The sequence below is a fragment of the Malania oleifera genome, chromosome 10 (assembly GCF_029873635.1).
Source record: "Malania oleifera isolate guangnan ecotype guangnan chromosome 10, ASM2987363v1, whole genome shotgun sequence".
NCBI lineage: Eukaryota > Viridiplantae > Streptophyta > Magnoliopsida > Santalales > Ximeniaceae > Malania > Malania oleifera.
Window position 1 is genome coordinate 4,938,851 of NC_080426.1, and position 63,777 is coordinate 5,002,627.

Below are 63,777 nucleotides of genomic sequence, written 5' to 3' on the forward strand. Positions count from 1 at the left end.
GTGGTAACTTCGGATCGTCGATCCGGCGACTGGTGGGGCCAAAAAAGAAGAGAGAAGGGAGAGAGAGTCGTAGGAGAGAGAGAGAGAGAGAGAGAGAGAGAGAGAGAGAGAGAGAGCAATGAGAAAAATGATAAAAATCCTGGATTTCCACTATTTATAGGGTCAGGTTCGTCGATGAGACACGTCACCTCGTCGACAAGCCCTTCAAAAAATTCATCGACGAGACCCTGTGTTCGTCGACGAAATTCAGAGCAGCCTGAACTGTCTCTCGGTATTTTCTCTGGACGAAGCCCTGTGTTCGTCGACGAAATTATGAAGACCTTAGTTGACGAGACCCTGTGTTCGTTGATGAAGCTTGGCAATTTTATGAAATTATGATTATTTAATATTATCTCCAAAATGAAATGTCGTCGACGAAGTCTACGACTTCCTTCTGTTTCTGTATCTATTTTCTCTCCCTCTTATTATTAAAATCTTATTATTCTTCGGGTCACTACGGTACCGACGCTAACTGGTGGATCCACACCCTTCGCCCTGATCTGTCGGTATAGGCTCACGCCCTCGGATATAGAGCCGGATACCCTTGCCTACGTGGCAAGCGATAAACACGCTCTCGGATATAGAGCCGGACACTCTCAGTACCTGAAATCATTTCGGAACTCAGTTCCTACTAGCATTTCAACATATCACACACACATGCATGCTCATATAACCAAACAAACCACACCCATTTGGTAATCTAAATCATGGTTTTTCAAACAAATATAGTTTAAACAAGTCAAATCAGAATTGAAAACTAGGCCTTACCTCGATTTTACGCCGAAACCCAAAAATCTCCAAAATGAGATTCCGATCCGTAGAAGTTGTAGAGAATCCTTCCGCGATCCTCGTGGTAACTTCAGATTTCCGATTCCATTAACGATTGGCGGAGAAATCAAGAGAGAGAGAGTAGGGAGAGGTGTAGAGATAAATATATATATATATATATATATATATATTTGAAGTTTTTTAATGAAGAAGTAATGAAAATTTCATTTTATAGCCTTTTGACCCGGGGGAATTGGTCGACGAAATGGTGCCTTTGTCGACGAATCTTTCACTGACTTTGTCAACAAATCAGTGGCCTCATCGACGAATCTGGCTTCTTCGATTTTTCCGAGACTTCTCGGCTTCCCCTCGTTGACGAGCCCCTGAATTTCGTCGACAAGAAGAACAAAGGCTTCGTCGACGAAATCTGGCTTCATCAACGAATTTCGCTCTTTTACCAGAATGTCCCTCTCTTTAGAATTAAACCCATTGATCACAGTTCGAGTTCTTACAAATAATAATGTAAAGGATTTTCTAACGTACCCGACATTTGAAAATATTGTTTTTGGAATATCATATATTTATTTGGGCAATTATTAATTTATGAAATATTACTTAAAATTTTTTTGTGGCATGAGTATTGGTTTTGTTGCCGTATATATATCATGTGGGAATATTGTATGACATAATGTGATTTATACTTGCAGATATTGCGAAATGGTAGAATATGATTTTATATGTAATATGTGAAAATATTTTATGACAAAATGTGATTTATACTGACTTATGAGAAATATTGAAAGTACAGACATCATATTTTGATATCGAGAAATGTGATTTATATAGATATGATATTTTTGATATTGAGATTACTGTAGAAATTGTGGAAATGAGAATCCTGATGGACCAGTGATGTACTTGAGAGCACGGCACCGTTGCTAGGAAATAAGTCAGTGCAACCACACTTCTCGGGTAGGGTGTTAGTATTAGCAGTCGATTAGGCTTGCGGAGAGTTGTTGACCACCCCTAGGTCTGGACCAAGCTACTGTGGGCCAATCGTACTACAAAAGAGAATTCTTTTGACTTAGCCTGGTGGGCCAACAATGGCTAAGTCTCGCCTTTGGGCTGCACAACCCGGTCATATGGGGTGATTACATGACGGTGATATAAGGATGTCCACTTAGATTGGTTCCTCATTATAGACATGATGAAACTACGTTTACAGACATATTGGGTTTCGAATTCGGAAAAACGTATTGAACACATACATATTTTTAAGAAAATACATGGTTGCAAATGTGTGGAATAAATTATTGTCAGTGTGTGACAACATGAGTTTGAATGAATCAAAACACTTTCATTTAATAAATATGTATATGGATATGAGTACAAATTTCATGAGTACTCAATTAAAATATTTATTAAATGAACGTGTTTTGATTCATTCAAACTTATGTTGTCACACACTGACAATAATTTATTCCTTCTTATTGGAAGTTGTCTCACTTTTTAATATTTTAACATTTTAGGAAAACCAGAGAAACGAACTTAGAGAGCTCCGGACAAGATTAGTGATTTTGGGGATTGAAGTTAGTGCCGGTGAGACACTATTGTTTTATCTTTGTATAGATATGTTTATGTACCTTAAGTTATATGAGTGGTTTTGGGAAAGAGATATTTTTGTATTATGATGATATTAGTACTCTGGTATGTATTGTATATAGGATGTATGTATATTATGCTTCCGTTGTATTGTAATATAACTTGTGGAGAGTTGTACTTGGTAACCCACTTGGGGGTCGGGCGATTTATATATGGTATCAGAGTTTCATTCAAATATATATATATATATATAGTAAAATTTTTGGGTCGTTACACTCTTAACTATCCCTATCTTGGGTTGGGTAACATAGAGTCACTTCACACCTTTTGTCATTTCCATTTAGACAACCAAACTTTAGTATAAGTACGCCTTCCTTCCTTTTAACCATGTGTCAATTATGCGAAAATTACTTAATCTTCTCTTCTCTTACTTTTATATTTAGTTTAGTGATGAAAATTATACCAAACTTGATTGAGTTGTAAGAATGACTGATATTTTTTTACGTAGTTTCATAAGCAATTTAATTCATATTCAAAGAATCAACAAATATATGCACATGGTCTATCTATTCCTTCAAGATGAATGTACATTTAATATTTTTAATTTAATCTATTAAAAGATTCATAAGTTTGACCCATGTATCTCTATTATTCCAATACATTTCAAGTGGCTTTTCATTAATCATTAAATGTACATCCCTTCCGCCATTCTGTCTTATACATCAATAAACATGATACTTGATTTTGGTCAATAAATCTCTTATTTATTTATTCACAAATTAACTTTATTATTAATTTAATGTGATAGATTGTTTAATACTTTATTAACTAATTAATGATATCCATGACTTTTATCATTATTATTTTTATTTTTTTAAAAAAAATTAAAAATCAAATTAAAAGGTAAAAAATAATGAGTTTGCTTGGTCTTGCAAAATACACTTTTTCATTTTTGTTTATAGAGTTCATAATAATTACAAAACAAAAAAAGGTAATTTGATTTTTAATTTTTAAAAAATTGTACAAAACAATATTTGAGATGGTTTGTCACAATCTAGATAAATTAAAATTTAAGATTTCAATTCCATATTTCCAAGTACAAAAGAAGAAATAAAAAATTTAGAAGATGCTTTTCAACTTTTCTATACACATTTATAAAGTGAAAAAATAATATATATATATTTAATTATTTAAAAAATTAGAACTAAAAAATAAAACTATTGTCATTGGTAAATGGTGACAAAACTTTTTATTGTTTTGTAATTTTTACATACTAATATTGTAAAACTAAAAAAATAGTTTTTTTTTTTGTAATTATTTGAAAACCAAATATGGAAAAGAAAAATTAATTTCCAAAACTAAATGGGCACTTACTTTTTCTTGCCTAGAGGCATGAGGAGGTAAGATGAGTCAACCGATAAAGCGATTGCGAAATAAATGTTAAATTATTTTATATATTTTTCTATCAATAAATCTCCTTTGAAGTTTGACAAAAGATCTAACAAAATTTTCAAAAATTTCATAAACATTCTTTAGGACTTAAAATTTTCACAATCCACCTAAAAATTTGTTAAAAAAACATAAATCTTTCTATACATTTGACAAAAAACAGTGTTGTGAAGGATATAAGTGTCTCAAAAATCAAATATCAAAGGAAGTTTATGTACTTTAAAAGTCATAGGGGAAGCTTATGTGTTTTTACCAAGTTTCAAATGAAATCAAACATCTTTTAGCCTTATTGTTATTAAAAACCTTCAAATAACAGTATAATGATCTTTAAAATTATTGGTCTATATTTTGTGTATTGATAATAATGACTCGATGCCTATGTATTTTTAATTTGTAACTTATTATCATACTTAGTAGATACTTTTCTAACATGGAAGGTATCATTAATTTATAATATACAAATAAATTTACTCTAAACCTATTAATGTTACTTTCAAATTAATAATATATTTTTAATGTTAAATTTTTATTATTTAATTGCTAAAAAGATATAAAATATGCATATGCATTTTTAAAAATAACAATTTCTTGCCAAAAATTGATCACGTTTTATTTACATCCATTCACCTAACTCATATACTTTATATATTTATAATATGTCAATTGGGTTAATTAATTGTGGCTGGTCTAAAGTAAAGGCAAATAAAAAAAAGAAATATAATACTTAACTAATTTCTTGACTTTTCTAACCCGCAACCAGTTTCGCATATGCTGAAATCTAATTTGAAAATACACCATTTAATAATTTTGAAATCTAATTTGTAAGCACCAGTATTTTATTTAAAATTCTTTCTTTTTATCGTATTTTCAGTTTCCTTTTTTTTTTTCTTTGGATCGAAAGTCAAAAACATTTGTCGACCCAAACAATATTTTAAGCCAGCTAGGTGGACATGAAAAATAATTTTATTGATTTACCTAATTGGCAGATTGAGTCTTAACCATTTTATGGACCTTGACTTTTTTTGAATAAGGAGTCCTTCGTTCAATTCTCAATATAAATGTAGGAAGTAGTTCCATCATTTAAAATTGTACGGCGTAATTGAATGCAATATCTAGCTTTTTAGATATTGGGAGTACACAGAGTCATTGTTATTTATCACTGAGTTTTTTTTTTTTTCATTTATCAAAAATAATATATTAAATAATATCCTATTTAAAAAAATATTCTCTAAAATGACGCTCACGTAATTTCGTTACTTGGTCGAGATTTAGAGGGAAAAAACGCTAAACAAAGTAACGAGTTTTGCATGATTTTTTTCCTACACCCAATTTCTTGGCAGAAGGAAGGGAACGACCGTTGATGGAGATGGGACATGTCCCTACTCTAATCCATATTTGTCAGCGTCACTGCCGTTGTCCCCCACCCCTCTCGAGTTTTTTTTTCGGATTTATCCTTTTTAAAAAAATATATATTAAATAATACTTTTCTTGGAAAAATAATTCTCGAAATAATCCTGACGTAATCTCGCTACTTGAAATAGTGAGATTTACTTCAAGTAGCGAGATTTAACATGTGTCATTTCAGAAATTATTTTCCCAAAAAGATATTATTTAATATTTTTTTTAAAAAAAACTGATAAATCAAGAAATAAATTCTTTTGCGTAATAAATCAGGAAATAAATTCTTTTAATATAATTTAAAAAAAAATGATAAATCAGGAAATAAATCTTCTCGTAATAAATTTTTCTACGAAATAAATCGGGAAATAAAACAAAATTTAATTCTTTCTCTTATTACTTTTGGAACAATAAATTTTTGAAAAAAAGAAAATTCCTATTTAATTATATCTATTTTTTTCTATTTAATATATTTTTGAAACTTTTGTTTACTTAAAAGTATTGTTTTATTCACAAGATTTAAAGATTCTTTTTAAAACAATTTAGGAATGAGATAAGTGTGAAATATTTTTATTTAGTTTATCTTATATCAATATAGAAAATATATAGATGATACCCATTTCTCTATTAGGTTCATAAGAAAAATAAAATTTCTACATAAGATTCTCATGTGTTGCATAAAATTAAAATTTTCATATTTTGTGAGCATTGTCATATGTGAGCATAAAGATAACAGTGTCGCATTTTTTTAAATTTTATATTCCTTCAAATATAAAAATTGGCATCATATATGACTTTCTAATCACCAGTTAAATGTAAAACTAAATATCATGAAGACTTTAAAAAAAATTAAGGGTATATTTAGTTATGGAAAATATGTTTAATTTTTATTTTAGTTTTTAAAGATGTTTAAAAAATAGCTAATTTTTTATTTTTTAGAATTTTTTTCTAATATAAATTAACAGTATAAAAAAATTGACACAATTTTCTTATAGAAATAGTTCTTTTTTATTTTTTAAATAATTAAAAATGACGTTCTTTAATTTTTTAAATTCATATAAAAAAGGTAACAAATATTTTTTACTATTTTTTAGAATTCTAACTCTTGTTTTGTTAATTAAAACTTGAGAGCATGCACTCATATATTGAATTTTGATTTGTGAATTCAAATTCAAAATTAGTGATAAAAAATATTAACTTATATAATTTAAATTTTTTTTAAGTTACTTTAATAATTATTTAAAAATGTAAAAAATTACAAATAAAAAATTATTTTGACTTTTTAAACAAAATATTTATTTTCTAACTATTTAATATGAATCTTAAAAAATAGAAAATCAATTAAAATTTTTATAATTTTTAAAAAATAAAAAATAAAAATATTTTCCACAACTAAACTAGGGTGGTGCTTGATAATTGGGATTATAGGAATTGAAATTGAAATAATTGATTCTCGCCTCCAATGTTTGCTTATTGGAAATCTCATTCCAATTCCGCATGCAAACTGAGATTTCCCCTTTTGTCTATATTTTGATTCCTACCTCTTACTCTGGAATCAAATCCCGATTCTTGAAGACACAATATTTATTATAATATGACAATTTATATATAATACATATTACATAAATTTTAAAAATAATATTAATATTATGATATCATTATTAATATTTTTATTATATATAATAATATTATAGCATATAAAAATTTATAGAAAGAATTTATTTCTCAATTTATTACGCAAAAGATTTATTTCTTGATTTATCATTTTTTTTAAAAATTATTTAAAAAAATTTATTTCTCTATTTATTACGCAGAAAAATTTATTTTCTAATTTATTATTTTTTTAAAAAATATATATTAAATAATTTTTTTTTGGAAAAGTAATTCCGAAAATGACAAGTGGCAAATCTCGCTATTTGAAGTAGCGAGATTATGTTAGGGTTATTTCAGGAATTATCTTCCCAAGAAAGATATTATTTAATATATTGTTTAAAAAAAAAAAAAATTGGGAAAAAACTCCACCCCTCTCCCTTCCTCTTCTATTTTATAACTCTTTGGCATGCCATCATTCTCAATCATTTTCCACCGAGCAAAAAAAAAACTGAATTCTACTAAATTTCAAAAAAAATTTGCAACTTCTCAAAAAGTTTTAACAAACATGTTGGAGCTCATTCATTTTCCACCCAGCATAAAAAAAAACTGAATTCCACTAAATTTCAATAAAAAATATACCTTTTTTTTAGAATTTAAAATTTGTATGAATCATGAGAAAATTAATAAAACCTAAGATTTAAAAAATTATTATAATTTAAAATTTCATTAAAATTTTAATAAAAAGACATGAATTCAAGCATTTTTATATGATAATTGTAGTGCATAAATTATTAATACGTTAATTTATCAAAATTCCTTTAAAATTTGATGAAAAATGTGAATACAAGCATTTTCATTTGTTATTTTCATATTCTAAATAAATAATTTGTTAAATTGCTTAAATATATGTAGAATTTATAAAATTATAATTATAATTATAATTATATAATAAGATTTTTTTTTAAAAATGATTGAAACTAACGAGAATTAATTCTAATTATAAAATAATTATTAAATGAAATCGAATTAAAATTTGAAGAAGACGAGTATCTTTTCATTGTAAAATTTATTTATTTAAAACTCGATGTACTTGCTCGCAGTAAATGAAATCGAGCTGCTTTATATTTGACCATTTATTTTATTTTCTAATATTATCAAATGACTTTTTTAAGCACAAAACTCGAACAATAAATTCTAATCTTGTACAAATATTAAAAAAAAAAAGTAATGCACATTATAGGAAAATTTTTTAATGGTAGAGATATGGAAAATTAAAATTTTATTCAAGAATTTAGTTTTTTTTTTATTTGAACAAAAGTATTGACCTCCGCTGAGCGTCGCGCTCCACAGCAGATCACTGCTCGTTCCGGGCGCTGCTCTTCCTCGCGATGGAACAAAAAGATAGAAACTTTCCTTAAGATTTCAGAAATCTCATTAACTCATGTGACTTGCATGTTGTCGACTTTCTTAGAGTAGGTCCAAGTCAAAAAAAAATCTTTTTTTATAATTATAATTAATAATATTAGAGAATAAAATAAATGGTCAAATACTTAAAAAAAATACTAAATTTTTGAATAAAATTTTAATTTTACGTATCTCTAGCATTAATAATATTTAAAAAAAAATTTAAATAGGGTTTTAGTAAATGAAATCGAGCTGCTTTAAACTTATAGTCAAATTGAGTCTTTGATAGATACACATTTGACCATTTATTTTATTCTCTAATATTATTTTGTAATATTATTAATGATTTTTTCAAACACAAAACTCGAACAATAAATTTTTTAATCTTGTCCACTAAATCCCTATTTAATTTTAAAAAAAATATTATTAATGCTAGAGATACGTAAAATTAAAATTTTATTCAAGAATTTAGTATTTTTTTTAAGTATTTGACCATTTATTTTATTCTCTAATATTATTAATTATAATTATAATTATAATTATAACATAAGATATTTTTTTGACCATGTATAGACTAGACTTGCTCTAAGAAAGTCAACAACATGCAAGTCACATGTGTTAATGAGTTTCTATCTTTTTGTTGTCAATGCTTTTGTTCAAATAAAAAAAAAATACTAAATTCTTAAATAAAATTTTAATTTTACATATCTCTACCATTAAAAAATTTTCCTATACTATACATGACTTTTGAAAAAAAAATAGTTGTACAAGATTAAAATTTATTCTTTGTGTTTTGTGCTTAAAAAATTCATTAATAATATTAGAGAATAAAATAAATGGTCAAATATGTATCTATGAAAGACTCAATTTGACTTATAAGTTTAAAGCAGCTCGATTTCATTTACTACGAGCAAGTACATCGAGTTTTAAATAAATAAATTTTACAATGAAAAGATACTCATCTCCTTCAAATTTTAATTCATTTTCATTTAATAATTATTTTATAATTATAATTAATTCTCAGTAATTTCAATCATTTTTTTAAAAAAATATCTTATTTTATAATTATAATTGTATAAATTCTACATATATTTAAGCAATTTAACAAATTGTTTTTATTTAGAATATGAAAATAACAAATGAAAATGCTCGTATTTACATTTTTCATCAAATTTTAAGGGAATTGTTGGCTTAATAAGGCTTATAATTCTTATTTTGATGATAACAAATCAAATGATATATTTTATATGTTTCAAGTAAAAGTGTTCAGGAAAATAACAGTGCTCAAGTGTATAAGAAAGTTCATGGATTACAAAGAGTATGAAGAATGAAGTCATATTGTGAAAAACTCAAAGGAAAGAATGCAACTTCAAAGATGGGGGAAGAACAAGTTTTGAAGGCTAGATTATACTTTTAAGGATATTCTCAAATGTAAGTATTTCAAAGTAAATCTTAAATATAAAGAAATTTGAAGCTCATAAAAATTCAAAAATATGTTTATATATATATATATACTCTAAAGAATATTTCTTAAATCCATAAAAAGAAAGGGTTTAAGAAAATAAATTTTTTTTGAAATAATGAAGTTTTTAAACATATTTATTTCAAAATATTTGGAAAATCAAAAATATATTTTTTTAAACATATATACTCTAAAAATTTTTTTTTAAATAAATAAAAAGGGCTTAAAAAGAGAAGATTTTTTAAACCATGTTTTTAAACATATTTATTTCAAAATATTTGAAAATGAATTTTAGGAATCTTTGGGACTAATGGATGATTTCAAAAAAACTCTATAATAGTTCTAATCTCAAACATTTTAAATAAGAGAAAAGAAAGTACAAAGAAAGAGAGAAAGAACTTTGATGAAATATTCAAAAGAATTTTGAAATTGAGAAATCCTCTAAAGTTTCCAGATCAAGTGTTTTTCAACAACTTTTCTGATCTAGAGATATTCAAAGGCTTTCAGATCAAAGTAAGTTTTTTTTTTAAAAGGTTTTAGATCAACTAATCTTCAAGTATTCAAAATTTTGTTTTCAAAGGATCTGAAATTCTTTTAAGATAAACTCTCTGATTTTAAATCGATTTACATTCTGAAATTAAGTTTTCCAACGATCAAAATTTTTTATCTTCTTTGGAAAATTATTTGATAATCCATACCAAGTAATTGAGCTTGAAATTTCTTATATTTAAATTACTTTGAGGTATAAAGTGAGTTGATTGGTGTATTAATTCACTCTACTGTGAGAGTTCTCTTTTGTACACATATTCCTTCGTTATCTTTTTTAAACGATTCTGAGTTGTTGAATCGTTGAACCAAATAAGGGGTTGTTATTTGGAGAGGCGGGCTCTAGCCTAATTGAAGGAGTGCATTGTAAGTTGGTATTGTTCCACCAGGTAAAGGAACTGAGATAGTGAAATCCTTTGGTGTTTTTGCCAAAGGCGAGGACGTAGGCTGTGTTGAAGCCGAACCTTGTAAAAACTCTTGTCTCCTTCTCTCTACTTTAATTTACATACTTTATTCGCTTTTGTTATAAAATTTATGAGTGCAGGTTGCAGGATTTAAATTAAGTTCTTGATCAATAGAAAGTATGTTTTGATTTTTTGCGGAAACCCAAAAGGGAGTACGTTGATTAATTTGCGAAAATCTTAATCAAGTAAAGTGAATAATAAAAGGTTACAAGGAAAGCAACGAAAGCTTAAATGTTATTGATTGATTGATTATATTGATTGAATTATTATTTTAAATTCTATTTTCCTTAAGTGTTGTTATATATTGTATTTTGCTGGGTTATTAAAATTAGAAAACTTAAAAAATCAAATAAAATTAAAAGATTTCCAATTCACCCCCCTCTTGGAAAGCTATTATTCATTTCAGGAATTTTGATAAATTAACAAATTAATAATTTATGTACTACAATCATCATATAAAAATGCTTGAATTCATGTCTTTTTATTAAAATTTTAAGGAAATTTGAATTTATAAGAAATATTTAAATCTTAGGTTTTGTTAAATTTTCTCGTGATTCATAAAAATTTTAAATTTTGAAAAAAAATGTATATTTTTTATTGAAATTTAGTGGAATTCAAATTTTTTTTTTTTTTTTATGCTGGGTGGAAATTGAATGAGCTCCAACATGTTTGTTAAAACTTTTTTGAGAGGTTGCAATTTTTTTTTAGAAATTTAGTGGGAATTCAGTTGTTTTTTTTCTCCGACTGGGTGGAAAATGAATGAGAATGATGGCATGCAGAAGAGTTATAAAATAAAAGAGGGAGGGAATGTCTTATGATTTGAACATATAAAAATATATAAAAATCTATTTACTTTTTATATTTAATTTTGAAAAATAAAAAAAAAATATTAAATTAATAAATAATAATTTAACTTTGCACATCATTAGCATTCAATTTTTTACATTTAAATAAAATTCATTTAATAACATTTAAAAATACATTTATTTAATTCCTTTATATGATAAAAAAATAAATTTTCATCTTACTTTACCTTTTTTTTTTTTTTCCTTTTACTAAACAAAATCTCTTATTAAAACAAATATTGAAAAAAATTGTCCAAATCCAAGATTCGAAATCAGTGCTCCGCCAATATAATTTCAATTAATCCATGTTTGAATTTTTCGTTAATTGACCCAAAATATAAAAGCCAATATTCCTCCATAGAGGTGTAAGTGAGTCAAGCCTACTTGCAAACTATTTAAATTGGATTCACTCTATAACTCGATTCAACTTAGTTCTACTCGTGTTTGAATCAAGTTCGAGCTACTCGAGTAGCTCATAATTTTGTAATGCTACTCGTAAGCTTAATCAAATATAATCTAACTTTTATAATTTTATTATTTCTATACCATATATATATACATCAAGTTCAAATTCAATAATTTGTGATTTGTCGAGCTCGAGTAGAGTCGAGTCGAATTGAGTATTTCACTGCTTTAACTCGACTTAACTCGATTCGAATACACCTTACTCGTGCCTTCATGGGCATCCAAATATAATTTGACAAATCATTGGAGTCCCAGCTGGCTAAATTCTTGCAAATCGCAATCACCAACAAAGCCCCTTCTCTGCCCTAATCACATCAGCCTCAGAGCACTTGGATGGTGGATGGGGTATCCCATACTAATCAGCACAATGATTGATTGGATGGAATTTTGAGAACCCACCAAAGAATTGAAAGCAACAATTGCTTCAAAAACCCTACAATGGAAATGGTAATGGTAATGGAAATGGAAATGGGCCAATGGAATGAATCTCATTTGCCCTCTCCCCATCATCAAAAGACTCTCTTGGTGCCTTGCCTTTTTTCTAAAAGTAATATTGGGAGATTTACAAGCTTTCCATTTTCATATACATATAGCTTATCTTTTACCTGGTGCCACCTTTTTCCCCTTTGGAAAATTAGAATCTATTTTGACCAGGGGTGGAACAAGCATCCTAGGACACCCTGATTATAATAGCATATAAAACAAGCCCTTTGAATGCCTTCCACACCATCCATTTTTACCTCTCCAGCTCTACGCCTGGTTAACAACATTTTAATAGTCCTATTTTTTTTTTGTATGCATGACTGAGTCATAAGATTCTTTGCTTTGCGAGAATAGAAAGAATTGTATTGCCGCACATTAATCAATCTTTATATCACTATTTAGATTTTGTAATTTAATTCATTTTTTCTATTTTAAAAATTCTCTAGAGAGTAATTAAGGACGGGTCAGTTATGAAATATTATGTGTTAATTAAGAGTCGCCAAGTATTTTGCTATATTCACTTTTCCATTCAATAAATGTTATTTTATCCAATCAACTTTATAAAATTTACGTGTAAGTCTTTAATAAAAAAACATTTGATTAACTAAAATTAATTTCATTATTTTTCCATAGTCAAAGCTCTTCATGCACTTGTGCAGTTTGTAACGACATAAAATATAAAATGCACAGCCCATGTTTAACCTAAAGCGCAAGCTTAGAAAATTTTAAATGCATCAGACAGATAGACTTAAGAAGAATATGTAAAATATTTCGTTATTTCTTTTTATAATACCTAATACCAAAGCACAAATATTATAATGAAAATTCTTAAACTTAATACTTTTGCAAGACGAATATGCATTATAAGTAGGTGCATTATTAGGCAGGTAGAAACCATAATTAATGGTTAACTTTTTTCATCATAGAAGAATTTCACAGCCTATTTTGTAGGTAGGTACATTGTTCTCATCCCAAATTATGACAAACAAATTTGAATCCTCAACTTTTTTTTTTTGTTTCGTGAGATGCCTTGTTGACCAACTTTTTTTCTTCTGAAAATTCTTCTAAGATATACTTAATAAATTATACTTTAACATCCTTCTAATTTTTCGTTTGATATAAAGAATCTTTCAGAATTTTCGAGACCATGAACCAAGAATCCTTAATATTTTATTCAACTCCGCCTAAAGGGTATTGCAAATCCGTTGCAAATCTATTACGCACATAAAACATTATCAATTTCTTTGATAATATAAATCTCCATAAAATTATTACAGAATTTATAAACATAATTTTCTGAACCAAACACCTAGTTAAGATTTTTTTTTTCTTCTCAGCAATCCTCCTCTAAGGGGGTGTACAGCATTCACAACAAAATGCTAACAACTCTATTACTATTCTACCCCTCAATTTTTAAGTTTACTTTGATAATTATATTAGTATTATTTTAAAAAAAAAAAAATCAAACTCAAAAATTTAACAGAGTCAATCATTCCAGAACATGCCTCAGCCAGAACCCATGGCAATCATGCATCACAGGATTGTGGCCCTGAAATTGGGACTATCACCATTAAAAGCACTTGAAAGAGGAAAGGTACCCTAATGATTTTTCCCCCAAATATTTTGAGTTCAACCAAATAAGGGTTCTGGGGTCATTTTGTGCACTCTGAGAATGGATGTGCTAGGAAAAGTGACAAGCCTCTGTGGCTTGCAAGTAGTAACCCTTGCTCCAACAGATAATTGAAAGCACCCATCTGATCCGATTACTGATAAGCCCACTTAAAAACTATCATAATTCGTTCTCATTTTTTATTTTTTTTTCTTTCTAGCAGAAATGACATTGCGTATGAATCCCTCTCGTAAAATTTACATAAGCCCAACCCACCTCAGGGGAAAAGGAAGCAAACTAAAAGAACATGGATAGATACTAAAGATGTATAAATCTACATAATTACATCAAATCCTTGAAAATGATCCTCCTAAGAAACAGGCATCATCTCATAAGGTAGGAAAACACATGATGGGGAAAAAGTGTCTTAATTTCAGTTCGGCATCCAAACACAGCCTTAGTGTTGCATCAAAATGAAAGAGAGGTTACATCAAATGTGGATAATTGCATAGAGAACAAAGCAGGCAAAAACCATCAAATGACAGAAGACTGGTAAACAAATCCATCATCCTCCACTGACATCTATCTACCAGAATCAACTCCTCTTCCCAATTTCATGTAAGGATTTGTCTCTGATATGTCTGCTCATAGGGGATCTAATGCACCAAGTGTATTTTTATCTATCTGCTTTTCTTGGCAGAAATATATTTTCCCACAGTAATCTGATCATTACACTATAGTTACAAAAGATGAGATGATATTTAGCATGTTGAACTAATCAGAATACAAAAAAACCCAAGTGCAATCCCAAATTACCAAATTGCAATCCAGGCCAATGCACAGAACACCTCCATTGTCTCTTCAGAAGCATGCATCTCCATATGTGGGGTCACACCAAAGATATGGGGGTCACTGAGGATATGAATATACAGAGTCCTATGACATGAGCTGGATTGAGATAAGATTTTCAGTAGGCAGGAAGAGGTAAGCTTAATGGGACAGGAAAGACATTACTTTTTTGCCTTTCTGATTTGCAGGGAAGATTCATAGTATCATGCGTTGTCTGATTAGAAGAAATAAAACATCAGACAGGAAAAAAAAAAAAAAAAAGAAGAAATGTGACTCCACTTCTTTTCCATCCCGTACGTGCGAAATCTTCCTTTTCCTTCATATCCAACTTTCAGTTCATTTCTTTCTTTTAGCTCACAGACGAAGTTTATATGAGAACCTTATAATTGAGTGAGAAAAGGAAAGTGAGGATTATCTTGGGTCAGAGGAAACAAACAAAGAAGATGAGGCTGAGGAAAATTGGAAAAGAGAAGGAAATACATAGCAATACAAGTTTTCTGTTTTTTTTTTTCCAGGATATAAAGGTATTTCATTCTACATCATTTAGCTACAATAAATTTTTTTTTTTTTGGTATTTGATTTTTCGTCTTTTAGTTCTCGCTTTACACTTCATTTTTTCTTTCTAATTTGATGGGGTTAAAAGGATTATGATCAACAACGAAGACTAAGCATTCTACCAAATATGTAAGGTGTGGAAAATGATTCCTTGCGGGAGTATAAAGTAAATGAGTTGGTGGTATTCCCCACCGTGTCTTAGAACTTTGGGCAGTTAGCATCCAAACTCAGCCTCATTGCTTCAACACCAACATAAAGCAGACGAGAAATTCTCAATAGAAATCCATTTCTATAACCACTAAGGAAATAGTACAGAAACATGTAATTACAAGACCCAAAAAATCAAACTGACCCACTCAGATGGCAACAGATGCAATTGTTTCAACGGAAAATAAAATCACAGGAATATACATGTTGCAACATTGTCAAGTGAGGTATGTATTATTAGATAGCCAATAATTGTATCTTAATTTTCCAGTATACATAATAAGATTGATTGACAAAAAAGAAAGCTAGAAACATCCATTTCCTGAAAGCAACTTTCTACCAAGTACTTCCCATTAATGCATTTTGCCAAACCCCCAATATTTCTTCTAATCCAAGCACAAGTGCTTGAGAACAACTAAGGCTTTTGACTCTCAATCGGTAAAAGTACTTACAACCACGGGGTTGAAATTAATGCAGCGATTTTCATTCATCATGTTTCAGTATGATAAAATTCTAAATGGAAAACCTAAGATGCTTTTATGTTTTTAATGATGTATGAGAGAATATTGGGGTTCATCAAATTTGTATCTTGATTCTAATCTTTGTAGCATTATTTGTAGGGACTTCATGTACTTATTTTTAGGGGTTTTAATACTTCAAAATGGAGAAGTACAACTTTATAGAGGTTCAGAATACTCTACAAAAGGTTCATATTCAGTGAGCAAGTTTTATTGGGTCTATAAAAATGCATATATTGTAAAAATAAATACACCAAATTTGGTTTAATTAAATTTTATTCTGTTTATGTTGGATTCCAGACAATCCACCCAAAGGATTCTAGGGTTTTTTATCTAGCAATATTAAGTTCTAGCACTTCCTTTCCGCAATGGTTGGTAACAGAGCATACTTACCCTAATTGATGGCAACAATGGAAAAGGTGGCAACAATTATGTGGCTAGAAATGCTCTTACAAGGGCTGAATTTATGAAGTGTATGTGTATGTAGCAGAATTGGTAGATGATGCTGGATGTACAAGCTATGAGAGTCAAACTCACAAGCTATCCTAATGAGAACCTGAGAACCTTGTGCTTGCGTTGGGTGTTGAGGGATGAAATAATTTTGAATGTTATGGTAAATTACAACTCGATGCTCTGTTTCAGATTGTCTAAATCGGTCACTTGATCTTCTCGTGAATGATGCCTGAAGTACAAATGGTGAGATCTGCTTCAAATAAACTTAGTAGCTACGTTTAGTAGCTGATTGGAAGGATCTGCTACTTTTTCTTTGTGTTTGTCATTTTTTCAATGAAGAGCTAAAATTAAATGGTGACATCAGTGAAAATGGTGTTGGCCTAGGAATTTTTCCCTTATGATTGCTATGGAATCTGTTTCATACAAACCAATATTTGTGGCAATTAATTATGGTGCAAGGAATTATCTCCATTAGCCATATACTCAATAAACGCCATATGTTCAACCACAAATTCAGGAATCATTATTGATGTTGATGATCAAGGAAGAGGTGCAAATTACCCAGAAAAATTCCAATGTGCAAGAAGTTGAAGATATTCAAAATTATCATGTTTCTCCACAATCTACAAACTTAGATATGGGAAATCATTATCTTGATAAAACTCTTAAAGAAGTCACTGTGCGGCGTGTACGCTTGATATTGGCAAAATAATGGAGGATTCAATTGAGATCAAATGTCGAAATGAGCTGACAGCCCACAGGTTCTGAGATCTTTGAAATATTCAACAATTAAGTCCATTGATTTTATTGGGTTGATGTGGTTAATTTGAAGACCCTAGAGTACTTCAGTGATATAGTAATGGGTTGAGGATTAATGCGAAGAATTCTTGGGATGCACATATATCAGAGGACAAATTAGGAAGAGAATCAAAACTTGTCAAGTATTCTAAATATATTTTCTAGTGGAGTGGAAGATTGTGGGCTCAATGAGTAAACCCATGCTCGTGTTTTCACTGAGTGGAGTGTTTGGATGTAGGACACATTATGGCATCAATCAAATACATAACTTTATTCTTATTGATTTTATTATAAATTTCGTAGTCATTTTTTAAGTGATTCTATTTGTTTATTTTTTAAAGTGTTTTAGGGGGTTTAATAGTCAAACTAGAGTCCTAGTAGGATTCATGCTATTGTTTATCAAACTTTTCATCACCCAGCTCAAACTGAAAGCGATGTAGTCAAACTTATGGTTGACGCTGTAGAGAATATAAAGCCCATATGCGAAGTTGAAAAAGTAGGAGTAGCAGGTACAATTTATTATGTCCCTGGGATTGTAGCCGGGGATTGTCAACAAACCTTAGCTATTCGTTGGATCCTTGAAGCAGCTTTCGAACAACGTATAATGGGTTCAACATGTTCGTGGGATTGTAGAGAAATGTTCATTTGCTGAGATATTGGATGCTTACCCTATTTTGCTCAGAATTTCAATAGTTTTGACCGTTCTTGCTCTATGTTGTTGCCTTTCTCTGATAATGGGTTCTGTTGACCTTTATCAAGCCCTACTCTCAAAGGTTGGATTCTCTTTGGTGGTTCGAGCCCTCTCCTTGGCACTATATGATTACGCGTGAAAGATGCGTGATTAGGCATTTAAATTCATGCATTGACGATTATAATTTTAATTAAATGCCTAATTATGTCCATTATTTTAATCCGCGAGTTCATTTGATAATTTTTAGATAATTATTTTATTTTTGTCGAAAATTTATGAGCATTTATGCTTTATTATTGTAGGATAATTTTTGGACATCAAAGTCAAAATTAAAATTCACGTGAATGAGTCATGCTCGTGGAGAGTCGTGTACGTAAGCTGGAGTTTAAATCAAGGTCATGTGCATCAAAGACAATACCGTGAGCATCCGGGGTTTTCCTGGATATTTAAAGGATAATTTTTTGGAAATTAAGGCCTGCCTTGCTTTGGAGCTAAACAAATGAAGAGTGGGCTTCCTGTGTGCGTGTGTGGGCTGTGATGAAGAAAGGCCGGGCTGGGCCTCGCTGTGTGTGCGTGAGTTGAGAAAAAAAGTGGGCCTTGGCCGTGAACATGCTGGAATTGAAAAAGAAAAAAAGGGAGGCCGGGTCTTTGATTTGACCCGACCATGCAAGGTATGCGCTAGAGTAGGGCTTCCTGGAGGGTTTTTGTTTTCTTTTCTTTTTCTGGGTGGTGCGCACCCTCAATCGGAGTCCTCTCTTCTCCTCTATCTCTCCCTCTCTATTCTGTCTTCCTCTCTCTCTCCCTTACATCTCTCCCTCTCGGTTCCCTCAGCCTCTTCTCTCTTCTCTATTCTCACCCCTCTCCTCTCTCTTTCTCGTCTTCCTCAACTCTCAACCCTTTTAGCTCTCGGTCTCAGCTCTCTGCCTTGTCAGCCTCTCCCTCAGTTTCTTCTCTCTCGTGCCTCTCGTCTGCTGTCTCTCTCTCTCACGCAACTCACCTCACAACCACCCCTTCCTGAACCCCTCATAGCCACTGGGAGATCCTCACGACCCTATCCAATCTACCACCAATCTCTCCACTCTGGCAGCCACCACAACTCCAGCCTGAAAGCAGCAGCACCGTGGAGGACTAGAGCACCAACCTGACGGCTATCTATCTCTCTCTCTCTCTCTCTCTCTCTCTCTCTCTCTCTCTCTCTCATCTCTCTTCTCATCCTTTAAGTTATTTCAAAAGTTTTAATTTTTTTTTCTGAATATTATAAATTCCAGATTGTTAGACTTTACTATTTAAATTTATTTAATCTTGAACTTCTACTATTTAAGTTTATTTTTTTATTTCTTGCATTAAAATAGTTGAGATGCTTAAGTTTGTTGGGGATTGCTAAGTTGTTTTTTTCTTTTCTTATTTAAATATTGTTTAGGATTAAAACAATTTTCTTGGGTGTTTTATTAATAAAGTTGGTGTTTTTCTTCCGCTTATCTCGTCTATCCCAGTCTGGAATTTGGTATTTTAATTTAGTGGATTTTATCTGTTGTTTAGCTTAGTCGGTCTTTAGTTAGTTGGATGATTGCAGGGTTTAATTATTTAGTTATTCTGGTATTGAATCTGGTGTTCATTCAGTTATTTTATGTGTGCTAAATTTTTAGTTAGAGTTTAATTTCGTCACACAAATCTCAAAATTCTCAGGAAAACGAATCTGAACTGTGTTCAGTAAACCTTTTGTTTCTTATTTTCTTTTGGAATTACACAAAATTTGGAACTAAACTGAATTCCTTGAGGAGAAGATCTGACCCTTGGGCTAATTATTACACGATTGAACTCCTATACTTGGGATAACTTCCAAACTGCTCATTTTTAGAGTGAGTCACTATGTATATTGGGCTTCTGCACTGGGCTTTCCTTGGCCATTGGATTTTCTGTAAGGGTCATGACTACGGGGAGATAGAATCTGTTATAATGATGGCCCCTACGGGCGCATCAAACTATGAGGATCCCAACCAAGGATGGACGGAAGGCCTGAGATCTTCATCTTTTGAAAGGTAGGGGGAGACTTCAGAAAGGGAAAGCACAAGCACGTTGTCGTCCATTAACCTACAAAAAGAAAGGGCATTATGAAGTAGCTTTCCCTGCCCCTATAAGGATATTATTGAGCAACTTTTATTGGGTCTATGAAAGGGTATCCGAGTTAAAACATAGATTGTAGAGACCCAGAAAATAAAATAATAAAAGAAATTGGGAAAAAGAAGCTTTTGGCTGAGAGAGGAGAAAATCGGCGACGGTTTTCTAGAGTGGAAAGAAAACCATTGACGGTTATGGGATTTTACCGCGAGCCGGTAACAGGTAAATGGTGAAACTGAGCTGGTTAATAGAAAATCGGCGATGGTTTTCTGAGAACTAAAGAAAACCATCAACGGTTTTCTCTGCAGTGGGCATTATAAGGGAACCCGCGAGCTTCATTTTATTTAACAAAACAAAATTCTTCTCTCTCTCTCTCTCTCTTCTAAAACCCTACGAACCCCTCTTCATTCTCTCTTCGATTCCGGCTCCGTTAAAGCCCAGATTGACAATCAGGAACCACCACGAGGTTCCTAGGAAGGTTCCCTGTAACTTAGGTGGAGTAGATTTTCAGTTTGGAGTTCCGGGGCACCACTCCAAAACGGAGGTAAGGGTGTTAAATGTTAGTTTAAATGTTAATTTGGAGTATATAGAGCTTAGGGAATACCGAATGTCAATATTGTGGAGGTTGTATAGATTAATTTGAGGTAAATGTAAATTTTAGGCTTTTGAACTATGAACGTCAAGGAGCATATGATTTAGGGTGTTAGTAAACCTCTCAGTAAGCCAGATAAAGGGAATAAATTATAGTAGTCTTTTCTGAAAATTATGGGTTGAGAAATATGAGAAATGAAATTATGATATTTTACCTGAAATTTATTATGATATGAATATCAGATGAAATTTGTGTGACATATGATTTATACTGAGATATGTTTAAAACTAGGATAAATGATTTACCCTAAGAAATATGAGTTTCTGAAATATGTATTGATAAATGGGATTTGAAATGTGGAAAAATAATGAAAGTGAAATGTACTGAAATATATATATATCTTCTGAGAAATGATGAAACGTGAAATATGGAAATGTTTTATTGAGAAATATTGAATAACGTGAAATGAGATATGTATACGTTTTTATGAGAAGAAATGAGTTGTGAATACTGAATTGTGAAAGCTAAATTGAGAATATTGAAAATGTGAATATTGTAATGTTAATACTGCAATGAAAATGAGAATATGAGAATGGGAAATATTGCAACGTAAAATTCTGCAATATGAATATTGAATTGTGAGAATTGAAATGTGAAATTCTGAAATGTGTATATTGAAATTTGAATATTGAAATGTGATTGATGAAATGTCAATACCACGTAATGATCACGGGTATGTGGTAATGAAAACCCTGATGGATGGTTAATGAAACCCTAATGATGGGTTGTGATATTGAGCACGGTACCATTGCTAGTGGTGATAGTGCAAGCACACGGACTCTTGGAGCATATGGCATGCCAGTCGACTGAACTGTTTAGTAGATTTGTTGTGCCCTCTGAGTCCTGATCAGGGCTATAGGCTGCTAGTCGTACTACAGACGCGGAATATATGATATGATATTTTGATCTAACTGGATTGGCCAACTGAGGTTAGATCCAACCTTCGGGCCGCACAACCCTGACCATGGGGGGAAGCATGGCGTGGAATATGGAGATAGACCTCGACCATGGGGTGAAGCATGGCGTGTAAAATATCCTCAAGGAAGCCATAAGTTACAGATGCGGATGTAACTGAGGACACTTATGAGCTAGATGCAAAATGGAAATGAAATGGAAACGAAATGGTATGGAAACGAAATGGAAATGAAAATGAAAATGAAAATGAAATGGAAATGGAAATGGAAATGGAAATGGAAATGGGAAAAGGAATAGCGTAAGTGAATATATAAATATTTAAAGTGAAGTAAGACACTCTGCCTGAGGGCTTACTGAGTAAGGTGAGTGCCCTGATAAGTATCAGTTGTAGCCGAACCTGAATTAATCGGGCAAGGTTACAAAAGATATCAGAGCAGAGGGGAGCTACATGTATGGGCATGTAATCTCCCTTATTCTCGGGAACTTCGTTGGTAAACTTGAGTTATGTATGAAAGGATTTGGGAATGAAATTAAAAGATTATGAAAGCTTGTGTTTTATATCTATATGATTAAAAATTTTGAAAATGGTATATTTTCTCAGAAGATATTATTACTGATATAAATATATGTTATGATATAATGAGTCTCATATTACCACACACTGTAAATAATTTATTCCGTTTTACTGAGATGCGTATCACCCAATTATTTAAATATTTCAGAAAATAGAGATAGACCTGGTGATAGAGCTCTGAGATAGAGGGGAGTTGACATCCTGAGTAGACAGGGTGAGTATTATAAGTTAGAGATGGAGGATTCCCCTAGAGTATTTTGTGTTTCTTTTAGGAATGTGATAAGACATATATATATGGATGAATTAGTACTCTGGTATGTGTATTCGTTGTGGTATATATTTGTATAAATGACTTCCGCTGTTAGGTTTGTGAACATGATAAAGACAGTGTACCCGGTACCCTCTTCGGGTCGGGTTAGTCTTGTGGTATCTGAGGTTGACGTGACCGATATGTGATTATATGCAGTATTTATATGGAAAAAAAAAATGTTATGAAAAATCAGGGCGTCACATAGATAATCATGATTCAATTAAATTTTATTCCATTTATCTTATTTGTTTGGCGGACTCCAAACAACCCTCCAAAGAGATTTGAGGATTTTCTTGTTTGCTTGGATGATATCAAAAAGCTTTTACACTTCTGTTTGGCATTAACTAGGAACCTACGACACCTAGTATTCAAATCATTCTTTATTTTCTCTTTCCAATTTATTGATCTTCCTACCAGTCTGTAGCATTCATAGTTAGCAAGTTAACCCTTGATGCTTGTTTTTCATAATGATGCTTGTTCCTCCCCGGGGTTATGTGTATGTAAAATAACCAGGTTCATAAAAATGTACTACAGCATACTGGAAAGTCACCATCACAGCCTTTAAAATGTTCTGCTGATTGTCAGAGCCTTCCAGTCCTCCATAACCTTTGTGTAAATTGTGATTGGCAATTCACTCAAGTAGGCCTTTATCAATCAAAGGCTACTTGCCCATTACTCTATTAGTCCGTTTCCAGTTATAACACATCATTCTGTTATCCAATTCTATGGACAGAAATTGATAATCAATCAACCATCCAACAAACAAAATCTGCAAACAGATTGGACTTTTCAAGCACAGTTAACAACACCTGTGGTAAATAACTGGGTCAGGTTCCACCCAAACTCACCAAAATGCAGTCAAATCAGGTATCACTAGTGGGGAGAGTAAAAATGCCTCTAAAAAGACATGGTTCCTATAGCCACCTCCTATTTGTGGTCACCAAACAATTGCTCAAATTTAAACTGTTGTATTTTTACATATCCATTTGAGTGAGACAAGTAATAATTTAAACAAAAAAAAAAAATTTGAAGTCAGCCAGTACAATATTTCATATCTCCATATCATTTTTCAAGTAGTCAACAATACAATTAGTACTTTCCATTCCATATACAGAAATTTCTTCTAAAATGATCACAGCTCATGATGATATTTCTGTTCTAATAAACAAGAAAATTCTGTTAACATGCTCCTGTAAAGAAAGCTAGAAGCATCAACAAGTTGCAGCAAAAAAAATTCCAAAAAATGGAAATACAAATCAAATTTACAGAATAATGATACTCCCCCGTGAAGGTCTCAAATATAGTTGATGACTAAGCTAAAGATGAAAGGAAGGAAAACTGAGCACTCATTGCAGCAAATAGTGACAATTTGATTGTTGGCATTCTGTAACTACATATTAAACCACGAAAAAGATGAACACTAACAGGAAAAGTATCAAAACAGCAAATATCTTGATTAAGAGTGACCTGTTTGATGATATTTGGTTTAAATGCCTTAATAAAGCACTGCGAGCACCTTCAACATTTGCTAATGATTCATCCATGTTGTCATCAATCCTGATCATATCAAACCGGATGTATTTTAATCACAGAATATGCAAGCTATAATAAATAATAAGAAATTTCCTTATTCCAACTTTCTAACAAGTGCAGACCAGATATATCAAAACACTTAGAATTTTAAAAAGATGCACATATAAACAATAAATGTTCAAGGGGTAAAAAAACGCAAACCTGATGGCTAATTCTCCTTGTTGTGCAACCATTGTAGCTAAGTGGGTAAAGATCCCACCGAGTTCTGAAATTGTAGACTCTACATTCTGAAGAGCAACTGCCCTACTTTGTGTATTATTCTGCTGCCGTGGAACCACTTGCTGCAACATGGACATTTCCATATTGTTGGATGGAGAGTTGTCCACAGCTGATCTTCGTCTGAGGTTTAATAAAAGCTGTTACCTAGCATTAGAACATATCTATATATATGGTACATTACATCATAAGGCACCCTAATTTCACCAGAAAGATCCAATAGAAAGCCATTGTAGAACGCACAAGATACAAATTTAGCAAAGTTATAGTTTCACATTCCCAAGATTTGTCAATGTGCCACAGCAGAAAATTTTCTAATATAATAAGATGTTTCATTGATTAAGTTGGCATCCAAAACATCTGCTGAATTTTGCCAATATCCAGTAACAGAACACTCCATTGTCAATAGAACTGCAAATGCAATAGATGGATGACTAAAAGAACTTTCACCAACTAAGTTTCACTCGTCTAGCGTGTTTGTTCTGCAGGTAAAGTTTTGCAGGGTTGGACTGGAGTGAGTAGTAATTGTGATTGACTGCTTGTGTTGGGCCTGCCACTTATAAGGGATGGGACAGGATAGAGTGGATTATTGTTTTCCTTTTTTGGGTTTTTATACCTCAATGATGCCTTAGTTGGGTTCCTCAGTGGGGGACCAACCAGCTTCAGCCCGTGCATGGGCTAAACACCCTTAGCCTGTCCCATCCCATGCTTGCACCACACATGAGCTATAGAATAACATACCCAAGCCTAGTCTCCCTTAGCTTGCAAAGCATATGCTACCAAACTGAAATAAGCAACAAGAAACCAAGAAATTTTGAACTGAAGCATTCAAGCAAACGAACTTTCAGAAAATTGTCCATTCAAAGATCCTAGTTATTAAAAACTCTTCCCAAAGGAGAATCTGCTACAAGCCCACTCTGGTCAAAATTAAAAATTAGACGAGTTTTTTACAAGGGAATATGAGAACAAGAATAACAATATGTTAATTCCAGAATTTCTAATTAATTTATTATAGAATCACTTTAACATGGAAGTTGAGCTGAAGGCTTGGATGTCCCACACCCTCCTCCCTCTTGAAAAATTCTTGCTGGGGCTAGTTTCACAAAGAAAAATATGCAATATATGTTTCCTGATTTTGAGGACAACGTCAAGGGATGACTTAATGGCAACAGGCTCACCCCACCTAGCATTTTTGAACTGGTTTCAAATCACATCATCTCCCTCCCCGACTTACCTATCAGAAAAATAATAAAAGATGATATATTGTGTGATTTTAATGTATAATTTTTGCATTTATATTCTTATGTGTTCCTTAAATAATTTCCATCCCCTTCAGAGACACCTGAAAGGGTTCATGGAAGATTGAGCAATGTCACAAATGTGATATGGTCTACATGCAATAGACCATATCGTTAATTTAAAATAGGATAAACCACATAGATAAAGTCCTTGTTAGTACCTTAGTACAATATGTTTTTTAGGCTTCTTACAGAACAATAACCATAAAATTTTGAAATTACAAAATACATGTGATTACGCGCTTAAATTGCATAATTAGGTGGTTTAATTCATACATTGAGGCTTATATTTTTAATTAAATACTTAATTACTCTCAATATTGTAGCACGGTATCCTATTTATAATATTTGGATTTTATTGAGTACTTTATGAATTTTTGGTATTTTTTTATCGCAGGGCAATTATCGGGAGCTAAAACCGGCACTGCTTCCTAATCCGGGCATAATTTTTTCGTCCAAGCTCCGATCAAGACGATTCGAAATTCTAAAGAAAGATGAGAAGATTATCTACAACTTTCGTGTTTTAAGTTTCGAGAGATACGGGCTCTAAGACAGTCAAACTCGGGCTTGTTTGCCAGGAAATAGAAAAAAAGAAAAGAAGAAACAAGGAAAAAAGAAAAAGAAAAAAAAATTAATACCTGATGTGACCCGGCCATGCAGTAGGGTCCGGGTCTTGGGTCTCCTTCACTGGGAGTAGGACAGCCTCCCCCTTCCCCTATATATATATATATATATATATTTTTTTCTTTCTCTTTCAGCCAGAGGCTCCCCCTCTCCTTCTTCCCTTTCCCTTCTCTCCCTTCTCCCTCAGCAATCTCCCTCTCTGCCTCCTCTCTCCGCCACGCACGGCTCTCTCTCAACTCTCAACTCTCCCTATCCTCTTCTCTTTCTCTCCTTCCCCTTCTCTCCCTATCTCTCTCGGCTTTCCTTTCTCTCCCTCTTCTCTCTCCCTCTCAGTCTGCTCTCTCTCTTTCTCTCATTTCTTCCTTCAACCTGCTGCCATTCTTCCCTTCCAGCTCTCTCAAACTTCCACCCTGCTGTCCTGCTCCTCCATCCCTGCTGCTGCGTGTTGCCGAGCTTCCCCTGCTCCATCGCTGTTGCTGCTCCTTGCTGCAACCAGCCACCGAGAAGGCTCAAGCCAACTGCTGCTGCCATCACGGCCAGCTGCTGCTGTAGCTGCTGCCAAGGAGCCGTGCCACCCCACGGCCAGCTACTGTTCCACCGGCCAGCTCCTGCTGCTATACATTCTCTCTCTCTCTCTCTCTTTTTCTTTCTCTTTTCCTTCTTTTCTTGTCCTTAATTTTCTTTGATTATTGCCTTCAAAAAATTTTGTTATTTATTTGGTAAACCTTTAATTAAAGTATTAATTTTTAATCTTGTTTGGGTGTTGTTCTTGAAGCATTTAAATTTTTTCCCTCTTAGTTAATATTAGTATTAGATTTAATTTTTATTGAATTAATTTTAATTGCTTAAGGTCTAGTTTGGTTCTTGAAAAAAAAAAAAAAGAGAATAAAATACAAAAAGAAAAAAAAATATTTTTTTTTATGATTTAAATTTGTTGTCTTTCTTTAGAAATTAAATTTTGCGGGGTTCTATTTAAGTTAAGTTCGTTTAATTAAAGTCCGAATTTTTATCATGTTTCCGTTTACTGTTTAGTTCTTAAAGTTTTGAATTTTTATTTAAGTTCTTGATCGCATGAAAAAAAAATCAGTTTTTATTTAAATTTGTGATTGGTTGAGTTTTTAGAATTGCGTGTTTTAATTACGTAGGAAAGTTATCATCTTTAGTTTTTATTCCGAAATTCAACGCGTGTTTCAATTTTTGTTCGGTTGTTAACGTAGGATTTCCGTTTCTCGTTGTTAAATTTAGTGCGTGTTAGGAATTAGAATTTAAATTGCATGTTCGTTTACTTTATTAAAAGAAATTTCAAACATCCTGAAAAACCCGAATCTGAACTGTGTTCAATGCCATTTTGTTTCTCACTTTCCGATTGGAACTACGTAAAATTTGAGATTAAACTGCATTCCCTGAGGAGACGATCTAGCTCTTGGACTAAATAGTACATGACAGAACTCCTATACTTGGGATAGCTTCCGAGCTACTCATTTTTAGAGTGAGTCAAGTTTTTGGCGCCGTTGCTGGGGAATGTCAGTCTTAGTTTCAAATTAGTGTTTTTCCCGTCATTTTAATTGTTCTCATGAAAAAAAAAAATTGAGCTTTGAAAAAAAAATATGACTGCACCTGTACCACGCACGCTTATGGATTTTTTGCAGCTTACATACACTACTGCACCATCTTACGCTGTTTTCCTAATGACGAACTTGACTTCATGATGCAACACGGGAAGACATCATTGATACCTCAGTTCTACGAGACGGAATCTGAGTGTCCTTATCAGCACCTGATGGTGTTTGAGTTGACTAGCAATATTTTTTTCTCTCGTGCTAGAACTGATGAATTTACTCGACTTCGTTTTGAAGGATAGGACGAAGATGTGGTTTAATTCTTTGAGACCTCACTCTATCTCTAATTGGGCTGATATGGAGCGTGAATTTCTGCATAGGTTTTGTCCCTCATAGAGAACTCAATTTTTGCAGGAACAGATCATTCAGTTTATGCAGAAGGGTGACGAGACTTTTCGGGCTTGCTGGGAGAGGTTCAAGGATCTGTTAAGTACTTCTCCACATCATATGTTTAAATCATGGAGGTTAGTCAATTATTTCTATATAACTCTTACTCCTGATTGCAAACACTTTGTCCAGACCATGTGCAATGGAGAACTCTTCAGCAAGGAACCGGATTAGACACTATCATTCTTTGATTACTCAGCTGAAAGTGTCCAACAATGGAATACACGATACGACACCCATGGTAGTACAACCTATTATCAGTGGTGGAGATAAATATGAGCCAACATATTATCCAGACGCTCTTCCGCCTCAGTATCAGCCACAACAGATCCCTCAGAGCTGTGCGCTGTCAGGATTTCAATCTACTGCAGCACCTGCTCCACCGGAGAAGTCTCTTGAGGATGCTTTCCAGCAGTTCATGCAGATTCAAATCACAACTAACAATTAGTACAATCAGGCCATAAATGAATTGCGGGACACCATTAATGCGATGAGCAAGCAGTTGGATATCTTAGAAAAAGGGGAATTTCTAGTAGAACCTCAGCCTAATCCTCAAGAATATCAACAGCAATAGCAACAAATATATAATGTTTCTCTTGAGACAGCAGAGGTCGTTATTACTTTAAGAAGTGGGAAAGAAATTTCCCAACCTGAGATGTTCATCGATAGACAACCAGTTGTCCTGACATTTGAAGCTACGGCTGGGACAGATGAAGTCAAAGAAAAATCAGAAGAAGCGGGCCTAGAAGTGAAGAAGTCAGTTAATGAGGAGGCTGAGACTAATAAGGAGTACCAACCTGTGGTACCTTATTTTCAAAGCTTGGTGGCCGTGGAACCGTCACTCCCGACTGAATAAATGTTAAGGAGTCCAATGCTGAAACAAATCCCCACAGTGATAATGTAACGACTCGGAAAATTTTAAACTATTTAAAATAATAAGAAGGATAGAAGGGAAGGAAGAAGAAATTTGTAAAGGTGACAGCGAGCAATCGTCGACGAACCAAATGGTCTCGTCGACGAGCGTTCTGTCTTGGCTCATTGACGAGGGCATATGTCTCGTCGACAAGGAATTACCGAGAGGGTTTTCACATGACTGAAATTCGTCGATGAGTTTGCTGTTCTGTAGCCGAACTGTGTACTAGGACTCGTCGATGAGCCCACGTGTCTCGTTGACGAACCTTTGCCTATAAATAGTGAGTTCTTTCATTTCAGTGTGAAATTTTCCGCATGCATCCTCTCTTTCTCTCTCCAGAATTTCGACCCTACAACCTTCTCTCTTCTATTCCGGGCCGGATTTTAGTTCGACGATCAGAAGCTACCACGAGATTCGTGGGAAGATTCTCTACAATATAGGCAGAGCGGATCTTTGAGTTGAGAAGTTTGGAAAACATCCCAAAACCAGGGTAAGTGAAATAATTTAAGGTATTATTATTATTTTGAGATATTTGGAGCCTAAGAAGTAATATAAGGGTGTTTTACTAAGATTTGAAAAATTTAGAATTTTTGGATTACAGGGTCTCGTTTTGTTGATTTTAGGCCAAATCCTGAGGAGCGGGTAAGAGGAAATATTTTATAATAGCTTTTTAATAATTTTAAACGACTAATTTCAAGTATAATTTCTACATATTCAGGTATAGTTTTTTCTGAAACATGCTAGTATTGAAAATATTGATTTTATATATATTATATTGGGAAAAATAGTGTGGTTGAAACCATTTTTGTTAATTAAATGATTATGAGCATTGTGGAAAGTTGAATCATTGAGATTGTGAATAGTGTTTGGTTGTGATTTCTGCCGAGTTGATTTTGCTGGTTAATTGCAGATACTGGATGATTGTGCATACTGTGGTAATTGTGTGGATGTGATTGATTGGTCAGGTTGGTTATTGATTTGTGTTGTGGTTCATGTAAATTACGATATAACGTTGGTAGTGGTATGAGGAGGTCGTTATATCATACCTGGTATAACTGATATATAACGTTGGCAGTGGTATGAGGAGGTCGTTATATGGGGGTTTATATTGGGAGGTAAACATTGGTAGTGGTATGAAGAGGTTGTTTACCTATTTACCATGAACGAAGTGTTTGTTTTGTAACCTGTGTGGATTGATTAGTCCTGTGTGGACCAGTCCTGTGTGGACATATATGTTGTATGATTGGTTTGTCCTGTGTGGACCAGTCCAGTGTGGACATATATGCTGTATGATTGATTAGTCCTGTGTGGACATATATGTTGTATGATTGGTTTGTCCTCTGTGGACCAGTCCTGTGTGGACATATATGCTGTAGGATTGATTTGTCTTGTGCGGACCAGTCCTGTGTGGACAGGAATGTTGTAACTGACAGTCCTGTGTGGACGTGTATGATGTGTGTGTTAGAAGTACTGTGTGGACGATTACATGTTGTGTGGGTCTAGACCCTGTGTGGGTATGATTGAAGACTATATGTTTATTTGTGTGGATTGATTGTGATATGTTTATATGTGTGGAGTTCCGTGAAACGAATATGGTTGGCTGCGTGTGACTTTAGTTAATTAGGTATCTTGGGTAAAGTAGATTACTCCACCCGAGGGCTTGCTGAGGAAGGCGAGTGGTCTGGTAATCATTCGTGGATACCAGAGTAGAGGGAAGCCACTTGTATGGGCGGGAGACCTTCCCTATTTTTGGTGACTTTACCTGAATACATAACCCGAGGGCTTACTGAGAAAGGTTAGTGCCCTGGTGTTAGCACTAGAGTAGAGGGAATCTACTTGTATGGGCGGATAGACTTCCCTATTCTCGGGAATTATCAGTAAAATTTTTATGATGTGGACACGTTATTGGATGTTAAATACATTGACCAGGGTGTGATTATGAGCGTGTTATTTTGGCTACTAGTGGATTGTGAACAGTTGTATGGATATTTAATTATATATATTGAACACTTCAGTCACATACTGTTATAAACTATTTCTTCCTTACTGAGAGGTGTCTCACCCCGTTGTTGATTAAATCTTTTCAGGTTATCCAGGTGATCGAGCGTAGATAGCTCTAGGGCGGGTAGTTGTGAGTGGTACCTGAACAGTTATATTTTTAGTTTTTATATTTTATATATTTTAATCAGGTTTTTGTAATATGAAGAATGTGGTTGTAATTATTATGGATTGCTTGTGTAAATATAGAACTTTGGTATATTTTATTGAGATTATCATAATTCCGCTGCATGAATGGTATCAGAGACACGTGTTGGTCTCATAACACTTCGGGCCCCACATGGCAGGTCCGAGGTTTTACAAATAAGATGATTGGTACACCCGATAAAGAGGGTGAGCATAATGGTGAGAATTTAACTTTCACGGAACCAGGTAAAACTCTTAATGCTAATGCTTCTGGCGAACCAAAGGTAACTGTTCTGACACCTGTGCCTCAAAGACCGGTTCTTAAAGAAGTGAAATCTCCGAAAAATATACTGAATAACGATCCCTTCGTATTAAAATAAGGAAGGCAATATGCACATGTTTTGTTTGGTACATTACAACATATTGATTTATTTGAGGCTAACTTTTGTGCAGGTAACAAGGTAGATTCATTGTGGCGACTCAAATTTGGAGACTCGCAGGTTCAATTTATAAACCTGCACCCACCAGATGAAATTCCTCTAGAACCTCTGCCAGACAAATAGTGATGTTTTCTTTCCCTTCTTTCCATTTTGTTTACCTTATTTTATTTTTAGTCAATTTTCAGGTACATTTTCACGTAGTTCAAATTTTCTTTTCCATTACTTCTCCACCCAAGTACGCCCTACTTCTCCCGTGCACATCTTTTCTATCTCTCCTATGCTTTCACATTGAGGGCAATGTTCCACTTTAGTTGGGGGGTGATAATTTGCATATGACACTGTGCACGTCTACTTGCTAGGTTTTGTATTAATTAATATAAAAAATAAAAAAAACAAAAAGAAAGAAAGAAAGAAAGAGTATTAAGGAATTACACTGACGTATACCCTTCACATACTTGCATATAACCTAAGAATTACACACTCGAGTCATTTATGTGTAGTTTCTCTTTATATGACTTTGTAACTCCATAAAAGTTGATTGGTAGTTTAGTCGCGTTAATCTGACTATATAAACTCTTATATTTACATGGTTTCTCATGAGGCTAAAAATACACGTTCACGTGACTTGTCGCACTTAGGGTTCCTTATGAGCACTGAGAGAGCGCCCGTGACGACTATGACACCTTGTGAGGTACTATTGAACCATTTATCGTCCTTTTGAGTTTTTGACGTCAGCTCAGAGTTCATGAAACTCAACTTTCCTTTTTTTTTGGATACTCTTTGTATAGTAGTCTATATGTTTTTGATTTGCTAACCTAGAGGTGACATCTAGTGGGGAGATAAAAACCTAGGTCTTGTAGCCTGCTCAAGATGTGAAGGCTGAACCACCCCTAGAAATAGACTTAGTTCATGGACTGCTGTTCGAGCTTAATTCCTATTAGTGGTATGAAGACAACGAAAGAATTGTAATGATTGTCCTAATTGACAATGAAAAGACATAAATTGACGAATGAGCAGAAGAAAGAATAAGAAATTAGAAATGTACATGAAATGAAAGATTAATACCTTCTCCATAGAAATGCATAAAAAGTCATGGACACGACACATGTTCTCCACATATGAAGACTCTTCAACCGCTTAATGCCTCAGATGTATTCACGCCTAGTTTGTTTATATAAGTTGATCTAGGGTAGTCTTGGTTGGATATGGCGAGTAGGTGAGAAGATGTTAAGGTGAAGGACCCGACACCTCATAAATAGGTTAGATCCTTTTCAGACTAGTCCACTCCATACATTTAGCGTTTGTTCCTTGCAATATGTGGGATGTTTGATCGCGACACTCTTCATCACATATGATGAGTGAACTTATCCTTTTTGAGTATTTTTTAGGATATACCAGTTAGGCCGAGTCAAAACGACCTTTCTGTAGGTGTCCACTGGTATTTATAGGTGTAACGAGTCACACACATCACACATTCCTCGAGATTTCACTTGTTTATACTCGAATTTATATGACTGCATTAATTTTGAATTGTACTGCTAGTTAACTTCATGTAAGTATACTGTTCTTAATTGATATATATGATGAAACTTGCATGAGTGACGTGCTTCGGAGTTGTGTGTATTGAATATGAATGAGCTGGTGTGAAATTTGGTTATATTCCAATATGTAAAATAGTATGGTTGTGTCACATGTGCAATCATTTCATGTTTGTTGGAGTTAGTATTTGTGAGCACTGCCTTGGAATTCATTCACGTTATTTGCTAGAGACTAGCAAAACGTTAGTTGGGGGGTGTGATTACGCACTTAAATTGTATAATTAGGTAGTTTAATTCATACATTTTGGCTTATATTTTTAATTAAATACCTAATTACTCTCAATATTTTAGCACGGTGTCCTATTTATAATATTTGGGTTTTATTGAGTAATTTATGAATTTTTGATATTTTTTTATCGCATGGCAATTATCGGGAGCTAAAATCGGCACCGCTTCCTAATCCGTGCATTATTTTTTCGTCCAAGCTCCGATTGAGACAATTTGAAATTCTGGAGAAAGATGAGAAAATTATCTACAACTTTCGTGTTTTAAACTCCGAGCGATACAGGCTCTAAGACAGTCAAACTCAGGCTTGTTCTCCGGGAAACAGAAAAGAAGAAAAGAAGAAACAAGGAAAAAATAAAAAGAAAAAAAAATTAATACCTGATGTGACCCGGCCATGCAGTCGGGTCCAGGTCTTGGGTCTCCTTCGCTGGGCATAGGGCAGCCTCCCCCTTCCTCTATATATGTTTTTTTTCTTTCTCTTTCAGCCAGAGGCTCCCCCTCTCCTTCTTCCCTTTCCCTTCTCCCTCAGCAGTCTCCCTCTCTGTCTCCTCTCTCGGCCACACACGGCTCTCTCTCAAACTTCCACCCTGTTGTCCTGCTCGTCCGTCCCTGCTGCTGCGTGTTGCCGAGCTTCCCCTGCTCCATCGCTGCTGCTGCTCCTTGCTGCACCAGCCACCGAAAAGGCTCAAGCCAACTGCTGCTGCCATCACAGCCGTACCACCCCACGGCCAGCTGCTGCCAAGGAGCCGTGCCATTCCACGGCCAGCTGCTGCTCCACCGGCCAGCTCCTGCTGCTATACACTCTCTCTCTCTCTTTCTTTTTCTTTCTCTTTTCTTTCTTTTCTTGTCCTTAATTTTCTTTGATTTATGGCCTTTAAAAAATTTTGTTATTTATTTTGTAGACCTTTAATTAAAGTATTAATTTTTAATCTTGTTTGGGTGTTGTTCTTGAAGTATTTAAATTTTTTCCCTCTTAGTTAATATTAGTATTAGATTTAATTTTGTTTCAATTTATTCTAATTGCTTAAGGTCCGGTTTAGTTCTTGAAAAAAAAAAAAAAGAATAAAATACAAAAAGAAAAAAAATATATATATATATATATATTTTTTTTTATGATTTAAATTTGTTGTCTTTCTTTAGAAATTAAATTTTGCTGGGTTCTATTTAAGTTAAGTTCGTTTAATTAAGATCCAAATTTTTACCATGTTTCTGCTTAGTGTTTAGTTCTTAAAGTTTTGAATTTTTGTTTAAGTTATTAATCACATTAAAAAAAATTAGTTTTTATTTAAATTCGAGATTGGTTGAGTTTTTAGAATTGTGTGTTTTAATTATGTAGGAAAGTTATCGTCTTTAGTTTTTATTCCGAAGTTCAACGCGTGTTTCAATTTTTGTTCGGTTGTTAACGTAGGATTTTCGTTTCTCGTTGTTAAATTCAGTGTGTGTTAGGAATTAAAATTTTAATTGCATCTTCGTTTAATTTATTAAAAGAAATCTCAAACATCCTGAAAAACCCAAATCTGAACTGTGTTCAGTGCCATTTTGTTTCTCACTTTCCGCTTGGAACTACGTAAAATTTAAGACTACATTCCCTGAGGAGACTATCTAGCCCTTAAGCAAAATATTACATGACAGAACTCCTAAACTTTGGATAGCTTCCGAGCTACTCATTTTTAGAGTGAGTCAACATGCACACACACACGGATGGAGAACCACCAATGGAGGATTTTAGATGTCCATATTGTATCTAGTTTTTTGTATTTTAGTTTGGGAAAGTCTTGTTATTTTAGAAGTTTAGTCAATTTAGGTTTATTTTCTGTATTTAAGTACTTTAGGGTTATTTTTTAATTTCTTGTTCTATTGGGGCCTTTATGTAAATATGTGTTCTAGTTAGTAGTGGGTATAAGTGCTGGACAAGTAAGTTATATTGCACAGTTATTGTTTGAATCAGATTGCAGTTTCCCTCTCTCTCTCTCTCTCTCTCTCTCTATCTCTTCCACGGGTTCTACTCTTCTTCTTCTTCTTATCTCTCTTCTAATTCTGTCTCTCACCTCTGTTCTTCCCCTTCTATGTTCTTCTGTTTCTGTTCTGTCTCCCGACTTCTTCTTCTTCTTCTTCTTCTTCTTCAATTCTATCTATATATATAAATTCTAATATCTGTCCTACATCACACACACACAATAAACTACATGAACAAAACAGTTAGGGGTAACTTGGTAACATTGTCAAAATTTATGAGAATGAAAACTAAAAACCAGAAATAAAAAAACTAAAAAATGACAAACTATTTGGTTATAGTCCCAAAACTGAAGCAAATTAAAAATCTGCCGAATGCAAGTTCATTTTCATCATCTAGTACTAAGCAAGTTAATGATACCAGTATACCACTATTAAACTTCAAAAAATCAAACATTAGAAATAAGTTTAAAGTATGAATGAATTAAAATATGATTAGAATAATGAAAAATGAAAATTAATAGAAATTCATTATAATAAAAATGATATTACTCAGTGATAATTTTACCTAAATATATATATGTTGAAATTCACTTCTTTACTCCAAGATAATTTATATTTTTTATTGAAATATATTATAATAAAAATGATATTTACTTAATAATTGTCTTTAAATCACTCCTTAGTACTCTTAAGATCAGTCTTAGTGTATATGAAGGTTGAAATTGGTGGAAATATTTTTCTTGGATGATCGTTTTCAAACTATTAGAAATTTTAGGAATATTTTATTACATGAAAATTTTATTTTAATTTTTATTCACTAAAAAAATTATATACAAAATGATTTAATTCACAAAAATGAATTCTGAGTATTAAAATGTTGTGGAAAAATGTTGACACAACAAGTGAAAAAAAAAAAAAAAAAATAGTTGTTACCACACAGAGACCTTTACTAGAAATCAAACCCTTACAACAACGCACACAAAAGTGTTGTAGCCACCAATTTGTACACTCTGCAACAATGAAAATATAAAATAGGATACCGAACAGCCCCTTAATGCATTGAAGATTGCAGAAAGTTACATAAAAAAGATTGGAACTTCCACATTCAACACATCCTCAGTGAAAAAAATTGCTGTACAAACTAAATGGCTAATATTGGCTTAAATATCAATCCCAACACTACTTTCTATGAATCTCTCTGCAACCAATCCTGCATCATTACATGTGAGTAAGTGGGTAGCCTTCTTAAAAAAATCATTATTGTTTATTTTGAAGAGAGAGGATTAGATGACAAGTCTCCTCTTATTTCCAAGGCCCAGCAGGGACTGGAGAGAGAGACAAAGAGAAAACCAACTACTAGAGGACTTGAGCAAGGTGCAAGATCAGGCTCGACCGCTTGTCTGTTATAGGAATTCAGCCATGCTACAAGATTAGGCTCATCCGATGCTAGTAACAAGGTTGCAGACAACAACAACTTTATGCTTGTCATTTTTAAAAATCTCCAAAATTATTTTATGTTGTTTCCTAAAAAAATTAAAATTATAACGTTTTTTTATTGTTGGTTACAGGGCCTCAAAATAGCTATATAACCTACTAGAATTCATTATGAGATAATTTGATTTTTTCGGGGAAAAAAATGTCATCACAGGTGGACAAGAGTTATGATTATCTTTGAACATATGGGCTAAGCATGTTAGAAACGACACAAAATACCTGGCTACTGTTTTATAGAGTCATTCAACCAATAATTGGTATATACATATCAAAATATAAGGCTCAGATTTGTCCTTTCAGAATCAGAATGCGACCAAAATGGCAAATAGAAAAGACATTGAAAGTTAACATTATGGAAGATGGATCATTATCAATGGAACTACATTTTTGTTTACAGCAGCAACATATTTTTCCTACATTTTCAAGGAGCTTTGAATGTGCGTGCACAGGTGGGGTTGAATAATGTATTTAATATAAGCCACGTGATGCGGGAAGCATCAACAATTTCCAGCCATGAGAGAGTATAGGAGAGTAGGGAAGAAGAAGAAGGAAGAAGGAAGATTGAAGGTGGAAGGGAGGAGAGAGGAGATACAAGGGGGAATCACGTGTTCATCTCAATTCAAATTCATCAACAAAAACTACTCCTACATGGCTTTCAAAACTATAATAAGAAAACCACAAACACATGAAACTACACATATACCCCTAAACAACATGAAAGTACAAAAATACCCTAAAATACACAAACATTAGAAACAGGCCCCCAGATACACATAATCATATACCATTACAAATTAAACTAAACACACAATAAACTATTATCTAAGCCCAATAATCCCTCAACAAAATTATTTTGAATTATTCTCCAACAAGGATCTACCCATGGTCTTGCATATTGTCCTACATCACTAGATTATTTCTAATCCACACACTTGGGTGTTCTAACTTCTCCATAAATTTGTCAAAATCATAAAATCAAATTTTTCCAAAAAGAGGATATGGACACCGAAATACAAATACAACAACCCGATTCTGAATCCTAGCTCCTGAACACTTACTTTTCCTGAAAGGAGTTTAAAGAACTCATTCCATCTTAAGTGGTTAAGGTATTCCAATTAATGCTGTCAGCAAAAAAGAATAATAAATTAAGCATTTTGAAAAACATATATCTCAATGCATACATTTTTACTTTTCATTTTGCATATATGATGAAGCAAAGATATATGTTCTACAGTATCAAAGCACAAAAAGAACAATTTTCCTGGTTTATATAGTTCTTCACAATCAAAATTTGTAACAGCCAAACCAAAACAAATATAACCAAATTCAAATCAAAGAAATTAAGCAACACAACACATGCTAATACTATACATAAAATGGCATATGCCCCAACTTGATGTTTGAATGAATAATGAGAAAGAACATACCTGAGCTGGTTGATTACTTGGACTCCTTTAGATGGCAATCTGGTAAAAGAGATGGGAAAAGATAAAAAAAAAAATGGAGAAAAATCAGGATTATGAACTGAAAACAAAAACTGTATCAAATACCAACAATTGAACTGATGAAGGCCTATCATTTGGTCATGTGCACCATATAAAGTAACAAGTCACAAACAAAAGGAAAACAGATAAAGAAGCAACATGGAGGGCTTAGGCAAGATATTAATGCATCCACAAGAATGATGAACAAGTACCAAACAATAACAATAAAGGTAATTCGTCAAAACTTTAACAGTGACATAAATTTGTGTAAAATAAAAAATTTACAATAACATCTACAGCTTCTGTCTCATGGAAATACTAGACTCCTGGATATATATATATATATATATATATATATATATGAGTGTGTGTGTGTGTTTTAAGTTCACTTCTAACTTGGAGTTACTACCAAACACAAATTTAGTGCATCATCATCATCAATAACAACAGGCAAGTCTCAATTCCCACTAGGGGGCTTGCCTACATGAATTCTTTCCCGATGCAATTTAATTATGCAGAGTTTGGGAGCATGGATTTCAGACCTTGGATTTGGATTTGGGTGGATTTGAACAAACTTCAAAACAATTTTATATTATATCTTTTTCAAATCCAATACAAATCCTAATCCAAGACAGAACTCAATATTTACCACTGTTACACGCATATAGCAATATAAAAAACAATAAGTCCACTATGTGGCTTGGCTACTTGAATTCTTTCCCTGTTTATAGGCTAGAGACATGTCTCCCTAAACTTCAGCATATCGAGTCAAAATTCAATGGATTGTTGTTTCAAATCTATAATCGTTTGAAGCAGCCAATATGCTACCCTACACACAAATCATTAGAACTGCCGAATCTTGTATAAATTTCTCAACTATATGAAGTACTCTTGAACAACCAGCAGCTTTTGGATCCTACCATTCCCCATGCAATGCCAACAAGCAAGATTTCAATTTCCCCCAAACATCCCTTGTCTAACCACCAAGGATGACCTATTTAAGATGTTTAACATAAATATTGTTTAACAGCTCAATATACTGAACTCTGTCAGGCTTGTGCATGTCTCCTTAAAAGGGCAGAGTACAAAAAAATAATGAAATGCTCACCCCAAGGGTTGTGGACTCCCAGCTGCAGTAGATGAACTTGACCACGGGGGTGGTTCGGTCACAGTCTTTGAATTATGCCAAAAAGGGTTCCCTCTTGATGTATTTGTGGAAAATATCTGTTTCCTGCTCTCATGAGCCTTGATATTCTGAGCAGGAAGAAAAAAAAATTACAACTATAAATAAACTTAAAGGAGACAATTAGAAGAAAAACACACACACACATACACACATTCAACCATTGTGATTGCAGTTAAGACTAACCTCTGTTCTAGTGGTTAATACATCCTGAAGCTGTTTTGTAGCCCCCATAAGTTTGTTCTTCAAGTCATCACAAACTGTAGTTGAATGAACAAGTCTATCTTCAGAATAATTACCATCAGCTAACTCCATGTTTTGAAGAGTTTGCAAATCTGAAAGAGCCACATTCAGTGCCGTAATGTCATCTTTTACAAGTGCAGTCAGTTCCTGTATTTCCACTATCGGATCATCGAACATCGAAGACTTTTTGGCCACTGCAATTGTAGAATGAAGAGGGTTAAGTCATCATGGTTTAACCCATGTCACCAATTAAGTTTCTCCCGGATTATTGGCACTCATATTAACAATTCAACAAATAAACACAATAATTCAAAATTCCAATTTCAAGATATCAATTCAATTTACATTTTTCAAGCATTTTCTCAACAATTAACGTGTCAAAAGAAGCATAATTTACCCTCCCAACGACGAAGTTTCTCTTGGATAGTCGGTATTCTATTAACTACTCCACAATTAAACACAATCACGGTCTCAAATTGTGCGAACAAACAAAAAAACAAACAAACTTCTAACATTCAACATTTTAATTCGTTTTCTTTTCCTGCATTTTCTAAACCATACGGAGTAGAAAAAAAGGGGGGGGGGGGGGAAGTACAATGAATTAAAACCTTCTAAAATTTAGCAGATAAGTATGCAAATATACGATTGATTACATTTGGCGATCCTTGCAATCTTCTGAGTGGTTTCATGGATACCCAACCCGATTCGGGCAGCCTTCTTGTTGAATTCTGATCGGGATTGAGACGCAACTGCAGACGGCGGGGTCGACACTGCTTGATCATTTTCTGCTTGATCAATGGCAGGGACTCCATTGATCTTCTTCAGTCTTTCCGACAGAGATCGAAATTCCGCCGTCCGATCTCTGTATGAGGACACGCCGGCGGGCGCCATAAACAGTGGTGTCTAGATCAGGAGCCCAAACGGTGTCGGAGGGAGCTTTTAGCTAAAACTTTTAACGTTAGCCCTTCCTTATTTTCTTTTTTTTTTTTGGATATCCACGTGTCCGTTTTACAGTCCACGTGACTAATCTTGCGCCCCTTAAAATTGATCCCACAACTCCAAAGAGAGGGTAAATTCAAGAGTTTAGGGATAAAAATGAGTTCAGAAGGGTTTGAACACCTGACCTCATGAGAGGCACTCCCTTTCTTATTTTCTTGCATTGGAATTGAGTGGATTTTTTTTTTTTGTGGTAATGCAATTTACACACGTGGACATTGTTTTCAATGATGAAAAATGAATTTTATACATGCAAAAATTCGGTTTTAGTTTTAAAATTTTATTCAGCTCTACAAGTAAGTTTGAGTTGATTAATTAATCGTAAAATTAAATTAATCAGCACTCATAATTTTTAAAAATATAAGCCATTGGCACACACTATGTACGTGTTCCACATCTCTTTATTTTTAAAATTTTTTAAAAATTATTAAGAAATGACAAAAAATTAAATAGTATAAGGGCATCTTTGAATAATTGTTGATAATTATCATAATATTTTGGATAATTATGAGTAATTAACCATGACAAGTGCGTTTTCCATGATTCTCTATTTTTTAAAACTTTTAAAAATTATTAAAAATAATGTAAATGAAATAGTATGAGGGTGTTATAGGATAGTTGTGTAAATAGTTAAAAAATATTTTAAGATAATTATGAATAGTTATAGAAATATATTTGACGTAATTATAAAGATATTTTTGAATAGTTATGGATAGTTAAAAAAGTATTTTTGAATAATCATTAGTAGTTATATAAATAAATTTGAAATTTTTGAAAGGTGATACCAAACGGAAAACCAGCTTTATAGTATTAGAGATTATTATGAGTAATTATAAAAATAAATTTGACATAATTATATGAACATTTTGGAATAATTGTGAGTAATTAAAAGAGTATGAATAATTATTGGTAATTACATAAATAAATTTGATGTTTTCAAAAAAACATACTAAAGGGAGAATTCACTTTATAGTATTAGATAAGTTATATAAAAACATAATAAACAATTGGATTCGTGTTTTAATTTTTTTATTTGATTTTTTTTCTTCAGGGAGGTAAAATTCATAATATGAACTAGAAAAATTATTTAATAGTCAAATCGCCCAACTATTTATAAAAAAGTTTAATAAATCAAGTAGACCAAGTTTCTTATTCTATAATTGTTTAAGGTAAATAACTATCTATTTTTTAATAACTCATTGACAAAAGTTTTTTTTTTTTTTTTCAATTATCCAAAAAAATGATAACTAATAAACTCTATTCTGAAATGGATGGTCAATAAATAAACTTATTGTATTTTACATTTGTTAACAAATTGTAGGTTTTTAAAGCTTTTGATAAAGTTTTAAGTATAAATCTTCATTGATTAATGTATTGGATTTAACGGTTAAATTTTCATCATATGAGAGATGCAGATTTACGTTACTTTAATTTTAGAGATAAGTTAAAGAGTTCATATGTAATTTAGGTAAACTTGACTTAATTTTTCGTAAGAATTGTAATTCTTATGTACACTTATTTCTTGAAAAATAGTATCACTTAAATATCACATTTTCACTTATTTATATTGTTTCATATAATTGTAAATAAAAGATTATGTTTATAATGTAAGTATAACATTTTCATTCTCTAAATATTTGGTTTCATTTCCATTACTCCTTTCATTTATTCCTTTTTTATATATAATTTATGAATTTCAAACATACTACAACGGAAATCTATTTAGAACATAAAAAATATTCATATTTAATTATCAAGAAAAGCCTACATATATATAATCAATTAACAATACATCCTTAATATTTATTTTTTTTATTTCTTAATGATATTATAAAAATTTTTATTTTTTAATGGTATTTGATATAGAGAGTAAGTATAGTAAAAAATATATATTATATATATATTTATATATTTGTGTATGTTATTTCCCAGAATTAAATTAGACAGCCCTCATTTGAAAACCCACCCTATCTATTTTTTATGCCCAGAAAAGGCCCATCATCTTAACTGGCCCATCAGTCCACAGACCACCGCCGTCAGATCCAAAACGATAAACAAAGTTGGACTGCTAGATCTAGGTCCCACAATGGCCCCTTCATCTTCCCACTTCTCCACTTCCCCACTCCACTCTATATATCTGCCATGCGACAACGACTTCCCTTGCCGGCTGCAAAGCCCCCTGGCCTAGGGTCTTCCACATACAGCTTAGAACAATCGTAGAATAGACGATGTTAAAGAGACGGCTCGAATCGATGTACGCCTTGACAAAGCACCTGCTTCGTCTTGGCCCTCTTTTTGCTTTGATTAGTTTTAATTCTTTCTATTTATTCCCCCCCCCCCCCCCCTCAAATCTCAACAGACATCTCTGTATCAATGGTGCGGCGGCCGATAATGTTGGTCGAACCAGTTGCAGAACATTCGGAAAGGTCTGCGTGGCGATTCCATTGTTCTGATGGGGAAGAACACCATAATGAAGCGCTCCATAAGGATTCATGCCGAGAAGACTGGAAACAAGGCCTTCCTTAACCTCATTCCTCTACTTGTGGTTCTCATTGATTCAATTTGTTGTTTTGTTCCTATTGGGTTGCATTAGTCATTGTGTTAACCTTTTGCGCGGTTTTATTAGGGGAATGTTGGTTTGATTTTCACCAAGGGGGATTTGAAGGAGGTGCGCGAGGAGGTCGCTAAGTACAAGGTGAAGTTACCCATCTATATTTTACATAATATTTTTCTGCTTGCTAGTTGCTCATAGTTTTTCTATCTTTAACTGTTCTAGACGTAATATTTACTTGAATTTTTCTCTATCACAGATAGAAGTTTGTGTGGTTTGGTTAGACCCTTTTCACGTTCTCAACATGAATAAAAAAAAATTTGCATTGCATTTTCTTCTTAAACGCAAGATACTTCTAGTCATGACAAGTTAGCGTGTTGTCTATGTTTCAATAATCATTGAGAAAATAAAATCCAAGAAATTGATTAGTTTGAAGGAGCATACCAACATTCCAAGGCCATCAGAGAATAATGCTAGGTAGAAAGATGGGTAGTTAAATGGCTACATTGACCCTTATATTCATATGAGATGAGATATGGAGAGGTTTCAGCCCACCATTGGACTGATCTTGTAAAGTTTTTTGGATCGAGGATTTTATGGGAGAAAATAAAAGCAAATGAATATAAGGAGGAAATTTATTTTCTTATATTTTCTTTTTCTATTAAATGTAGACACCCCATTTTGTTGGGGCGGATAGATTTTCTTTTTATTTCAATAAAGTGAGAAAATATAAAAAAAAATATTAAATAAAGGGAAATTAAAATATTTTTTACATTGAAAAAAAAAAAGAAAGATCAAATGCTCTAATTCCATGCTTGCACCTACACACACATAAATGAATTTTTCAATTAGAAGATCAAAATTGAAAGCTAATTAGTTAAGTGGAATTTGAATTTCTGCATGCAATTTAATTGCTTTGATAAGGATGGATGACATGTCCATCCTTAGTATCTCCACCATTAGGTATAGTGTGGATTGAAGACAGATCTCAATATTTCTGATGATGAGATTTTGATATTTCAAACCAGATTGTGTTTGCCTAATGATGGAGATATTAAAAGAATAATTTTGAAAGAAGCTCATTGATCGCTCTATACAGTATATCTGAAAAGCACAAAAATGTATTGGGACTTGCTCCTTTTTGGTGGATTAACATGAAATGAGAGATTGCACAGTTCGTAGAATAGTTATTTACTTGTCAGCAAGTGAATGCTGAACATTAAAAACTAGCAGCGCCACCACAACCACTCCACATTCCTGAGTGGAAATGGGAGCACTTTTGTATGTATTTTGTGATAGGGTTACCACCAACACTTTATGGGCAAAACGTCATTTGGATGGTTGTTGATCGTTTAACAAAAATCTGCTAATTTTATTCCAATCAAAGTTAACTAATTTATGAATAAACTTGCAGAGTTATATGTTTAGGAGATAGTTAGACTACATGACGTACCTGTGTCTATTGTATCAGACCGAGACCCACGATTCACATCTCAATTTTGAAAGAGTTTGCAAAAAGCCTTATGAATTCAACTTACCTTTAGCGCAACATTTCATTCTCAAACTAATGGACAATCAGAGAGAATAATTCAGATATTGGAAGATATGCTAAGAGCATGTGTGCTTGATTTCAAAGGAAGGTGGATTTAGTATTTGCTGTTGGTTGAGTTCGCCTACAATGACAGATATCACTCAAGCATAGAGATGGCGCCTTATGAAGCATTATATGGTTGGAGGTGCCAATCTCCTTATATTGGAATGAAGTTGGTGAATGATGACTTTTAGATTCAAAGATTATATAAAAAACTTTCGAGAAAATTAAGTTCATTCGGGATAAAATAAAAAGTGCTCAGAGTCTGCAAAAGAGTTATGCTGATACCCGTCGACGAGAGTTAGAATTTGAAGTGGGGGACTATATTTCTAAAGGTTGCTCCAATGATAGGAACCATGAGGTTTGGAAAGAATGGTAAGTTAAGCCACAAGTATATTGGGTTATTCGAGATACCAGAGATGATTGGTTTAGTCGCTTACAGAGTAGCCCTACCTCATGCATTTTTAAAAATTCATGATGTGTTTCACACTTTAATGCTAAAAAATACATTTTAGACCTTCTCATTTGATAAGTTATGAATCATTGGAAGTTAACGATATTTTATCATATGAAGAAATAACAGTCTAGATTCTAGACAATAAAGATCATGAATTGCGTACCAACAAGATTCCATTGGTAAATGTACTCTGGCGCAACCATGCTATTAAAGAATCATCGTGGGAACTAGAAGAGGAAATACGCATAAAATATCTACATCTTTAAAATGATGCGAGGTTAGATTAAAAGTTTGACACTAAACGAGGTACACATTTAAATAATTCATTATATTTCCATAAGTTTATGTTTAAAAATTTTGATGACGAAATTGTTCTAAGGAGAGGAGGATGTAATAATCCAAATAAATAAATGAGTATAATATAAAGATGCACATGCAAAAAGTGGTGTGAGTCATGCAAAATGATGCAAATGGAGAAGTTAAGTGCAAAATGAAGCTAATTGGGCGATTATGGACAGTTTCGACGATGTTTCGTAATTTGGGCATAACTCTCTCATCCTAACTCTGATTGAGATGATTTAAGATGTTATGGAGCACCAAGAAAAAGTTCTACAATTTTCATGTTTTGAGTTTTGAGAGATACAAGCTACATCAAGGTCGAAATCAGGCTTGAAGTTGTTGTATCTGCTATATTGAGTAGCATTTGCATGGGCCATGCATACATGGGCCATGCACACAAGGAAGCTGTGATGAACATCAAAAGGGGCCGTGAGCTTTATTAAAACAACATGTGTGCATGGGCCATGGATAAAAGAATGAGGTTGTGGGCTTAGAAATTTAAAGAGGCCGTAGGCTCATATGAAGACAAGCAGCCCATGCGCAGCACTTAAAGGGCAGCATGTTTCGGCCAATCACGGAGAAAAAGTTGGACCATAGGGCTGCTTCAACGTGGGCTAGAGCAGCCGTAGGGTTCAAGAGAAGAGGAGAGCAGCTTTATATAAAGGTTGTCGTGCGCCACTTTAGAGGGGGCTAGAGCCCGTAGGGCTAGAGAGGAGATTGGAGGGTTTGAGGAGGAAGCTGGCAGCCGCAAATAGGGAAAAGGAAGAAAAAAAATACAGCAGCTTTAAGAGTTGCTGTGCGCAGGAAACCAAAAGGGGAGCAGCCTTACCATTTGGCTATCTCCATCTCTCCAACACTCCCTCTCTCTCTCTCTCTCTCTCTCTCTCTCTCTCTCTCTCCTTTATTTATTTTTTTCTTTATTATTACTTTAATATTTTGTGTGAAATTATTTTTATTTAAGCTTTTGTTTGAGTTTGGTTTATTTTGTTTAAACTATTGTTGGATTTGTTTTTATTTAAGTTAACGTTGGATTGAAAATTTCATGATTGAATGTTTATTGAATGAATGTTTCTTTTATGCTTTACTTTAATGTTATTTGAATATCTTGTTGGAGTTTATTATTGGATTGAGTTATTTTTGTTTAAGTTATTGCTAGGTTTATTTAAGTAATTATTGTTTTATTTTATTATTCTTCCAATGTCTTATTTGAGTTCATAATGGGGTTGAGTTTATTTTTGATTAAGCTATTGTTGAGTTTATTTTATTTAAGTTATCGTTGAGTTAAGTTTATTTTATTGTTGAGTATTTTTATTAGATTAATGAAGTTTTCATTTTTAGTTCGTTATTCGAATGCTTAACGGGTTTTGGTTATTTTGTTTGTTTTAATTTCTTTTTAAACTCTCAAAAACTTAAGAATATGAATCTGAACTGTGTTCAATAAATGTTTTTTTTTCTTGTTGTTTTAATGCGAGTTTGAAATAAATCTACATTCCTTGAGGAGACGATCTGGTCTTTTGGGCTAATTATTTTCTCGTTAAAATTCCTATACTTGGAATAGCCTTTACGCTGCTCATTTTATAGTGAGTCAAGTTTTTGGCGTCATTGCGAGGGAATGTCAGATTTACTTTCAAACTTATGGTTTCCCTTTTTTTTTTCTTTTTTTTTTTTTCTCATAATCTAAAAAAAAAAAAAAAATTCATGCTCATTTGAAGAAATTATGGCTGCATTTGCACCACGCACTCTTAAAGATTTTTTGCAGCCCATATGAACGACTACACCATCATGTATTGCTTTACCTAATGATGCACATAATTTTACGATTAAGCATGAGATTTTGTCAATGATACCTCCGTTTCACGGGATGGATTCTGAGAGCCCGTACTAGCACCTAACGAACTTTGAGTTGACTTGCACTACTTTTATTATTAGAGCTGACACTAATGAGTTTATTAAACTTCGTTTATTTCCTTTTTTTTAAAATGATAAAATGAAGATTTGATTTAATTCTTTGAGGCCTAATTTTATCTCTAATTAGACTGATATGCAACGTGAATTCTTACATAAATTTTTTCAGAAATATCAACACTAAAATTTTTACCTGGTTCATTGAAAGTTGAACTCTTACCATTTTGATCATCCTCTCTATCTAGTGTACCAATCACCTTACCACTGCGAAGATTTGTTACGGTATTGCAATCCTTGACATTTACTCCAGTAGAAGATGAAGGTTCCATGGTTGCAACTTGCACTCAAGTATTTAGCTATGCTTGAGAATTCACCTTCCTCTAATGCACTCAATGTTGTGTTCAGCCTAGTCAAATCGGTGCTTATCTCGTTGATGACTTGAGAAGTTTGAGTGTTGATCATATTTTGGCTTATCATGAATTGCTTAAGTGTATTAGTCATCTGTGTCATGCTATCATCAAGAGACTTCTTCGATGAAGCAGGTGCTACATTAGATTGGAATCTTGGGGATGGCTGATACTGATGTTGAGGAGCGACTTGATGATATATCGGCATTGAAGGTGGTGCATAGGACTGGGGAGGTTGCTGAAAAGGCGAAGATTGACCAGGCTGATCATTTCTCTATGATAAATTCAGATGACTCCTGCATCCCGAATTATAAGTGTTAGAGAAAGGCTGATTTTGTGCTTTGTTAACCCAATTCGCTGATTGCATCTAATTAGACCCACTCTCCTGTAACACTGGCATAATCGGACAATCCTGAGTCTTATGGCTAGAATCGGCGCATAGAGAACACACTTCCACTGCTTTCGCAACTTCTACCTTTTCTAATTCCATAACCTCTAACCTCCTAGTCAAAGCAACAATACGACCCTGAAGATCAGTCTCCTCTTTGATTTCATATTTACCTCCACCATCAATTGCTCTAAGAGGTTGTGTTGCCACTAGTTCCCGATCAAATCATGTATTCCATTGTTGGACACTTTCAGCTAGATAATCAAAAAATGAGTGTCCTTGATCAGGCCCCTTGCTAATGAATTCCCCATTGCACATGGTTTGCACAAACTGTTTGCATTCAGGAATGAGGGTTGTGTTAAAATAATTGGCTAGTCTCCAAGACTCAAACCCATGATGTGGATAAATGTTCATCAGCTCCTTAAACCTTTTCCAACAAGCTTGGAAAGTCTTATCACCTTTTGGCATAAATTAACCGATTTGCTCTTGCAGAAATTGGGTTCTCTGAAAAGGAAAAAATTTATGTAAGAATTCACGTTGCATATCAGTCCAACCAGAGATGGAATTAGGTCTCAAAGAATTAAATCAAATCATTACTTTATCCTTTAAAGAGAAAGGAAATAAAAGAAATTTAATAAACTCATTAGTTTCAACTCTAGTAATAAAAGTAGTGCAAGTAAATTCAAAGTCCGTCAGATGCTGGTAAGGGCTCTCAGAATCCATCCCGTGGAACTGATATATCACTAACAACATCTCATGCTTAATCGTAAAATTAAGTGCATCATTAGGTAAAACAATGCATGATGGTGTAGTGGTTCGTATGAGCTACAAAAATTTAAGAGTGCATGGTGCAAGTGTAACTATAATTTCTTCAAATAAGTATGAATATTTATTTATTTTTAGATCATAGGAAAAATAAAGGGAAACCACAAGTTTGAAACTAAATCTGACATTTCTCGTCAAAAGCGCCAAAAACTTGATTCACTATAAAATGAGTAGTGCAAAGCCTAACCGAAGTATAGGAGTTCTATCGCGTAATAATTAGCCCAAAAGGCCAGATCGTCTCCTAAGGGAATGTAGATTAATTTCAAACTCGCATTAAAACAACGAAACTTTTATTGAACAGAGTTCAGATTCATATTCTTGGGTTTTTGAGAGTTTGTGAAGAAATTAAAACAAGCAACATAACCAAAACCCCTTAAGCATTCAAATAATGAATTAAAAATGAAGACTTCATTAATCTTATAAAAATACTCAACAATAAAATAAACTTAACTCAACAATAACTTAAATAAAATAAACTCAACAATAGCTTAACCAAAAATAAACTCAACCCCATTGTGAACTCAAATAAGACATTGGAAGAACAATAAAGTAAAACAATAATTACTTGAATAAATCTAGCAATAACTTAAACAAAAATAACTCAATCCAATAATAAACTCCAACAAGATATTCAAATAACATTAAAGTAAAGCCTAAAGGAAACATTTATTCAATAAAACATTCAACCATGAAATTTCCAATACAACGTTAACTTAAATAAAAACAAATCCAACAATAGCTTAAACAAAAGCTTAAATAAAAATAATCTCAAACAAAATATTCAAGTAACAATAAAGTAAAGAAAAAAATAAATAAACAAGGAGAGAGAGAGAGTGTGTTGGAGAGATGGAGATGGTCGAATGGTAAGACTGCTCCCCTTTTGGTTTCCTGTGCATAGCAACTCTTAAAGCTGCTGTGTTTCTTTTCTTCCTTTTCCCCCTTTGCGGCTATCAGTTTCCTGCTCAAACCTCTCCAATCTCCTCTCCAACCCTACGGTCTCTAGCCCCCTCTAAAGTGGCGCATAGCTGCCTTTGTATAAAGTTGTTGTCCTCTTCTCTTGAACCCTACGACTGCTCTAGACTACGTTGAAGCAGCCTTATAACCCAACTTTTTCTCCCTGATTGGCCAAAAAATGTTGTCCTTTAAGTGCTGTGCATGGGCTGCTTGTCTTCATATGACCCTACGACCTCTTTAAATTTCTAAGCCCACAACCTCTTTTTTGCATAGGTCTTACATGTTTTATTAAAGCTCATGACTCCTTTTGATATTCACTAAAGCTTTCTTGTGTGCATGGCCCATGCAAATGCTTCTTCACATGCATGGTTGGTATAACAGGTACAACAACAAATTCATGGTTGTGTAAATTGGCGGGTAAATTGAAAAGGCTAAAACAAAGACTTAGGGTGTGGAATAAACAGACTTTTGGTCATGTTGGTGGTTTTATTCAAGAGTTGGAGGGAAGGGTGGAAAAATTTGAGAATTTACTACAGACAGAGTACTCGAAATCAGTTGAAGAAGAGTTCCTTGTTTCTAAAGCTGAATTGGAGGTTTGGTATAGAAGGGAAGATGCTAGGTTGGCGCACCAAGCAAAGATGAAATGGTTGATTGATGGTGATTAGAATTCAAAGTTTTTTCATGCTGTGATTACGCAAAAAAGGCGTAACTCTTGTGTAAATTCAATGGTACTTCCTGATGGTTGAGTGTTGGAAAATATGCAGATGGTCTATGATGAGGCTGTGAATTACTTTGAGTAATTCTTGAGGCAAAATAGTTCAGTGCAAAGGTCAAATCTGGACGGTATTATCCATTCGGTGGTTTATGAGGAGTTTATAGGTCAATTGAGGGAAGATCCAACTGAGGAGGAGGTTTTTGAGGTTATTTCTTCTATTTATGTGAATAGTAGCTCAGGACCAGATGAGTTTTGGTCTTCTTTCTATATTACCTGTTGGAAGATTATTAAAAATGATGTGATAGATATGATAAGAGAATTCTTCAGAGGTGATATGTTGTCTCGGTTTTTTTGTTCCTCTTACATAGTGCTTATTCCTAAAGTAAAGGATCCTCAGTATTTTGATAAATTTCGACCGGTAAGCTTTTGTAATGTAATCTATAAAATTTTCTCCAAAATCTTTGTTGGTAAGCTTTCGTTGGTGATGGGTGATTTAATATTTATAGAACAAGGTGCTTTTGTGAAAGGGAGGAGTATTTTCGAAAATATAACGTTTGTTCAAGAGATGACAAAATTATTACATAGGCGGGTGAGAGGAGGTAATATTACAACAACCTCAAATAAAATATAACCAAAATAAATAAAATGGTCAACCCGACTCGTGGGTAACGGGTACACCTGTCAAATATAGCGGAAACTTAAGCAGCAGCCAGTATAAAATCTCAAACATCCATCCATAAAGCATAATACCAAAGTTTACTACAACATCATAAAGCTGTATTTTATATACATTCTCATAAGCGTCAAAATAACTCTAGGATCAAATATAAAATAATTCTGACCCTAGTACAAAATCTCACCCTCCTATCGGGATAATACCACCGACTCCACGGCGGCTACGACCCACCGGTCACTCAGGGTCTCCTGAAAAATATATTTAGCTCGGGGGTGAGACACTTCTCAGTAAGGGAAAATAAAATAAATACAGTTGTGTGGCAACATGAACATTTAATACAATTATACATATACAGTACATTTCATATATCAGTAAACTTTCATCATAACATACTAAATTCTCATGTACTTTCATATTTATTAATAAATCATAACGTACATAAAACATCTGTTATAACTAATAATACTGAAAACATACCCAGGATGAATAACTAGCTAATGTTATGTATTACCTCCCATGACGGGTTGTGCAGCTTGAAGGCGGGACCCGACAATGGCTGGTCGACAACTGCCGAGTCAAATATGTCTGTAAGTACGATGAGGTCCGGACTGCTAGGTGGACGTCCACACTTTACTAAAAGTCACATCGACTATCCATCTCTCATCCCCTCGTGAGTTGGTTAGCACTAATCTGAATGTAGATATTTGATCTACATATAGCTACGGTACCGAACTCTTGAAACTAAACTAAACTAACATCCGGGTTCTGATAACATATAATACATGATATAATAACGGTCTCATGCCGATCATTTTCATAAATACGGCCTTGTGCCGAAATCATACATAAATACGGTCTCGTGCCGAAACATAAATACGGCATCGCGCCGAAATCATAAATACGGCCTCGCGCCGAAATCATAAATACGGTCTCGCGCCGAAATCATTTCAGGTATATACATTCTGAAAATAAATTAATTATCATATGTATATTCGTCAAAATCATTGTAACATAACACATCTTTTCATAATACCTGAAAACATGCTTTGCTCGTAAAATCTTTCATTTCATATTACATTTTACGTAAAATAATATTCATGTCACGCATGTGTTGTATAAAATCATACTTCTAATTCTAAAATCATAATTTTCTGACATCTCATACATATATACACGTTTCAACATAATAGCAGTATTTTTCCCAAACGTGCATTTATTCTATAATATTCAAGTATCATAAATATTTTCAGGAAATCAATTTGCTTATAAGTAATATTAATTTGCGTAAAAAGTAATTGCTTTAGTTTATTTCCTTTCTTGACTACTGAGAAAGCCTCTAAAACTCTGGTCTCATACCCGTAGGATTTCCCAATCAATACCCTGAAACTAAAAACTCACAGTACTAAACTTCAGTATTTCTATGTGTACATCATTTCCTATAACTACCGTAAAGTCAATTTTGTCTTAAAAAGTCTTACCTCAACCCAGGGATGATTTCCAAATTACTTTCACCAACGATCCGCTCCGACAGATTTGGAGAGAACTTCTCCAGGAGCGTCGTGGTGACTTCAGATTGTCGATCCGGTATAAATCTGACCCAAAATCGATGAGAGAGAGAGAGAGGGAAAAGTTTGCTTAACAATGAAGTTAAAAATCCAGATTTTTCTATTTATAGAATTGGATTGATTGACGAGCCACATCATTCGTCGACGAATCCTTCATTAATTTCATCGACGAAATTTAGTTGGCTCAAAATGCCTCTCGGTATTTCTTCGTCGACGAAATTCAGTCTTCGTCGACGAATTCTCTTAAGCCCTCGTCGATGAATCCCCTGTATTCGTCGACGAAGCCCTGATGATCCCCCCCTCGATTATTCCTTCCAAAGTGCAATGTCGTCAACGAAGTTGACTTCCTCCTTCTGTTACTGGTTTCATTTCCCTTCCTCTTTATTATCTAAATTCCATTTTTATTTGGGTTGTCACAAATATAATGTTAAAGCTTGATATGAGCAAAGCGTATGATCGAGTGGAGTGACAGGTGATAGATCAGATTTTCCATGCTCTTGGTTTTCCAGATTGGTCTTGTAAGTTGATTCAGAATTGTATTTCTACTCCTTGGTTATCTGTCATGATGCATGACACTTATAGAGGTTTCTTCAAGTCAAAAAGGGGCTTGAGGCAAGGGGATTCGTTGTCGTTGTATATTTTCATCATCATGGAAGAAATTCTTTTTAAATTAATTAAAAAAAAGCCGTCTGAGAAGCGGATTTTACCGTTTGCACATCCGTGTGGTGCACCTATTATATCACATTTAATGTACGCGGATGATGTTGTTATATTTGCTAATGCTGAAAAAAAATTTGTTAGACAGATAATGAAGGTGATTAAGGAGTATGAAAACTGGACTGGTCAAAGGGTGAATAAAGATAAATCAGCAATTTTTTTCTCAAAGAAGTTGGGGCTTCACAGAAAGGGAGAAATTCTTCAAGAAACTGGTTTCAGTGAAGGTAAATTTCATTTTACGTATTTAAGTGTGCCGATAGTGGATGGTAAATTGAAGGGCTGTCATTTTGACCCTTTAATTCAAAAAATAAGTAAGAGAGTTGAGGCCTGAAAAAGTAGACTGTTGTCTCAAGGAAGTCGTCTAGTTTTGTTGAGACATGTGCTTTTAAGTATGTCATTGCATCTGTTAGTTGTGCTAAATGTCCCGAAACTGGTGATAAAAAAGATACAAGGTATGTTTACTTCTTTTTTCTGGGGATTTAAGGATGGAAGAAAAAATGAAATGGAGGGCTTGAAAGAAATTATGTGTTCCTGTGGAGGATGGGGGCATAGGAGTAAGGGACATTTTGGAAGTTCAACGGTCTTTGTTCATGAAGTTTGGTTGGCATTTATTAACTCAAAACTCTTTATGGGCTAGATTTTTTAAAGTTAAATATGTGAAAAGAGGTTATATTGCCCTTTGCAGACCTCATGGATTGGATTCTTCCTTTTGGAGGAAAGTTCTACAGGGTATGCCTAATATGTTAAGTAAATCTAAGTGGAAGGTTAGAGGAGGAGATGTAAAATTGTGGTATGATAAATTTCTAGATTCAGGACATTTGTTTGCAGAGTGTCCATATGGTGTGCATTCTCATATCAGATTAAAAGATTTGGTTATCAATAATGCGTGGGATGTGGAAAATTTGCAGAGGATTCTGGGGTATTATAAAGTGGAAGAAGTGATGGAAAGGGTGGGAAATCTTAGAAACTCTTCGGACCTTCTGCTATGGCTCCTAGAAAAGGATGGTTGTTTTAATATAAAGTCCGCATGGGATGTTATCAGAGTAAGAGCTCTAAAGTTTGATTGGGCAAAGTGGGTTTGGAATAAATGGTTACTGAAGAAAATTGTTATCTGCATGTGGAAAGCCGCTTTTGAGTGCTTAAGTGTTGATGAAAAAGTGAGAAGGGTGGGGGTGTCGCTGGCTTCGGCGTGTAATTGTTGTGAGATGAGGCAGCCAGAAGATATAGAGCATGTGTTAAATAAGAGAGACCTTACTACTGAGATTTGGAGGAAGGTTTTGGTGGACGTAGGTGTCCCTTTCCTTAGACAACAAAGTTGGAAAGAAAGAGTCCAAATGTGATTTAATAGAGCTTCCAAATTTTCTCAAATGGGATCATTGATGGGTTTGATTCCTTGTTTAGTAGCTTGGAGGCTGTGGAGAAGGAGATGTGCAGCTCGAATGGAGGGGAAATTGGAGAGTACTACAGATGTGTGGCTGCCATTAAGTATTGGGTGGGGGTTTTGAGTAAGAATATGACAGGAATGACTCACTTAAAGGATGCTGATTTTCGGATATTGCAGAATCTAGAAGTGCAACTTGTAAATAAAAGGATTAAAACTATGCAATGTGTGAGATGGCTAAAACCGGGGCAAGGAAGGTTGAAACTAAATTTGGTTGGGAGCAGCTTGGGGAACCCAAGGCCGGCGGGTGGTGATGGCATCCTTAGAGACCATACATGTTCTTTTGTTTTTGGTTTTTCAAAATATTTTGGTTCTTGTTCAAATAATGAAGCTGAATTGAAAGTTGTGTTGGAGGGAATAAAGATTTGCAAACATTTGGGCCATACTAGTATTGATATTGAATGTGATTCGATTATTATTGTAAATTGGATAAGATCCAGTAGGTGCTCCTTGGGGTATTTGTGGGATTTTTGGGAGTAGCTGATCGGTTTATTGGAGAGAGTAGACTTTTCGATAAAGCATTGGTATAGAGAAGGGAATAAAGTGGCTGATGCCTTGCCTCGTCAAGGTGCTATGGGGAGGAATAATTTGTTTACAAATAGTAGTCAACTCCCTAGAGTTATCAATAGGTTGTATAAACTGAAGAAGATAGGTACGACTTATATGACGTATGTTTAGTTGATTTCTTGTTGATTTTGGTTTATGCTTTATGTTCTTTACCTTTTGTTTGTTTTGTTGCTTGAAATTTGTTTTGTAGGTGTTTGTTTTGTTTTATTTTGCTTGAACTTGTAATCCTGTTTTGGCGGGTTGTTGGTGTTGTTTTTTGGGGAGGCCTTTGTAGTTTTGTCTTTTGTTCCTCCCATTGATTGTCTTGTAACCACGGTATTCTTCCGTCAAAAGTGAGGGTTATCAATAAATAAATGAAGGTACTGCCCGATTTCGACCTTGATGTATCTGGTATCTCTCAAAACTCAAAATGTGGAAGTTGTAGAACTTTTTCTTGGTGTTCCATATCATCTTGAATCATCTCAATCGGAGCTCGAATGAGAAAGTTATGTCCAGATTACAAAACAATGTTGAAATTATCCATAATCACCCAATTAGCTTCGTTTTGCACTTTACGCCTCCATTTGCATCATTTTGCATGACTCACCCCATTTTTTGCATTTGCATATTTATTTCTTCTTAAATTCTCGAAAATACATTGCAAAAATTTAACACAATTACTCGTAAATTTTTGAATAAAAAAAAAAAAAAATTCAAATATTATAAATTGAGCTCAATATTCAATATTGGACGTAATAAGGCATTTAAGTAAAATTGTAATCCTTAATTAATGTTTTTAAACACCTAATTACGCAATTTTGATGCGTAATCACACCCCCCCCCCCCAAAAAAACTAACGTTTTGTTAGTTTCTAACAAATAACGTAAATGCATTCATACTATAGGAGTAGCAACCATAATTCCAATACTTTTGAAAATCACATGCCATGAAATATGCTTAATGAGTTTAGGATCACATAAATCAAATTAATTCAAGTTAAGTATCAATTAAGAGATTTATGCATGATTTAGTAAATCAATCAAGGTAATGAAATGCAACAAATCTCGCGTGAATGGAAATAAGGCTAGAATTTCAAGATTTACTACCAATAGATATTAACAGTTTCATTACAACAGTTAATCTGAGACAATTGCACGGTCTTACTCTAATTCAAAATCATTGTAGTGGCGGCTTTCACACTATTACACTTTAAAAGGTACATATTTTCTAATTTAGCAAGGACCCTGATAATAGGTAGCCATTTCTAGTACATGAATGTACAATGGCGGCTTTCACACTACTACACTTTAGAAGACATCTACTTTCTCATTCTTGTTAGGATCCCGGTAATAGGTAGTCCTTTCCAATACACAATTGTTTTCCTCTTTTTTGTTTCTTTTTTTTCTTTTTCTTTTTTTCTTTTTTTTTTCTTTTTTTGCATTTGATCCCTGGCTTGTTTCTTATTTTCATTTGCTTCAAGCTTTTCTTTTTCTCCTTCTTTTTTTTTTAAGCCATTAGGATATGGTTCATTAGAGTCCCAAACAACTGAAGTATAGATCAACTAAAAACGATCTAAGGTAGTTTTTCTAAGTATTCTGACTTATGTTGTGTGTTTAGAAAAACTTTCAACATCCTTCCCTTGGTTGCAATTAAGTGAAATGGATAAATTTTCCTTTTGATTCAAACTCGGATTTGCACTACATCCTCCATGTTCCATATTCTCAAAAAGGGGAGCTCAGTTGGCAGGGGCAAATTTTGGAAGTGCCGCTTGACGGTTAGCAGAAATGCCTCCCGGGTTCAATCCTTGCGGCGGGCTCCTGAATTTACCCCTCTGTGGTGTGTGTGGGGCCACCGCTACAAGGCGTGGGATTAGTCATGACCGGTGCGGCGGACCGTAAAACGGACGTCGCTGACGGTTGTGGACACCCGGCGAAATTCAAAAAAAAAAAAGAGGGAAAAAAAAAATTAGCATGTAGTGTTCACAAATAAGGAATTTAGCATGTTCTGAGCTCAATAGCATCAACTTTCAAGGTGGACCAAATTGTCGAACTGTCTTACACATGCAAACATCACATGCAAATGTCAATTTAAAATTCTATCACATGGCAGCACACAATTGCAAATTTCTCATCTGATCCTTGCATGAGTGCCTTGCAGAACAGTTCCAGCAGTTTCTTGCTTCAAAACCATATGTCATGTTCTGCAAGGGCACTCATGCGAGGATCAAATGAGAAATCATTTCCTGAGTTATCCGATGAAGGTGCAACAGCTGCTGTATTAGATTGGTGCCCTGCTGGTCGCCACTGCTAGGGCATTGAACTCCCTGAACGCCAAGATGACTTTCCTCCATTTCGCCATAGCTATGAAGTTTGAGTCTTATTCAATAATTTTGGACACTTAAGTCTTCCAAATTCTACCCTCTGATATAATGCAAATAATTATTATCACTAATGGGGTTGATAGCCCCAATTGATGTTGTTGTACCCCCTGGCAACACGGGACTCGATCCTTCACAGACCTCTTTCTTCCAGGTTCATATTCTCAACTGAGAAGGGTACCCTTTTTTTCTTGAATAGGTACAGTTTCTCATGTTGTTGCCTCTCAGGTCCTCAATATTCCAACCAAGATTAACAAGGGCACTGTTGAAATCATCACCCCTGTGGAGCTTATTAAGAAGGGTGACAGGGTGGGCTCTTCTGAGGCTGCCCTGCTCCCAAAGCTAGGGATAAGGCCCTTTTCTTATGGTCTGTTTATCCAATCTGTCTATGATGATGGCTCAGTTTTCAGCCCAGAGGTGCTTGACCTGACTGAAGATGACCTCGTTGAGAAGTTTGCTACTGGTGTCTCCATGTTTACCGCTCTGTCACTGGCAATCCCTTACCCAACCCTGGCTGCTGCAGCCCACATGTTTATGGAAGCCTAGAAAAATGTTCTCTCTGTTGCAGTTGAAACTGAGTATTCTTATCCCCAAGCAGATAAAGTGATTGAATATCTAGAGGTTCATAGTGCTCATGCTTATTTATAATACCCATTATAATTTTCCTTTTCCTGTTGTTCAGTTGATTAAATTTTGATGCATGTGTAGGATCCTTGCAAGTTTGCACTTGCTGTGGCACCAGTTGCTGCTGCTGTTTCTGGTCCTGCTCCCTCTGCTTCAGTCTGTTTGATTAGATTCCATGTTTATTATGATAGAATTTCTTATTCTTAGAGTTCGAGTAGTTAGTGTGTTGAATTAACATATTCTACAGATCATCCTTTCTAATTCCACGGCCCTTTTCATCTGAGTTTTATGATTTGGTCTCTTAATATATATATTTGCTGTGCCCAAAATGGCTGTGTGATTTTCAATGCAGTCGCAATTATTGGTTCTTATATTAGAAGTTATGTTGAGCCTTTGGTCGCCAAAATCCCTATTCTATCATTCAATTTGAATATTTGCAAGGATCTTTGATTGTTATTGCAGCCTTTGTTCAAAAGTAAAAGTAAGATTATGAAGAGCAGAACGCCTTAATGTTTATTGTCTTTTAGTGTTAGTTTCTGGCTTCTCATTCTTTGTGGGGATATTTTAGGTTCTGTTTCTTTTCATCACAGTGCTCTAGCTGCGAGGAAGTGTAAAATTTTCAATATCGACGATGTTGTTTTTCACATACCAGTGGTAAGTGACTGTTAGACTTAAAACTCCCAGTTGTTTTGTCTTGGCAATCCTGCTCTTATTGTAGATCCTCACAGAAGATTTTCCGGTTAACAATTAGGTATTCTGAGAATCTTCCTATGGTGTTGATTGTCCTCTACTTTTGTATTCAATTTTTAGGTGTTGCAGACTTGCAGTAGAAGCGAAATATTGTTTTCAGTTGCCAGAATAGGTTGTCAAAATGCTTTGCCTAAAATTTACAAATTTAAATTAATTTCTTTTACACAAATTTGTAACGAAATATCTCATGAATTTGTTATTTGATTGATCAGGTGATTAACATTCGAAGGGTTTCATCTGTTCGAGACCTGCTTGTAAAGTTGGCTCTTAACATTATGTTTGATTTGAATGCAATGAAAATATCTCCAACTTGATAATTGCAATTTCATTTTCCTCTGATTTTATTGTATTTCTGTGTATTAAACATCCAATTAAATGTTTTGGATTGTGTGGTTCGATGTAACCTGAAAACACGAATCCAATCTAGAGCCCGAACTTCAAAGACCAAATCTCAGAAATTTTAATATTATTTATATTAAATATAATACAAATTCAACTTCAAGCTCTCTTCATATATAAGATTACGGTCTATTTGGGTTAAGGATTTTATTTTACGAAAGGAAAAAAAAAAAAAAAAAGATAATGAACTTCATTTTATCTTATATTTTTTTTTTCTCTATTAAGTCTTCGTTTAAAATTAAAAAAAATTAGAAAAGGGAAAGGAAAATATTAAGAAATCTAAATTTTTAAGTTTGGTTATCAAGTAAAGTTAAAAAAAAAAAAAACTAATAATAACATACTAAATCTATAAAAAAAAAAATTCAATTTTATGCAATATTAATGTTTTGTTTTTAAAAAATTTTTAATTATAATAGAATAAACTTTTATTAGAGCTAATTCTCAAGTTCCCATCATTACCAAAAGTCATTTTTAGATTCTTGAAGATTTGGGAAATGAGTAATAGCGGCATTGGAGTCTCATGATTCTCTTAGTTGCTTCAAATTTGTATGTGCAAATAATGTTGCAGGCTCTTCTATGTCAGTGCTCTAGTGATTGAATCATTTGTTGACCTTAGGTCACCTACCTCCTTCCATAGGTCCACAGTATTTCTGACTACGCGACACTTAAATTCACATTTTCAAAATTTATTAAACATTCATTGAGGTTCATTTTTCAATTAACATGCCATTAGTCACCTTCCTCATTGGGATCTCCTTAACATAGAAGCAAAACGAACTCTCCCTCTGCTAGAATCCTAGCCTTCAACTTTATATTTGATTAGACTTGCAAGAACAAACTTTTGTAGAATTCTTTTTTCTTCAAAAAAAAAAATTATACATTGATGACATATGGGTTTTGCAAATTCTTAAGCATAAAAGATTCTGCACATGCACATCTCTTTTTAAAAATAAGTGTATAGTTAAATCCAATGACTCTGCCTATAATTTTTTTTAGTGAGGAAAAAATATGTAAATAAATATAAATATTTTTTTTCTTCATGTTTATCAAACAAGTAATTAAAAACACATATATATAAAAGAAATTGTATAATTTTTTAGCCAACCATCAGTGATTTGTATATACTCATCAACAGTTACTTCGATGGTTTCAGACAAAAGTTTTTCACGAGAAAACTATCTATGGTTTTGTCTATTATTGAATTGGCGAGAACCTATGCAGCTGAAAATTGATTGATATTCGATAGTCCGCGATAACTTAAGATTCTTTAGTTGTATTACTTAAATATTTGTTTATATCTAAATGTTTATGATCTTTTGATTTTGTATTCAAATACTTTTGAATTTGTAACAATTATACTTTGTACAAGTCCTATATATAGTATATCTTTACATCAATGAAAGTGTTCTGCATTTTCTATAATACATTCTCATTTAACACTAATCATATATCTATTTTAAATAACTGTATTTACAGCAAAGTTTTATCTTTTACTTATGGAAGCAAAATAAATATTTTTGATGAAAATCTCCCTAATTTTCTAAATATTTATCTTTGTTTTTAAAATTTGATTGGTACGCTATTGATTAAATTGTACATATATCGTTAAAAAAAATATTAAATTGTAGATACATCATATAATGGGTTGCTACTCTCATGGCATGCATATCAAAATGCACGGCATGCATGTGCCATTGTCGAATATTATATTATGAACACATACACATGCCTATAGACGAATCAAATTCCTAATTATAAATTTAGATAAATTTGAACAATTTTTAATATAACTTTATATTATATTTTACTTAAATTCAATACAAATTTAAATTCAAAATTTCCACAAAGGTAGGATAAATCATTCTAAAATTTACACAAAACTGTCTATTAAATTATTTAAAACCCTAATTCCAAAAAACACTCCCCATACTATAATCCTGACCTTCCATCTTATTACTTATACATGGATAACAAGATACTACCGAACCTACCTTTAAAAGTATAAATTAAAAGAAAAAAATTGATTAATTACAGTCATTATTTGAAATATATAATTTAATTAATTAAAAATGCAATCAATTAATTAACTAATATTTGATGAAAAAGATTGACTCAGACACAATAGGATGAAGAGATGGATGAAATGCAGATTCGGATCATGATAGCTTAATTCAACTTTACCTAAAGCACATCAATCCTGCTGCATATCTTCAAACTCAATTCTTTAACATGTATATATGGCGTCAAGTTTCTGAATTGAAAAATAAAAATTGTGGTAAATTAAGGATGTGCGAAGGTAGTGGGACGGTGGCGTGCCTATTCCCACACAACGTGGCTGCAGTTTCTCCTAGAGAGGGAGCCATCTATGTCTATATATTTATTTATCCTATTCTTTGAAGTTTTTAAAATATTTTTTCGACAAATTTTAAAATTTCTTATTTTTATAGTTTGTACGGCATAATCTTATTCCATAGCTTTTGTTGATGTTTTCGTTTTAATTTTTATATTTTTATTTTTGCGATAAATATGCATCGGCGAATTATAATAAACGACGCTATTTAATATTTAATCAAGCAATTTTTAATTATCATAATTTATTCGTGTATACTCCAAAAAAAGAAAAAGTTGAATTTTCACAAATTACTATTTGCATGAATTTTTTTGGGGGTTGGGAAAGACTGTTCTGGACATTTGACTTGGAAATAGTCACATAAAGAAGTAGTCATATGGATGTTGTGCAAGTGTTTATCCACTACGCCATATATTATATTATTTTCTTTTTAGGGTTATAAAAATTAGAATGGGGCAGGCTGATCAAATTGGGTTCATTGATTAAGTCTATAATTTATACTGGCCGACTCCAACCGCATTCTCTTTTCTAGAACAATTATCCACCAAACAATTTGCCTTTCCCACACTTGTTCATTTGCCCTCTCTATCCTCTTTCATTCTTTCTATTATAAATATTTTTATTGTTGTTAGAGCTCAAAGTAGACCTGATTCCAATTAAATTGCATTTCCTTTCACATGCCTCTTTTTATATATTTTTTAAAATAAAAAATAGAATTTTAATCCCGAGCTTTTAAGATTTGCCCTTTAACTTTAATTTAGTGACGTACTTTTTCCCCCTCCTCTTTTACTAATTAGAAGCTATATTTGTACTCTACAACGACAGATGACTCATCTTCTATCTCATGATTTTCTGTCTGATTTCGAAATTCAATCGTAATAATTAGATCATAGTAGTTTCAAAGCTTTAGTTAGTTAGTGAGTTATTCTCTCAGAGACAGAGTGGTGAATTCTAAACAATCAATAAGCCTATGACTTAAA

The 63,777-nt window shown here is 33.4% G+C and overlaps 2 protein-coding genes across 11 annotated transcripts; one reads left to right on the top strand and one right to left on the bottom strand.

Annotated features, from left to right (window-relative positions):
• Positions 1–23,792: 23,792 nt before the first annotated feature.
• Positions 23,793–41,184, bottom strand: LOC131166998 (syntaxin-31). Its single transcript, XM_058125712.1, has 6 exons — positions 40,878–41,184; positions 40,168–40,418; positions 39,907–40,052; positions 38,742–38,780; positions 24,502–24,699; positions 23,793–24,324 (listed from the first exon to the last, which is right to left on the bottom strand). Exons 1-6 carry the CDS (start codon positions 41,113–41,115, stop codon positions 24,165–24,167), a joined length of 1,032 nt encoding a protein of 343 aa, XP_057981695.1. The 5' UTR covers positions 41,116–41,184; the 3' UTR covers positions 23,793–24,164.
• Positions 41,185–43,237: 2,053 nt separating this feature from the next.
• On the top strand, positions 43,238–60,497 carry LOC131166999 (large ribosomal subunit protein uL10-like). Of its 10 annotated transcripts, none has more exons than XR_009139943.1 (5): positions 43,270–43,765; positions 43,847–43,915; positions 59,889–59,952; positions 60,109–60,160; positions 60,261–60,497. XR_009139943.1 is itself a non-coding variant. In XM_058125715.1 (4 exons), the coding sequence occupies exons 2-4, from the start codon at positions 43,673–43,675 to the stop codon at positions 60,360–60,362; spliced, it is 261 nt and encodes an 86-aa protein (XP_057981698.1). In that variant the 5' UTR covers positions 43,264–43,474; positions 43,580–43,672; the 3' UTR covers positions 60,363–60,497. The 10 variants fall into 10 exon arrangements, 2 of the variants coding, with proteins under 2 accessions (XP_057981698.1, XP_057981696.1); XR_009139944.1 differs by having other exon boundaries at positions 43,274–43,474; positions 43,580–43,915; XR_009139945.1 differs by having other exon boundaries at positions 43,278–43,762; positions 59,867–59,952.
• The last annotated feature ends 3,280 nt before the right edge of the window (positions 60,498–63,777 follow it).

Bases quoted from the DNA above. Each gene is read 5' to 3' on its own strand.
- LOC131166998 (XM_058125712.1), bottom strand. From the start codon at position 41,115: ATGGCGCCCGCCGGCGTGTCCTCATACAGAGATCGGACGGCGGAATTT. The intron at 24,700-38,741 runs GTATGTTCTTTC...ATTAAACCTCAG, and splicing joins CAAGTAATCAACCAGCTCAG to ACGAAGATCAGCTGTGGACA. The intron at 24,325-24,501 runs GTTTGCGTTTTT...TGATATGATCAG, and splicing joins CAAGGAGAATTAGCCATCAG to GATTGATGACAACATGGATG.
- LOC131166999 (XM_058125713.1), top strand. From the start codon at position 43,673: ATGGGGAAGAACACCATAATGAAGCGCTCCATAAGGATTCATGCCGAG. The intron at 43,766-43,846 runs GTTCTCATTGAT...CGGTTTTATTAG, and splicing joins ACCTCATTCCTCTACTTGTG to GGGAATGTTGGTTTGATTTT. The intron at 43,916-60,260 runs GTGAAGTTACCC...TTGATTGATCAG, and splicing joins AGGAGGTCGCTAAGTACAAG to GTGATTAACATTCGAAGGGT.